This window comes from Manis pentadactyla, chromosome 11 (genome assembly GCF_030020395.1).
Source record: "Manis pentadactyla isolate mManPen7 chromosome 11, mManPen7.hap1, whole genome shotgun sequence".
Taxonomy (NCBI): Eukaryota; Metazoa; Chordata; class Mammalia; order Pholidota; family Manidae; genus Manis; species Manis pentadactyla.
This window is the reverse complement of record NC_080029.1, coordinates 82,254,809-82,326,897: the sequence shown is the minus strand read 5'-3', so window position 1 is coordinate 82,326,897 and position 72,089 is coordinate 82,254,809. Positions and strand designations below refer to the sequence as shown.

The window sequence follows — 72,089 nt, the reverse complement described above, 5'->3', positions numbered from 1 at the left end:
CACGAATCTAAATCCTGCAATGGCAATAAGTACATATCTTTCAATAGTCACTCTAAATGTAAATGGACTGAACGCACCAATCAAAAGACACAGAGTAACAGAACGGATAAAAAAGCAAGAAACTCACCTCAAACCCAAAGACATGCACAGACTAAAAGTCAAGAGATGGAAAAACATATTTCAGGCAAACAACAGAGAGAAGAAAGCAGGGATTGCAGTAGTAGTATCAGACAAAAGAGACTTCAAAACAAAGAAAGAACAAGAGATAAAGAAGGACATTACATAATGATAAAGGGCTCAGTCCAACAAGAGGATATAACCATTCTAAATATATATGCACCCAATACAGGAGCACCATCATATGTGAAACAAATAGTAACAGAACTAACGGGGGAAAAAGAACGGGATGCATTCATTTTAGGAGACTTCAACAAGCCACTCACCCCAAAGGGTAGATCCCCTGGACAGAAAATAAGTAAGGACACGGAGGCACTGAACAACACACTAGAACAGATGGACCTAATAGACATCTATAGAGCTCTACATCCAAAAGCAACAGGATATACCCTCTTCTCAAGTGCACATGGAACATTCTCCAGAATAGACCACATATTAGGTCACAAAAAGAGCCTCAGCAAAATCCAAAATACTGAAATTCTACCAACCAACTTTTCAGACCACAAAGGTATAAAACTAGAAATAAATTGTATAAAGAAAACAAAAAGGCTCACAAAAACATGGAGGTTTAACAACATGCTCCTAAATAATCAATGAACAAATTAAAATAGAGATCAAGGATTATATGGAAACAAATGACAACAACACAAAGCTTCTGTGGGACGCAGTGAAAGCAGTCTTAAGAGGAAAGTATATAGCGATCCAGGCACACTTGAAGAAGGAAGAAAAATCCCAAATGAATAGTCTAACATCACAATTATCAAAATTGGAAAAAGAAGAACAAACGAGGACTAAAGTCAGCAGAAGGAGTGACATAATAAAGATCAGAGAAGAAATAAACAAAATTGAGAAGAATAAAATAATACAAAAAAATCAATGAAACCAAGAGCTGGTACTCTGAGAAAATAAAGAAAATAGATAAGCCTCTAGCCAAACTTATTAAGAGAAAAAGAGTATCAACACACATCAACAGAATCAGTAATGAGAATGGAAAAATCAGGACAGACTCCACAGAAATACAAAGAATTATTAAAGACTACTATGAAAGCCTATATGATAACAAGATGGAAAACCTAGAAGAAATGGACAACTTCCTAGAAAAATACAACCTTCCAAGACAGACCAAGGAAGAAACACAAAAGTTAAACAAACCAATTATGAGCAAATAAATTGAAATGGTAATAAAAAAACTACCCAAGAACAAAACCCCTGGGCCAGATGGATTTACCTCAGAATTTTATCAGACATACAGAGAAGACATAATTCCCATTCTCCTTAAAGTTTTCCAAAAAATAGAAGAGGAGGGAATACTCCCAAACTCATTCTATGAAGCCAACATCACCCTAATACGAAAACCAGGCAAAGACCCCACCAAAAAAGAAAACTACAGACCAATATCCCTGATGAACATAGATGCAAAAATACTCAACAAAATATTAGCAAACCAAATTCAAAAATACATCAAGAGGATCATACACCATGACCAAGTGAGATTTATCCCAGGGATGCAAGGATGGTACAATATTCGAAAATGCATCAACATCATTGACCACATCAACAAAAAGGACAAAAACCACATGTTCATCTCCATAGATGCTGAAAAAGCATTTGACAAAATTCAACATCATTCATGATAAAAACTCTCAGCAAAATGGGAATAGAGGGCAAGTACCTCAACATAATAAAGGCCATATATGATAAACCCACAGCCAACATCACACTGAACAGCGAGAAGCTGAAAGCTTTTCCTCTGCGATTGGGAACAAGACAGGGATGCCCACTCTCCCCACTGTTATTTAACATAGTACTGGAGGTCCTAGCCACAGCAATTAGACAAAACAAAGAAATACAAGTAATCCAGATTGGTAAAGAAGAAGTTAAATTTTCACTATTTGCAGATGATATGATATTGTTCATAAAAAACCCTAAAGACTGCACTCCAAAACTACTAGAACTGATATTGGAATACAGCAAAGTTGCAGGATCCAAAATTAACACAGAGAAATCTGTGGCTTTCCTATACACAAACAATGAACCAATAGAAAGAAAAACCAGGAAAACAACTCCATTCACAATTGCATCAAAAAGAATAAAATACCTAGGAATAAACCTAATCAAAGAAGTGAGGGACCCGTACCCTGAAATCTACAAGACACTCTTAAAATAAATTAAAGGGGACACTAACAAATGGAACCTCATCCTATGCTCGTGGCTAGGAAAAATTAATATCGTCAAAATGGCCATCCTGCCCAAAGCAATATACAGATTTGACACACACAATCCCTATCAAATTACCAGGAACATTCTTCAACGTACTGGAACAAATAGTTCAAAAATTCATACAGAAACACCAAAGACCCTGAATAGCTAAAGCAATCCTGAGAACAAAGAATAAAGTGGGGTGATCTCACTCCCCAACTTCAAGCTCTACTACAAAGCCATAGTAATCAAGACAATTTGGTACTGCCACAAGAACAGAGCCACAGACCAGTGGAACAGATTAGAGACTCCAGACATTAACCAAAACATATATGGTCAATTAATATTTGATAAAGGAGCCATAGACATACAATGGGGAAATGACAGTTTCTTCAACAGATGGTGCTGGCAAAACTGGACAGCTACATGTAAGAGATGAAATTGGACCATTGTCTGACCCCTTACCCAAAAGTAAATTCAAAATGGATCAAAGACCTGAATGTAAGTCATGAAATCATAAAACTCTTAGGAAAAAACATAGGCAAAAATCTCTTGGATGTGAACATTAGCGACTTCTTCATGAATATATCTCCCTGGGCAAGGAAAACAAAAGCAAAAATGAACAACTGGGACTATATTAAGCTGAAAAGCTTCTGTACAGGAAAAGACACCATAAATAGAACAAAAAGGTACCCTACAGTATGGGAGAATATATTTGTAAATGACAGATCCGATAAAGGTTTGACATGCAAAATATATAAGGAGCTCACCCACCTCAAAAAGCAAAAAGCAAAGAATCCAATTAAAAATTGGGCAGAGGAACTGAACCAACAGTTCTCCAAAAAAGAAATTCAGATGGTGAACAGACACATGAAAAGATGCTCCACGTCGTTAGTTATCAGAAAAATGCAAATTAAAACCACAATGAGATATCACGTCACACCAGTAAGGATGGCTACCATCCAAAAGACAAATAACAACAAATGTTGGCGAGGTTGTGGAGAAAGGGGAACCCTCCTACACAGCTGGTGGGAATGTAAATTAGTTCAACCATTGTGGAAAGCAGTATGGAGGTTCCTCAAAATGATCAAAACAGACTTATCATTTGACCCAGGAATTCCACTCCTAAGAGTTTACCCTAAGAATGCAGCAGCCCAGTTTGAAAAAGACAGATGCACCCCTATGTTTCCTGCAGCTCTATTTACAATAGCCAAGAATTGGAAGCAACCTACGTGTCCATCAGTAGATGACTGGATAAAGAAGATGTGGTTCATAAACACAATTGAATATTATTCAGCCATAAGAAGAAATCAAATCCTACCATTTGCAACAACATGGATGGAGCTAGAGGGTATTATTCTCAGTGAAATAAGCCAAGCAGAGCAAGAGAAATACCAAAAGATTTCAGTCATCTGTGGAGTATAAGAACAAAGGAAAAACTGAAGGAACAAAACAGCAGCAGAAGCACAGAACTCAAGAATGGACTAACAGGTACCAAAGGGAAAGGGACAGGGGAGGATGGGTGGGTAGGGAGGGATAAGGGGGGGGATGAAGAAAGGGGGTATTATGATTAGCATGCATAATGTGGGGGTGTGGGAGAAAGGGGAGGGCTGTGCAACACAGAAAAGACAAGTAGTGATTCTACAACATTTTGTTATGCTGATGGACAGTGACTATAATGGGGTTTGTGGGGGGGACTTGGTGTAGGGGAGAGCCTAGGTAACATAATATTCTTCATGTAATTGTAGATTAATGATATCAAAAAAAAATAAGAGAAAGAAAAGGGGGATTACTCCCTGATAGGATAAAACTATCTGCAAATCAATGATTAATGCATGTTTTACATATCCTTAATTTTGATCTTTTAAAAGGTGTCAGATGATCAGCTATGGAAGTACATTTTTCTGATAATATTCCTTTCTCTTAAAAAAAAAAATCAGTCCCTGTGTGATGATCTCCAATAGGTTCTTCACAATGGTATAAAGGTCATATCAAAGTGTAGGCAAAGGGTTTGTTTGTGTTTATAGAGAGGATCAAAGCCTAATTTGGCTACCCAGAAAAAGAATTAAGATACGATATGAAGAAGAACTTCCAACATCAACATTCTCTAGAAGAGTCATTCCAGAAGATGATCATCAAAAAACTTCAAAGATCCTGGCGCTGTTGCAGTTGTAGCTGCATTCATCCCACTGGTTCCTGGACTTGGCATTGGAATGAAGAAGGAGATATCTAAGCTGGCCTTTGCATACAGTAAAACAACAAATTTGACTGCATCTATACTGTCGGAACTGAAACAAGAATTAGGAGAAGTGCAAGTTGCAGTGCTCCAAAATCGTGTGACTATAGACTATCTACTGTTAAAAGAACATATGGGATGTGAACAGTTCCCAGGAATGTGTTGTTTGTTTTAATTTGTCTGATTTTTCTCAAACTATTCAAATTCAGTTAGACAATATCCATCATATCATTGATAAGTTTTCACAAATGCCTAGGGTACCTAACTGGTTTTCTTGGTTTCACTGGATATGGCTGGTAATTGTAGGTCTGCTTTTGTTATGTATCTGTATTCCTATTCTCTTAATGTGTGTATGCAATTTAATTAGTAGTTTGTTAAAACCTATACATGCTTATGTTACTCTACAAGAAGATATGTCAAAGAAATAATCAATCTTTTCAAATTTTCTTCCGTCTGCTACTTCTATAGCTTTTCTTCTTCCTTCCTAATTACAACCCTTTAGTAGAATTCATGCCTCATATTGAAATTACCGAGTATCATAATTCTTCCAAGCGGTAAAGATACCTCAAGACAAATGCTGGGCATAGAAGCCACAGGGCATAAATCTGCAAAGAAATAAAAAGCTAACCTTTTCAAAGAATATTGCTTCTCTCTCACCAACTTTACATTTCCCTGTATGGCCCCGGAAGATGACTGGTTAGTCAGAGAAGGGTAAGATTCCTCAAGGGAGGAACAACCTAAGACAGGCACAGTCGCAGGGGGGTCATCAGGTGAGAAATTGGGGATCAACAGAGGTGAGGCTTAGAACCTCACCCACCCTGTTCTGAGAGAAATCTTCTGCATCCGTGGATGTTTTATTGCCCTTGTCTAGCTTGGATTAATACTTAGTCTATAGCAGAGATCTGATCATCTACATTTGCCCTCTTATAGCACTAAATTATGTTTCTACCTTTATCTTGCATCTACCTACCACTTCAGCGTTTTATTAAAAAAAATAATAATAAGGGAGAAATGTGCGATTCACATATAAATTAAGTATAAAAATCAAACGAATAATCATATCTGACTTGGTTGTTTATAGTTCATGATGCATGATCAAAACCGAAAGTTTCTGTGATATCACTGCCCTTGCACTGTTCACCATGTAAGAACTTATTCACTATGTAAGAACTTGTTCACCATGTAAGAACTTGTTTGTTATGCTTCAGAAGATTGGAGACTGTTGAGAATTAGGCTTGGGGTTGATTAATGATTGTGCATTGAGTCCCTTATACAGAATTTTGTTGTTGTTAAGAACCATTTGATCAATAAACATGAGAGATGCCCTCTCAAAAAAAAAGACATTATCAAGAATCTTTTCAAATAAATCCTTACTGTGCTTGAATCAAGTAACCAACTTGAATTCTCTCTTCATCTTTCCTCAAGATCAATTACCATACCCCTAGATTCCTAAATTTGGTTTTTCCCTGAACCTTATCTACATGATTTGGCATTGTTGTGGCTAAAATTAGAGAGGAGAAAATAAAACAACTAAACACCCAACAAATACAGATCACAGAAGGACTGATTCCCCTTTAATATCATTACAGCAGTTTCTCAACGTCACACTTGACAATGATGGTAGGTGGGATTTATTCCAGGGATGCAAGGATGGTACAATATTAAAAAATTAATCAATATCATACACCACATCAACAAAAAGAAAGTCAAAATTCCATGCTCATCTCAAAAGATGCTGAAAAAGCATTTGACAAAATCCAACATCCATTCATGATAAAAATGCTCAACAAAATGTGTACAGAGGGCAAGTACCACAACATAATACAGGCCATATATGACAAACCCACAGCCAACATCATACCTAATAGCAAGAAGCTGAAAGCTTTTCTTCTAAGACTGGGAACAAAAAAAGGACTCCCACTCTCCCTACTTTTACTCAATGTAGTATTGGAGGTCCTAGTCATGGAAATAAGACAACACAAAGAAATAAAAGGCATCCAGATTGGTAAGGAAGAAGATAAACTGTCACTATTTGCAGATGAAATGATGTTATACATAGAAAACCCTAAAGAATCCACCAAAAAACTACTAGAATTAATAACTGAATTCAGCAAAGTTTCAGGATACAAAATTAATACACAGAAATCTGTTGCATTCCTATATACTAACAATGAATTAGCAGAAAGAGAAATTAGGAAAACAACTCCATTTACAATTGCATCAGAAGAATAAAATACCTAGGAATAAACTTAACCAAGGAGGTGAAATACCTATACCCTGAAAACTACAAGACACTCATGAGAGAAATTAAAGAAGCCCCCAATAAATGGAAATACATCCCATGTTCATGGATAGGAAGAATTAATATTGTCACTGTGTCCATTCTGCCTAAAGCAATCTACAAATTCAATGCAATCCCTATCAAAATACCAACAGCATTCTTCAAAGAACTAGACAAATAGTTCTAAAGTTCATATGGAACCACAAAAGACCCTGAATAGCCAAAGCAATCTTGAGAAGGAATTGATGGGGAGATTACGCTCCCTAACTTCAAGCTCTATGATAAAGCCACAGTAATCAAAACAATTTGGTATTGGCAAAAGGACAGAGCCATAGATCAATGGGAGAGAATAGAAACCTCAGATATAAACCACACATATATGGCAATTAATATATGATAAAGAAGCCATGAATATACAATGGGGAAAAGATAGCCTCTTTGACAACTAGTGTTCACAAAACTGGACATCTACATGTAAGAGAATGAAACTGAATTACTGTCTAACTCCATATACAAAAGTAAACTTGAAATGGATCAAAGACCTGAATTTAATTCATGAAACCATAAAACTCATATAAGAAAGCATGCAAAAATCTATTGAATATAAACATGAGCAACTTTTTCCTGAACACATCTCCTCGGCCAAGGGACTCAAAATAAAAACGAACAACTGGGATTACATCAAACTAAAGAGCTTCTGTACAGCAAAGTACACCATCAGCAGAATAAAAAGGCATTCTACAGTATGGGAAAATATATTTGTAAATGACTTATTCAATAAGGGGTTAACATCCAAAATATATAAAGATCTCACATGCTTAACACCCAAAAAACAAATAAGCCGATTAAAAAAGTGGGCAGAGGATCTGAACAGACTCTTCTCAAAAGCAGAAATTTGGATGGCCAATAGGCACATGAAAAGATGCTCCACATGGCTAATCATCAGGGAAATGCAAATTAAAACCACAATGAGATATCAACTCACTCCAGTTAGGATGGCTAACATCCAACAGACAAGAAACAACAAATGCCTGCAAGGATGTGAAGAAAGGGGAACCCTCCCACACTATTGGTGGGAATGTAAATTGGTTCAACTGTTGTGGAAAGCAATATGGAGTTTCCTCAGAAAACCAAAAACAGAAATACTATATGACCCAGTAATTTCACTTCTAGGAATTTACCTGAGGAAAACAAGATCCCTGATTCAAAAAGACATATGCACCCCTATGTTTATTGCAGCACTATTTACAATAGCCACAGTATGGAACAAGTGGCCATCAATAGATGAATGGATAAGGAAGATGTGGTACATATACAAAATGGAATATTATTCAGTCATAAAAAGAAAAGAAATCCTCCCATTTGCAACAACATGGATGGAGCTTGAGGGTATTATGCTCAGTGATATAAGCCAGGCTGAGATAGACAAATACCTAATGACTTCACTCATTTGTGGAGTATAAAAACAAAGCAAAACTGAAGGAACAAAATAGCAGTGGACTCACAGACTCCAAGAAAGGACTAGTAGTTACCAACGGGGAGGGTTTGGAGAGGTTGGGTGGAGAGGGAGTTTATTAAGGGGCACTATAATTCGCAATCACAATATAGATAGGTCACGAGGAAGCAGTACAGTTTGGAGAGGACAAGTAATGACTCTGTATCATCTTACTATGCTGATAGTGTCTGAAATAGTGGGGGTGGGGACTTGATAATATGGATGAATATTGAAACCACAGTGTTGTTTATGTGAAACCATCATAATATTGTATATCAATGATACTTCAATAAAAAAAAGATAAAAAAGAGAAGGATAATTTCTGATGAGTAACAAAATCAGTTATATGATAAGTTCTTTGGCTTAGAATAATCCTCTTTGTCCATCTAGTACATGTGATTGGTTATCATTCTTCAAAGGAGAGGATGGTTAACATTGGTAACACTGACAAAGCAGTTAACATCCAATGCCCACTGTGGATTGATCAGGTGCACCCTTGGGTACCAGTCCACTAGAATCCTCAGTATTCGTTGTGTTAGCAAGGCCACCTGGCAACTCAGTTACTGTTAACATGCAATTGCTGCAATAGTGGCCAAAAGGATGTTATTTTGTTTTTGTGAAATGTGCAGGTAATATTTGACTTCCAAAATTTACTGTTGCTTAGAGGGTATTAATATAATAGTATTTTTAATTGGGACATTTTCTTCCTTTAAGTAACAGGAGAGTGAACCTACCAAATGGGCCAATTGATAGAGCCAACCACTTTGTGGTGTCTGTGTTTGTGTTCCTGAGATTCTCCAATTTCCAGGATAACCACCTTCTTTTATGCTTTTCTTGTTTTTTCTATATATCTTATATGATAGGAAACCTCCTCATAGTGGGACTGTGACCTCTGGCCTTTACTTACACCTTCCCATGTATTTTCTATTAGCCAATCTCTCCATTATTGATCTGATATTAATGCAGCACCTAAGATAATCTGTGATCTTTTTGGAAAGCAGAAAGTCATCTCCTTTGGGGTCTTTATAGCTCAGATCTTTTAAAGCCATAATATTGGAGGTCCTGAAATGGTCCTTCTCATTGCCATGACCTTTAACAGATGTATGGCCATATGTAAGCCTCTCTGCTGCTGAGCACGATGAGCCCACAATCGTACACTTTGATTTTAGCATTTCCCTGTACCACTGGTCTCATTTATTCATTGTCCCAATTGGCTTTTGTGATAAATTTGTCCTCTGTGGCCCTGGTTTATTAGAAAGTTTTTACTGTGACAATTCAGCACATCAGACTTGACTGCACTGAAACCTACAAACTAGTGTTCATGGTCACTGCTAATAGTGGGTTCATTTCCATGGCTACTTTCTTCTTGCTCAGCCTCTCATATTTTCATCATGGCCACTCTTCAGAAACACTCCTCAAGTCTCTTTCTATTTTCTTAGATCTTGTAATTGTGGAGGTTTTATTCTGTGGTCCACTGATTTATCTGGCCTGCTCCTTCAGCACATATGGATAAATTTCTAGCCAAGTTTGATGCAGTTTTAACTCCTTTTCTAAATTCAGTCATTTGCACATTTTGGAACAGAGAGAGGAAGATAGCAACAAGGACAGTGTTTAGTCAGCTGTGCATTTTAGAAAAAAATAATTAAATAGCTTTATTGAAACAAAATTTCCAGGTGACTATTGATAAATTTTATGTGCCTAATAGCCAATCCTCATGAAGAAGGGACTACTTTTTTGAAGTTTTATCTTGTTCTTTAATTTGGAACATACTCCTCTGTTTCTTCATTTTGCCTTATTCTGTGTTGGCTTTTATCTATTAAACAGCCACCTTTCCCAGTCTCTGAGGAGTGGCCTCCTGCAGATGAATCTTATTGTTCAACCCTGTCCCAGCTCTTGGTTGTCTCTCAAACGTTTGTGATTGGCCAAGCAGCCCATTTTATTTTTAATGGCTCCTAGTAGTTGTGGCTGTGCCAAGGCCTGTCAGTGTCCCACAAGGGAGGATATTGGTCAGCACCAAGATTCAGGCTGATTGGAAGCCAGACCCTTAGGCAGTAGGTTTTAAAGAGCACAAATACATACAGTCCTGTGGGACTGCAAGCCCAAGTCCCACTGGCCACCACTGGCAGGCGATCTAGAGGTGTCCCCAGGGCTGCAACTGCAAAAACTGGGGCTCCAGAGAAGCGTTATCAGTTGCTATCCATGAGATACCGGTGAGCTGCACTGAGGGGGAGGGAGAGCGTGAAGATGGCATGCACGGCCCATGTGTCCTGAGAGCACAGAGCACGCTGCCTACAGCCAGCACACCTGAAGCCGGCGCCTGGGGCTGAAGCTGCCAGACAGGCAAATAGGTCTCGCTCACAGAAAGGCTGCGGCTGTTGTGGCGCGCCGTCTGCGCAGTGGAAGTCTGAGGAGAACTCTGTCACAGCCCTCCTGTAGGGCCCAGGAACGCGAGCCTCACGGGCAGCAGAGCCGGGCAATGCAGGGGCATCCCCCAGGCCGCACGCAGGTGACCCCCTCTGGGGGACACCGACGCTTCAGCGAGGAAGACCACGAAGATTGTGCCTGCCGGTCTCCGCCCAAGTAGGCCCCCAAGTCTGTCAAACCAGATGTCTGTCTCTCAGGCCTACGCTCCCAAGACAGACAAAAAGCTAAGTGCCGCGCCCACAGGAATTCTGGGCCCTCCTGGATCCGCGCTTCCACCCGGGCCTGGGGCAGGTGAGTCCGAGGCTGCGAGCCCTTTAAGGGCTGTTTCTCAGATCCTTACAGGCTGTGGGTCTCCCAGATGCGAGCTCACTGGATGATTTGGGGGCTTTGCAGGTTCAAACCCTTCCTCTCCAGGGCAAAGCTCAGCATTTTGAGTTCCCTCCCAGTTGTGGGCCTCAGGGCGGGGGGTGAGGTTTACAGCGACATTTGTCCTAGCCTGCCTTACCTGCTTCTGCGAGCCTTCTCTCCGTGGTGGTGCCGGCGGGTGGGAGCTGCTCAGCCAGTTTTCAGTTTTTTTTTTTCCCAGAGGAAGTCGTTCCACATGTAGCTGTAGATTCAGCGTATTTGTGGGAGGAGGTTACTTCAGGATCCTCTAGGTCACCATCTTGATCTGGAACTAAGACCTTTATCACCGGTGTGGTGGGTCTATTATGTTTTCACTGAAGAATGGGCAACATTCTTCTCAGAAAAGAAAGGTGTTAAGGGAGGGGCTTTTCTCATCCCGCCGGCGGTGCACACTGACAAGGAATAAGAAGCAAGGTGAGAAGGGTAGAAGGCAGTTTTATTTAGCAAGGCTGAAGTACACTCCCAAGAGAAAGCGAGTAGTCTCAGAGGTCAGGACGAACCCTCCTTAGCTGAACTCTTGTCGGTTTTACAGGGAAGTGTGAGGGGTGGGCTAAGGCGGGGCTAGTTGATTGGCAGGTTCAGATTACATAGCTGCTCTGGCTTGGTGCATGCTCTTACCCATAATGCATATAGAACCTCTCCCCTGCTCCAGGTTGGGTGGGAAATTCTAATGAACCTGTGAATGGATATATATATGGGTGTTATTTGTGCAGCGCCAGTCTTGGGGATTCCCCAGCTCTGTCTTACTTTTCCTCTTAGGCAGAGTGGGTGTAAACCCACCTAGGAAGGTTACCGGCTTCCACCTCTCCCTTTCTTTCTGCTGCTCATATCTTACTGCCTACTCTTAACAGAGGGACTTTTATCTTAAAAATATAGAAGTCAAAGTTTGTATTAACCCATACTTTTCAATTTACAAATAACCGTGCCAATAATACCTTTCACACATGTTAGATAATGATGTAAATAAGTCTTTCTCAGGATAGGGATATCACTGTTTTCAAGCTATTCTCTATAATTGCTATGCTTCTTAACATCATGCTTCATTATCTATATCCTATATCTCCCTTTTTCACTCGTTTTGTGTTATTTCAGCCTTTGGTTCTGGGTAAAAAGTGGCAATCATCTTTAGGATTCTGTGATTATTTACACATTCTTATTCACAAATCTTCCATGTTTTGATCTGTATGTTTAAGAATGTTCTTGACTTTATTTTCAGTAAACATCAGGTGTTGCCAAAATTTCCTGTAAAGGGTAGATTGTAAATAGTTTTGGGTTTGTGGGCTGTTATGATTTCTGTTGCAACTACTCAACTCTGCTGTTGTAATATTGACATGACAATGAAACACAACTGACAACACATGAAAGAATAGGTATTACTAAGTTGCCATAGAACTTTATTTACAAAAACAGGAGACAGATTATATTTTGGGTGCCCAACGTAGATATTTGCCTATTCCCCACAAATATCACAGTCTTTGTCTTAAAACAAGAGTCTAAAGTGAAAGGCAGTATAGCAGCATACTAAATTTGCAGTTAAAATGAGAGATTCTTGTCCCAGTGACACCAACTCATTTTCTGTGTTACTTAAGTCACTTACTGTATCTGAACTTGAGCTTCCTTAAAAACTGTAATAGAACTCACAGGTTTATGGTTATGACTAAGATGGTATTTGAAAAGGCCTTTAAATGTTTTAAAATATTTTTAAAAGTCAAAATGTTAATAGTGATATCTTTCCCTATTGGGGGCAGATATAGTGGTTTTTTATTATCTTGTACTTATCTGTAATTTTAATATTTTTTTATGACAAATGTAGTAATGAAAGAAGCTACTAAAATAGTCAAATACATACAAAAATCTCTTAAGCCTTTGTATTTTTCACAGATTTTTGATGTTGAACCTTGACAGAAGCATTTTGCTAGCCTGTGTAAATCATAATCACTGGTGGCAATTTACTTGCCTTCATACTTGGCCTCTAAAAGAAATCTAACAGCCATGGCTTTTAGTCTCAAACATTGCATTGCCTTTCTCTTAGTATATACTTTGATGAATTTATAAATCATTATTATACATTTTATCATCCTGTCTGATAGGAAATTATATCTTAGTGGTTTGCAGATCCTTAATTCATTGAGTTTGGGACAACCTCTGAGTTTGCTACCACTGGGGATACTAAGATGCTTTCACATACAATTTCTGTACCCTTTGAAAATGGAGGTTACAACAGCAATCTCTAATTCTCTGCATAATTCATGAGAAAATACATTTCGGACTGGTTGATTACAGTTTTAACCTTGAGTAGTTATGTTGAAAATAAGGGTGAGACCAGCTGGAGTTGTCACCAAGAATGTACTGCAGGCTAACATAGAGGCAAGCCCTGAAAGCCAGTCATAAAAAGAAAGATCCCCCTAGCATTCTTAAAAGGTAGCCAAATATGACAATGTTTATATGGGAAACTATAGCAGATTTAGTATATTTGATTTGTATGTCTCCTAATGATAACTTATTGTCTAGTGTAGGCACAGTAGTGTTCCAGGAGTTATGGATATATATAATATATAAATATAAACTGCCTTTGACTTTGGAAATTTACAGTCCAAGGGAATTGGAGTTTGGAAAAAGAAAGCTAGTCTATTGCTTATTTGCGAAGGGAGACAAAGAGTAAAATGAGAAAAACACTTCCTTAATGTGGATTTAGCCACAGTTGGAATAAAGGGCAAGTTTACCTTATGCTCGCTGATAAATCTATATGGTGCTGATTGATTAGATTAACACGCTTCCCAAATTAGAGATATAGTCAAGGAAAAGAGTCATTAATGAGGAGAATTCACAGAAGAATGTTATGAAAACTCATAGACCTGGATGTAGCCTAGGCATGTATATTTTCATCTCTTGGTAGTCATTTAATTAAAATTGTGTTTGCAACTTGGAAGTAGGAGTCTTTGATGTACAGTATTTAATGTTATTATGCTTTAAGCTGGTATGAGTTAAAACCCTTGCCTCATTCATTTTGATCAAGGATTTGCAAATTCTCTTAATTGTTCCCATACCAGGTAAAATTTAAGGCATGTTAAATTAGAAAGTGTTGCAATTAGTTATCTTATAAGGAGGGAGACTATAAGCCAAGGAAGTTCAAATGTTTTTGAAAGTTTATCTAATTTAATTTGGGAATTACATTTATCTTTTCTACTAAACCATAAAATAGGAGATGGTATGGATGGAGTTTTTGTGTAATGAGAATGCTGCATTGCAAGGAGTAATAGTATAAAGCCCTTACAAAGATGCTTGCTCCTGTGGTGTTTCCCCCCGGATAGATCTTTGGAGGAGCTCAAAGGAGTCATTACACAATGCCAAAATTAGTTTCCAATATCAAAGAAATGCTATTGGGAATATATGGATGAAGATAATCTCTGGCAGTTTTAGGATATCTGTTTTGTAGACCCAGGTGATTTCAAGTAGAACCTTGTTTTGATTCAGTGTGAGCTCATCCATCATAGTAAGGACAAACTTGCCATAATTCTAAATAAATACTGCCAGGGAAATTTTACAAAATCGCTTAGAATACTTCTAATACCCACCTTATTTTGCAATAATAGAATCCTGGAAAAACTCTAAACATTGGGCATATGGGAGCCAACATCTCACAACCTATCTGAATACTTCCAATTGGCTACCTATTATTATTTCCTACAAGGGGCTATGACTGTGTTTTTGTTTTTGTTTTGTAGAGCTCTGCAAGGCATTATCACTTACACAAAAAAACTTCTCTGTCCATCCCATCTCTCATCTTCTGGCCTAGTAGAAAAGACAGATGGAATTTTCAAATAAAAATTAGTCAAATTTTCAGAAATATTTGAACTTCCTTGGCTCATAGTCTCTCTCCTTAAGGATTAGTAAAAGGGCAATCCATGAATCTAAGAATATCACCTGATTTTAGACTCCGCATTCTTACAAATAGATATGGTCAAATATTACAAGGAACTCATGTAATTCACTCAGTCGGTCAACAGCAGGTAGGAACATCTTTTCCTCATACTCCCAAGGAAACGTTGCATGACCCAAACCCTAGAGAATTTCCTCGAGGAATTACTGATTCGTTTTTTATGTTGCCATCAAGTAGAGATTCCTATAAGAAGATAATTAATAGGAGGACATCAAAAATTTGTAGTTAACCTTAGCCAAAGTTATAAATGACTCTGAAGCTCTTGAGGCTCAGTAGGCAAATCTAAACATTTTAGCCTATGTGATAATGGACAACCAAATAGCTTTAAACTTTCTCTTATCCTGGAAAGTTATGTAACAAAAAACATTTATGAACTGTTTATTGCACTTGGATAAATATGTGAGCCAGACAGAACAATGAATCTCTAAATTGAAGAAGATGGTTTACCTGGTTTGCCAAGGTAGGTGAATAGATTTGGAGGTGTGCTGTTAGCCTGAGTTTGGTAATTTCCAGTTATGTCTCTGAAGCATTCTGTGATGTTTAATCATTATTCTGCTCTTGAATTGCTGTGCATTTCAAATGCAAGTAATTTCCAAAGATTTAAATGCTGCTATATAGCCACCATCATCTCACGTGATTCAACAAATCATCATTTGACAAAATGAGCATGGAGATCAGTCCCTAATTGGAATCCAAACTCTCGTTTCTGTGACAACGATGCCATCTAAGGATGCTAACAATAATGTAGATCATAAATGAGGCGACTTTTTTCTGTCCCTCTGGTTTGGCCAGGGCACAGTCATCAGTTTATGTAAGGCTGAGAACTGGAACAACCCTGTCCATCAGTTGTGTAACAACCTTAGAATATCTTTGTATTCATATAACACTCCTTCACCCAAAAACTTGCCTTGGCTGCATGAACTCTTGCCTTAAGACATCAACTGATCCAAAAATTTGCCCTGTTTCTGATAGCCTGCTTTAATAACTTGTGAGATCAACCCATAAGCCATAAAAATTATTCTCTCACTTCCCCTAGTTACTCTTTTGGAATTGTTTGTGTTTTCCCTTTCTGCAGTAAGTCAATATGACTGTTCACTTACATAGCAGATTTCTTTGAGGGGGAGATTTCCACATAAAAATCCTTAAATTTACTAATGAATGCTTTAAAAACATTTTAGGTAGGAATTTCCCAAGCTGAAAACATTAAAAATTATACTGTATTTTTGTCTTATAAAGAAAAAAACATAATATAAAAAGTTCCCAAATATGAAAACTTTTTATACTTGGAATGTGAATTTTAGAGTTCTTCCTTAACTTTAGAAAATAGTAGGAGGATAGGGGGCTATTTCTTTTATTTTCTCAACATATAGTAGCCATAGCATCAAATCAAGATTCAGAGGAGGCTAAGACACTTTCTCCTAGTGTGTGTCTGTACTTTAGTCTTTGTCTCTTATCTTTATTTTATCTCTAACCGTAAAGAATCAACTTCAGTCTGTCTTTGAGGTGAAACAGTCCTCTCTTCTATTGAAATTAGTTATCACTAAGTTTTTTTAATACAATGTCAAACCCTCAAATTAATTTTAATGAATAACTCAATTTGTGATAACAATTCATTTAGTCTTAAGACCTTTAAAATCTGGTATACTCAAAATCCATCAATTATCATAGAATGAAAAGGCATTCAGGCTTTTAAAAAAACAAACATTCTTAAAAATTCATGTAAATAGTCTAGTTACATTGCTTTTATACAATTGTCTGTCAAAGAGAAGTTAATGTTTTTCTTTTAAGGTGTAGTCCTCATCCCAAAAGGAAATAGTGTAATCAAAACAGAGCATTTTCAGCTCCATTCTTAACACTTCAATCAATAGTTCTGGCGTTTATCCAATTTCCTTTGCCAGAAGAGCATTTCTGTTGATTTTAAAGCTAAAATGAGGAAGATTTTATCGGCAAGTTTTTGTTATAAGTCAGTCTTGTCTGGCTAGAGGCCAAATAATGATTTATTTGGTAATTTAGTTTTAACCTTTTTGTTCTCCTTCATGTCATTTACCATTCTATGTTTTAATATATTTAAATATAATTTTTCTATATTATCTGGTTTTTTAGCTTATTTCTGTGTTTTATCTCTATGAGCCACACATGCTGGCTGCACCTCTAAGGGTTTTAATTTTCTATAGTTCACTAGTTATGAATGGGAAGAAATGACCCTCAAATAATATTTGCCAGGCTAGTGGAAAAGGGAAAGGGGAGAAAATTGTTATAAACAATTTTTCCTATTGCTGCATCAAGCTCCAAAGGCAAGGAATTATTTTGTTGTCTCTCCTAGCAAGAGAAAGAGCAAGAGAGAACAATTAAAGAAACTTTCTTCCCACATTGCTCTTTTATAATTTGTTATGCAGTTTTTCTACTAGAATTCTTTTACTCTCTGTATATTATGTACAATTATGACTTTTAATTGGGTGTTTTTTCTTGATAATCTGGCAATTTTATGTAAGTGTATTGTTTTATGAATAATTATGTCCATGTTTGGAACAAAATAATTCTGCCTCTCCAGAATTTGCGACCTGACAGTTCTTTACAGGGGAAACCCTTCCCAGACCACCTTCTCCCTCCACTTCAAAATCAACTTCTGTTTGTACAGGAAGAGTGTTGGAGGGTGTGGGAAGGTGCCTTAAAACACATTGACGACAATGTTTCTATTGATCTCTCTTATATCAGGGTCAAGCAAATAAATTGGATTCATATCAGTATGAATCAGCCTCAGGATTCAACTATTTACACTTGCTTTCATGAAGAACACACTCAAACCAAATCCCCTCAGTACAGCACTTTAAATATTCTTACAGACCAGTTTCTCTGCAGTGAGACAGATTTGGCCAGTGGGTGTCCATAGGAGAATTTTTATTCTCCTTTGAGTAACATTTAATTACACTGGAGGAAAGACTGGCTTTTTTACCACAAACTAATCAGCTCTTGCTCTGGGTAATGGAAATACTTTCTGTTAGGAAAATTGAGAATGATTTGGAAATGGACAAAGAGATTATTGGGTGCCCTTTCAGTGTATTACTGGGTATTGTCTTGGGAATCCCCTGGGATTATGTGGTTCTGTACTGTGGGTCTTTGTCTTTGACTATAGGCTTTTTTCAGCCCTATAGAGATAGAATTTAATTTGTAGGAAACTGATAGTAATGCACATATTTCCTGTTCAGAGCAATGGAAATGATTTCTGTTCATTGAAATGAAAATACATTTTGTCCATTAGAGAATATAAATACCTGTGGGTCAATCTTCCTTTGAAATGATTTTAACATTTTACTAGTTGCCTCATTTATTAATGACTGAATGAGCATCATGATTTTAGCTTTTTGAAAATTACCCTTTAATTTCTCTATCCTGGTCAACTAGCTCTATGGTGCAGACCTGAATGAGTGACACAAGCTAGACTCTGGCACCTCACCTGCAGGAGACCACCGAAAGCCAGGCCAATGGTTAGTGCTTGCCTAACTCATTACCTGGATACTGCTACTCAGTAAGCCACATTCAGACTGTTTCCCAGTATGAGACAGAGTCAGATCATGGGTTTTTGGCTTTAACAGACTTACTTCTCTTCCCCATTATTCCTCTGAACTACCGATCTTGACATTTTAGTCTTTTGCTATATTGGAGTTAATAAAATGTTTCCATTCAACACTTTTTTCTGTGGCTTAAATTTTATTTTTTATTTTATTACATCAACAAAATGGAAATTGAGACTAGTTAGAGACAAACACAAGCATTTTATAATGACTCCCTGGATAAATTTACTCAGGGTTTTTATTGAGGCATGACTTAGAGAATATTTGTTAACTTAGACTGCAGTGGTGGTGGTACAACTTGTCCATTTTAAACATCTCTGTGATTTTTTTTTCATGACTGGACACCTATAGTTTAAGATGGTCATTGCTTGTGATCTGGTTTTGCTCCTCAGAATTTATTACTCTTCAGAACTTACTGCACTTACTTTCTTTGTCAATTCCTAAAACTGCTCTTAGATATGGAGAGTCTGATAAAAGTTAATGAGTGTAAAGTACAGCTTTTCATGGATTCATATGACCTTGGATCCTTACCCAGTAATTTTATGAATTTCCTTTTCCTTATTTCATTTCTGCTTCCAGCAAATTTATGGGAAATGAAAATCAAACAGAACAAAACAAAACAAAACAAGTTAGCTCTATCCCAAATTAGAGATTGGCTGCAGAGATAGGCAGTTCTTGCTGAAAACCCCAAAGGAATGTTTCTAGCTGTAAGTTTTGGTGGGCTTGTGATTCAGTGCTGAAGTAGTCTGTTCTATTGCCCTCTGTTGGAAGTTGCTATCTGAACTGCAGATAGCATATGGTGTTTGAACTGACTTGTAGTTTGTAGGGCTATAAAGAGAATAGTGGACTCAGGGATTGAAGTTTTTGACTAGTAAGAACATATGTAAAACTTAGTGGTGATGGGGTTACTGATACAGGAGTCATGAGTAGTTTCATAGCTTTACTGAACAAATTCTACCTCTAATACCAAACACATTTTATTATAACTTAAGTGAACAACTGCAATTCTCTGTGGCAAATATGATTTCTAAATTTAAATGGTAGGGCTACCAGAGCACAGAATTGCCTGCCCTGGGGCACAGACAAAAAGCTGTGAGTTGGATAGTTGAAAACTGACTGTGACTTTGATTGAAGGAGGCTCATTTTCAGAACTAAAGCACTTGCCATATGGCAGGGAATTGCTGGAACTCTCTCTGGGAGTGGAGATGCTGGTGAATGTCATTGTTTTTATTCCCCCTAGACAGTGCTAGCATGGATGGGAGCAGGGTAGGCTCTATTGGTTTATGTTCCTCCTGCACACTGCTAATGCAGATGGGAGCAGAGTGAGCACTGTTGTTTATGTTCTTCATGCACATTGATAATGTGTACAGGAGCAGGGACAGGGAGAAAATACTAGGTCCTGACAGGTGGAGGCAGGCTCTTGGACTCTGCCACACACCAAATATAACCATCAGAGATCCAGCAGTCCAACCTGGGTGGCACTAGTAGGATACTCATGTGGATTCACTCTACCCATATGCCTTAACCTGGCCACTTCCTTTGCATAGCCTGGGCCCAGGGCCAATATTGGAGACCTCTGGACTGTACCCATCAACCCTCTGCTGCTCCATTAGCATGGCCCTAGCTGAAGCCCAACTGGATGAGCCCTGGACAATGCCCCACTGCCCACAGTTGCCCCACCAGAAGGCCCTACCTGTACCCACCATGGAGTTCCTGGTAATATGCCCCTACAAGCTGCTGTCCTGCTAGTCTAGCCCTGGCTGCCAATGACACAGGAGAACACTAGTCCACACCCTGGGAGCCCTAGCACCATGAAACTCCAGGCCATGCCACCCAGACTGAAGCCAGCTAGCCAGATCCACCAGGCATGCAGCTTTACCAAGGTGATAATCCTACACAAAGCCATGACTTTAAGAGAAGAGGTATACCTTTCACCAAACCTATAGAAACAAATATAGAAAGTCAAACAAAATGAGGAGACACAGGAATATGCTTGAAACAAAAAAACATGACAAAACTTTAGAAAAATAATTAAATGAAACAGTTAAGCAATTACCTGATAATAAAAAACTTGGAGAATAGTGAAATTAGAAACATAACAATGCAAAAATCTTTTGGGATGCAGCAAAAGCAGTTCTAGAGGGAAGTTTGTAGCAGTACAGGCCTACGTCAAGGAAAAAAAACTCAAACAATCTTAGTCTAAACAAACTAGAGAAAGAAGGACAAAGCCCAAAGTTAGTAGAAGGAAGGAAATAATAAATATCAGAGCAGAAATAAGTGAAATGGAAACTAACAAAGAGTAAAAATGAACAATGCATCTAAGAGCTTATTCTTTGAAAAGATAAACAAAAATGATAAACTTTTAGCTAGACTCATTAAGAAAAAGACACACTCAGAAATGAAAGAGGTTACAACTGACACCACGGAAATACAAAGAATTTAAGAGATTACTATGAAAAATTATATGCCAACATATTGGACAAGAGGGAAGAAATGGAAAAATTCCTAGAAACCTGCAATCTCCAAGACTAAAAAAGGAAGAAATAGAAAATCTGAACACACTGAGTACTAGTAATGAAATTGAAATGGTAATTATAAAAGTAACTCCCAACAGACAAAACTCCAGGACCAAATGGCTTTAGAGGAGAATTCTATCAAACATCTAAGGAAGAGATAATACTTATCCTTTTCAAACTATTCCAAAAAATTGAAGAGGAAGGTAAGCTTCTAAATTCATTCTATGATGCCAACATCATCTTGATACCAGTGACAAAGACACTATGAAAAAAGAAAACAAAAGATCAATATTCCTGGTTAACATAGGTGCAAAATCCTCAACAAAATATTAGCAAACTGAATTAAACAATACATTAAGAAGATCATTCCCCATGACCAAGTGGGATTTATTCCAGGGATGCAAGATGGTTCAACATCTGCAAATCAATCAGTGTAATACACCATATTAAGAAAAGGAAGGAGAAAAGCATATGGTCATTTCAGTGGATGCTTAAAAAGTATTGGATAGAGGGGGCGGAGCCAACATGGCGGCGTGAGTAGGACAGTGGGAATCTCCTTCCAAAAACATATATATTTTTTGAAAATACAACAAATGCAACTAATCCTAAAAGAGAGACCAGAAGACACAGGACAACAGCCAGACTACATCCACATGTGCGAGAGCCCAGCGCCTGGTGAAAGGGGTAAGATACAACCCCTGGCCTGGCGGGACCCGAGCACACCTTCCCCCAGCTCCTGGCAGGAGGGAGAGGGAGCCCAGGACTGCTAAACACCCAGCCCCAGCCACCGGCATCAGAGCACAGACACAGTGCATGCCTGGAGGGCTGGAAACTAGGGAAATAAGGCAGCAAGACCTCTGAGCGGGTTCCTAAGCTGATGCCCCTGTGACAAAGAAAAGTGAGTGCTTTTGGAAAGTCTTAAAGGGACAGGGACTTAACAGCTAGACGGAAACAACACAGGCCACAGCCCAGTGGCTGGAAATTACAGGGAAAACCGGGCGCACTAACAGCCTGGGAAACAGTTCTGAGAACCCTCACGGAGGTAAACAACCAAACAGCCCCGCTGTCCATTACCCCTCTGGGCGCTGCGAGAGCAGAGAAATAGTCTAAGGCAAACCCCGCCCACAGAAAGGGAGATCCATCCATATTGGCAGGGCAAGACACAAAGACCCAGCCTACACGCAATTACCCAACACAAGCCACTAGGCGTCGCAGTTGATCCAGTAAAGAAAGGCCAGTAGAAAGTGAAAGTTTTGGCCCTCCCAGCTGACAGTCAATAACATCTGTCAACATGAAAAGGCAAAAAAATATGATCCAGACAAGACTGACCCAGACAGCTTCGGCATCTGCTACATCTTCCCCTGAGAAGGAACCTGGGGAGATAGATTGAACCAGTCTTCCTGAAAAAGAATTCAAAACAAAAGTCATAACCATGCTGATGGACTTGCAGAGAAATATGCAAGAACTAAGGAAGGAGAATACAGAAATAAAACAAGCACTGGAAGGACTTCAAAACAGAATGGACGAGATGCAAGAGACCATTAATGAACTAGAAAACAGAACAGGAATGCAGAGAAGCTGATGCAGAGAGAGATAAAAGGATCTCCAGGAATGAAAGAATTTTAAGAGAGCTGAGTGACCAATCAAAACGGAACAATATCCGCATTACAGGGGTACCAGAAGAAGAAGAGAGAGAAAAAGGGATAGAAAGTTTCTTTGAAGAAATAATTGCCAAAAACTTATCCAAACGAGGGGAAAAAATGGCCTCTCAGACCACAGAGGTACACAGAACTCCCATGACCAGGGATCCAAGGAGGGCAACACCAAGACACATAATAATTAAAATGGCAAAGATCAAAGACAAGGACAGAGTATTAAAGGCAGCCAGAGAGAGAAAAAAGGTTACCTACAAAGGAAAACCCATCAGGCTATCATCAGACTTCTCAACAGAAACCCTACAGGCCAGAAGAGAATGGCATGATATATTTAATGCAATGAAACAGAAGGGCCTCGAACCAAGACTACTGTATCCAGCACGAATATCATTTAAATATGAAGGAGGGATTAAACAATTCCCAGACAAACAAAAGTTGAGGGAATTTGCCTCCCACAAACCACCTCTACAGGGCATCCTACAGGGACTGCTCTAGATGGGAGCACTCCTAAAAAGAGCACAGAACAAAACACCCAACATATGAAGAAGGGAGGAGGAGGAATAAGAAGGGAGAGAAATAAAGAGTCATCAGACCGCGTTTATAATAGCTAAACAAGTGAGTTAAGCTAGACAGTAAGATAGTAAAGAAGCTAACCCTGAACCTTTGGTAACCAAAACTTAAAGCCTGCAATGGCAATAAGTTCATACGTTTCAATAATCACCCTAAATGTAAATGGACTGAATGCACCAATCAAAAGACACAGAGTAATAGAATGGATAAAAAAGCAAGATGCATCCATATGCTGCTTACAAGAGACTCACCTCAAACCCAAAGACATGCACAGACTTAAAGTCAAGGGATGGAAAAATATATTTCATGCAAACAACAGAGAGAAAAAAGCAGGTGTTGCAATAATGGTATCAGACAAAACAGACTTCAAAATAAAGAAAGTAACAAAAGACAAAGAAGGACATTACATAATGATAAAGGGCTCAGTCCAACAAAAGGATATAAGCATTCTAAATATATCTGCACCCAGTAGAGGAGCACCAACATACCTGAAACAAATACTAACAGAACAAAAGGAGGAAATAGAATGCAATGCATTCATTCTAGGAGACTTCAACACACCACTCACTCAAAAGGACAGATCCACCAGACAGAAAATAAGTAAGGACACAGAGGCACTGAACAACACACTAGAACAGATGGACCTAATAGACATCTACAGAACTCTACATCCAAAAGCAACAGGATACACATTCTTCTCAAGTGCACATGGAACAGTCTTCAGAATAGACCACATACAAGGCCACAAAAAGAGCCTCAGTAATTTCGAAAAGATTGAAATCCTACCAACCAACTTTTCAGGCCACAAAGGCATAAAACTAGAAATAAACAGTACAAAGAAAGCAAAAAGGCTCACAAACACATGGAGGCTTAACAACACCCTCCTAAATAATCAATGGATCAATGATCAAATCAAAATGGAGATCCAGCAATATATGGAAACAAACGACAACAACAACACTAAGCCTTAACTTCTGTGGGACACAGCAAAAGCAGTCTTAAGAGGAAAGTATATAGCAATCCAAGCATATTTAAAAAAGGAAGAGCAATCCCAAATGAATGGTCTAATGTCACAATTATCGAAATTGGAAAAAGAAGAAGAGATGAGGCCTAAGGTCAGCAGAAGGAGGGACATAATAAAGATCAGAGAAGAAATAAATAAAATTGAGAAGAATAAAAAAATAGCAAAAATCAATGAAACCAAGAGCTGGTTCTTCAAGAAAATAAACAAAATAGATAAGCCTCTAGACAGACTTATTAAGAGGAAAAGAGAGTCAACACAAATCAACAGTATCAGAAATGAGAAAGGAAAAATCACGACAGACCCCACAGAAATACAAAGAATTATTAGAGACTACTATGAAAACCTATATGCTACCAAGCTGGGAAACCTAGGAGAAATGGACAACTTCCTAAAAAATACAACCTTCCAAGACTGACCCAGAAAGAAACAGAAAATCTAAACAGACCAATTACCAGCAACGAAATTGAAGCGGTAATCAAAAACTACCAAAGAACAAAACACCCGGGCCAGTTGGATTTACCTCAGAATTTTATCAGACATACAGGGAAGACATAATACCCATTCTCCTTAAAGTTTTCCAAAAAATAGAAGAGGAGGGGATACTCCCAAACTCATTCTATGAAGCTAACATCACCCTACTATCAAAACCAGGGAAAGACCCCAACAAAAAAGAAAACTACAGATCAATAACCCTAATGAATGTAGATGCAAAAATACTCAACAAAATATTTGCAAACCGAATTCAAAAATACTTCAAAAGATCGTGCACCATGACCAAGTGGGATTCATCCCAGGGATGCAAGGATGGTACAACATTGGAAAGTCCATCGACATCATCCACCACATCAAAAAAAGAAAGACAAAAACCACATGATCATCTCCATAGATGGTGAAAAAGCATTTGACAAAGTTCAACATCCATTCATGATAAAAACTCTCAGCAAAATGGGAATAGAGGGCAAGTACCTCAACATAATAAAGGCTATCTATGATAAACCCACAGCCAACATTATATTGAACAGCGAGAAGCTGAAAGCATTTCCTCTGAGATCGGGAAGTATACAAGGATGCCCACTCTCCCCACTGATATTTAACATAGTACTGGAGGTCCTAGCCATGGCAATCAGACAAAACAAAGAAACACAAGAAATCCAGATTGGTAAAGAAGAAGTTAAACTGTCACTATTTGCAGATGACATGATACTGTACATAAAAAAACCCTAAAGACTCCACCCCAAAACTACTAGAGCTGATATCAGAATATGGCAAAGTTGCAGGATACAAAATCAACACACAGAAATCTGTGGCTTTCCTATACACTAACAATGAACCAACAGAAAGAGAAATCAGGAAAACAACTCCATTCACAATTGCATCAAAAAAAAAAAATACCTAGGAATAAACCTAACTAAAGAAGTGAAAGACTTATACTCTGAAAACTGCAAGTCACTCTTAAGAGAAATTAAAGGGGACACTAACAGATGGAAACTCATCCCATGCTCGTGGCTTGGAAGAATTAATATCATCAAAATAGCCATCCTGCCCAAAGCAATATACAGATTTGATGCAATCCCTATGAAACTACCAGCAACATTCTTCAATGAACTGGAGCAAATTATTCATAAATTCATATGGAAACACCAAAGACCCTGAATAGCCAAAGCAATCCTGAGAAAGAAGAATAAAGTAGGGGGGATCTCACTCCCCAACTTCAAGCTCTACTATAAAGCCATAGTAATCAAGACAATTTGGTACTGGCACAAGAACAGAGCCACAGACCAATGGAACAGACTAGAGAATCCAGACATTAACCCAGACATATACGGTCAAGTAATATTTGATAAAGGAGCCTTGGACATACAATGCCGAAATGACAGTCTCTTCAACAGATGGTGCTAGCAAAACTGGACAGCTACATGTAGGAGAATGATACTGGACCGTTGTCTAACCCCATATACAAAAGTAGACTCAAAATGAATCGAAGACCTGAATGTAAGTCAAGAAACCATTAAACTCTTGGAGAAAAACATAGGCAAAAACCTCCTAGACATAAACATGAGTGACCCCTTTTTGAACATATTTCCACGGGCAAGGAAAACAACAGCAGAAATGAACAAGTGGGACTATATCAAGCTGAAAAGCTTCTGTACAGCAAAAGACACCATCAATAGAACAAAAAGGAACCCTACAGTATGGGAGAATATATTTGAAAATGTCGGATCCGATAAAGGCTTGACGTCCAGAATATATAAAGAGCTCACACACCTCAACAAACAAAAAACAAATAACCCAATAAAAAATGGGCAGAGGAACTGAACAGACAGTTCTCCAAAAAAAGAAATACAGATGGCCAACAGACACATGAAAAGATGCTCCACATCGCTAATTATCAGAAAAATGCAAATTAAAACTACAATGAGATATCACCTCACACCAGTAAGGATAGTTGCCATCCAAAAGACAAACAACAACAAATGTTGGCGAGGCTGTGGAGAAAGGGGAACCCTCCTACACTGCTGGTGGGGAATGTAAATTAGTTCAACCATTGTGGAAAGCAGTATGGAGGTATATCAAAATGCTCAGAACAGACTTGCCATTTGACCCAGGAATTGCACTCCTAAGAATTTATCCTAAGAATGCAGCAATCAAGTTTGAGAAAGAACAATGCACCCCTATGTTTATTGCAGCACTATTTACAATAGCCAAGAATTGGAAGCAACCTAAATGTCCATCAGTAGATGAATGGATAAAGAAGATGTGGTACATATACACAATGGAATACTACTCAGCCATAAGAAAAGGGCAAATCCTACCATTTGCAGCAACATGGATGGAGCTGGAGGGTATTATGCTCAGTGATACAAGCCAAGCGGAGAAAGAGAAATACCAAAGGATTTCACCCATCTGTGGAATATAAGAACAAAGGAAAAACTGAAGGAACAAAACAGCAGCAGAATCACAGAACTCATGAATGGACTGAGGTACCAAAGGGAAAGGGACTGGGGAGGATGGGTGGGTAGGGAGGGATAAGGGAGGGAAGAAGAAGGGGGGTATTAAGTTTAGCATGCATGGGCGTGTGGGGGAAAAGGGAGGGCTGTACAACACAGAGAAGACAAGTAGTGATTCTACAACATTTTGTTATACTGATGGACAGTGACTATAAAGGGGTTTACAGGGGGGACCTGGTATAGGGGAGAGCCTAGTAAACATAATATTCATCATGTAAGTATTGATTAATGATAAGAACAACAACAAAAAAAGGAAGTTCCTGTGTGGTGACCTCCAATGAGTTCTACAGAATGGTATAAAGGGTATATAAAAGTGTAGGCAAAGGGTCTGTTTGTGTTTATACGGAGGATCAAAGCCTAATTTGGCTACCCCGAAAATGAACTAAGATACGATATGAAAAAGAACTTCCTACATCAGCACTCTCGGGAAGACTCATGCCAGCAGATGATCATCAAAAAACCCCAACAGAGATCCACGCACTGCTACAGGTGTAGATGCACCCATCCCACCAGTTCCTGGACTTGCCATGGGAATGAAGAAGGAGATATCTAAGCTGACCTTTGCATACAATAAAACAACAAATTTGACCTGATCGATACTGTTGGAACTCAACCAAGAATTAGGAGAAGTGCAAATTATAGCAGTCCAAAATCTTACAACTACAGACTATTTACTGTTAAAAGAACATATGGGATGTGAACAGTCCCCAGGAATGGGTTGGTTTAATTTGTCTGATTTCTCTCAGACTGTTCAAGTTCAGTTGGACAATATCCACCATATCATAGATAAGTTTTCACAAATGCCTAAGGTGCCTAACTGGTTTTCTTGGTTTCACTGGAGATGGCTGGTAGTTACAGGTATGCTTTGGTTATGTAACTGTACTCCTATTATGTTAATGAGTGTGCGAAATTTAATTAGTAGTTTAAAACCTATACATGCTGAAGTTATTCTACAAGAAGATATGTCAAAGAAATAATCAATCTTCCCATGTTTTCTTCCGCCTGCTACTTCTATAGCTTTTCTTCTTCCTTCCTAATTACAGCCCTTAAATAGAATTCGTGCCTCATATCGAATTTACCGAGTATCATAGTTCTTCCAAGTGGTAAACATACCTCAAGACAAATGCTGGGCATAGAAGCCACAGGGCATAAATATGCAAAGAAGTAAAAAGCTAACTTTTTCAAACAGTAAGGCTTCTCTCTCACTTACCAACTCTACATTTCCCTGTATGGCCCCGGAAGATGAATGGTTAGCCAGAGACGGGTAAGATTCCTCAAGGGAGGAACAACCTAAGACAGGCACAGTCACAGGGGGGCCATCAGGTGAGAAATTTGGGATCAACAGAGGTGAGGCTTAGAACCTCACCCCCCCTGTTCTGAGAGAAATCTTCTGCATACGTGGATGTTTTATTGCCCTTGTCTAGCTTGGATTAACACATAGTCTACAGGCACACACCTGATCATCTATATTTGGTCTCTTACAACACTAAAGTATGTTTTCTACCTTTATCTTTTACCTACCTACCACTTCAGCATTTTATTAAAAATATTAATAATAAAGAGAGAAATGTGGTATCCACATATAAATCAAGTATAAAAATCAAATGAATATTCGTATTTGAAATGACTGTTTATAGTTCATAATGCATGACAAAACCAAAAGTTTCTGTGATGACTGCCCTTGTACTGTTCACCATGTAACTTATTCACTATGTAAGAATTTGTTCTCCTTGTAAGAACTTGTTAGTTATGCTTCAGAAGATGGGAGACTGATGATCATTAGCCTTGGGGTGGATTAATGATTGTGCATTGAGCATTGACTCCCCTATACAGAATTTTATTGTTGTTAACAACCATTTGATCAATAAATATGAGAGATGACCTCACAAAAAAAAAAAAAAGAAAAAAAAAAAAAGGACAGACTTCCAATGGTAAAATAAATAAGTAACCGGGATGTAATGTATAGCATAAGGAATATAGTCAAAATATTGTAACAACTTGGTATTGTGATAGTTGGTACCTAGAATTATCATGTATATAATTGTTGAATCACTGTGTTGTACACCTGAAGCTAATGTAATACTGTGTGTCAACTACCCTTCAATAAAAAATAATTATCTACAAAAAAAAAGTATTGGATAGAATTCAACATCCATTCATGATAATACTAAACAAAGTGAGTATAGAGGGAACATACCTCAACATAATAAAGGCCATATATAATATACCCACAGCTAACATTATACTCAATGGTAAAATGCTGAATGCTTTTCCTTTAAGGTAAGGAAAGACAAGGATGACTACTCTCCCCACTTTTAGTCAACATAGTACTGAAGTCCTAGGCATTGAAATCAGAAAAAGAAATAAAAAGTGTCCAGATTCGTAGTGAAGAAATAAAATTGTCATCATTTGCAGATAACGTGATTCTATATATATATAGAAATCCCTAAAGACTCCACCAAAAAACTGCTAGAGTTAATAAATGAACTTAATAAAGTCACAGGATACAAAATCAATATAAAGAAATATTTTGTGTTTCTATATATAAATAATGAACTAATAGAGAAATTAAGAGGTCAATCCCATCAACAATTAAATCAAAAAGAATATAATACCTAGGAATAAATTATACCAACGAGGTGCAATCTGATTAAAAAGTGGGCAGAGAACCTGAATAGACATGTTTCCAAAGAAGACATATATGGTCAACAAGCACATGAAAAGAGAGCATCATTAATCATCAGGGAAATGCAAATCAAAACCACAGTGAGATACACCTCACATCAGTCAAATGGCTAATACTAACAAGACAAGAAATAACAAATGCTGGTGAAGATGTGGAGAAAAGGGAACCATTGTACACTATTTGTGTGATTGCAAATTGGTGCAGTCACTATTGAAAGCAGTATGAATATTTCTCAAAAAACTGAAAGTAGAAATACCCAGTAATGCCATTTCTGGGAATATACCCATAGAAAACAAAATAACCAACAGGCACATGAAAAGATGCTCCACATCGTTAATCATCGGCGAAATGCAAATTAAAACCACAATGAGTTATCACCTCACACCAGTTAGGATGGCCAATATCCAAAAGACAAAGAACAACAAATGCTGGCAAGGATGTGGAGAAAGGGAAACCCTCCTACACTGTTGGTGGGAATGTAAATTAGGTCAACCATTGGGATAGCAATTTGGAAGTTCCATAAAAAGATAAAAATAGAAATATTATTTGACCCAGGAATTCCACTCCTAAGAATTTACCCTAAGAAAACAAGACCACAGATTCAAAAAGACATATGCACCCCTATGTTTATCACAAGCACTATTTACAATAGCCAAGATATGAAAGCAACCTAAGTGTCTATCAGTAGGTGAATGGATAAAGAAGAGGTAGTACATAGGCACAGTGGAATATTATTCAGCCATAAGAAGAAAACAAATCCTACCATTTGCAACAACATGGATGGATCTAGAGGGTATTGTGTTCAGTGAAATAAGCCAGGTGGAGGAAGACAAATACCAAATAATTTCACTCATCTGTGGAGTATAATACCGAAGCAAAAAATGAAGGAACAAAACAGCATCAGGCTTACAGAACCCAATAATGGACTAGTAGTTACTAAAGGGAAAGGGGTTTGGGAGGGTGGTTGGGAAGGGAGGGAGAAAGGAATTAAGGGGTATTATGGTTAGCACACATAATGTAGGGGGGTCACAGGGAAGGCAGTATAGCACAGAGAAGACAAGTAGTGACTCTATAGCATCTTTCTACGTTGATGGACAGTGACTATAATGGGGAATGTCGGGGGGTCTTGATAATATGGGTGATGGAGAAACCACAGTGTTGCTCATGTGAAATCTTCATAAGATTGTACATCCATGATCCCATCCTACAGTCTTGATTCTCCCTCTACTGTTGATTTCAGCTGCTCTCTTTAATGGCACCAGTGATATATCTCAGCCCTAAATCCATTTCTTTTTTATTTTTGATCACTCTGTAGCATATAAAAGTGACAGCCATTACTTCTTTCACATTCCTTCCTCCCTGTTTTTTGTTGTTGAGCACAGAAACGGGCTTTTAATGATATTAAGTATGTAAACATAGTAGGAATAGTAATAACAATGATGACAATACTATGTATTCTTTTTTGACCATGTTTGATTCTTCCATTCCTTTATCTTGTTCCTTTTTAAAATAAGTTCTTTATATGTTATCTGTCAAGCAGATCTGTCTTATGAGTTCATGTTTTGAATGACTTACAGTTTTTTTCTCTAGATGGGATCTTTTTGCCAGTCCATTATTATGACTTTTTATGAATAAATGGTCCCCTGATTTTGGAGAATCTTTTCTGGCACCAAAACCTTAGTATATTTTAGTTTTTTCTCATTATAATTAGCAACCACCTCTCTGCCCTCCTTAAAACTTGTAGAAATAATATGTGTACCTAAGTATTGGCTCTTACACTAGTAGCTATGAAACTGTGGGTATCTGTTAAATATGCTAAATGTTTATGTGTGTGTAGGATGGAATAGTCTTCGGAGTAAAATGGAATTCTTTTCCCCCCTAGATTTATTGAGATATAATTGGCACATAACATTGTGTATGTTAAAGTGTACTTTTTAATTGAATTCTTGTTTAAAGTTCATAATAGGAAAAATTTTTAGGTGGTGGATAAATAACCATATTTGCATGATGTATTCAAAACTGTCCTGGATTTGGAACTAGAAGGCCTGATTTATGGTTACTAACTAAGAAGCTCTGTGTTTGGATAAATTAGTAACTTTTTAGAACTTGAGATTCCTCATCTATAAATGAAAGTTCTATTATTGGACATATACCCTCAATAGGTTTTTAGAAGGATCTACTATGTGAAAGCACTTAAAAAATATGTGCCATACAAATAATGTGTGCTTTTCTTGCTCTAAAATTCCATCATTTAAATATTTCAGAAACTTAAAAAATATGGTGAAAAAAATCTGTATTTTCTTTTTTTTCTTTTGGTATCATTAATCTACAATTACATGAAGGACATTATGTTTACTAGGCTCCTCCCTTCACCAAGTCCCCCCCAAATCCCCGTTCACAGTCACTGTGCATCATCATAGTAAGATGCTGTAAAATCACTACTTGTCACCAAGTTCACAGTCTCTGTCCTTCAACATAGTAAGATGCTGTAGAATCACTACTTGTCTTCTCTGTGTTGCACTGCCCTCCCTGTGCCCCCCCAACACTATACATGCTAATCGTAATGCTCCCTTTCTTTTCTTCCCGCCCTTATTCCTCCCTTCCCCCCTGTCCTCCCCAGTCCCTTTCCCTTTGGTAACTATTAGTCCATTCTTGGGTTCTGTGCTTCTGCTGCTGTTTTGTTCCTTCAGTTTTCTTTTGTTCTTATACTCCACATATGAGTGAGATCATTTGGTACTTGTCTTTCTCCGCCTGGCTTATTTCACTGAGCATAATACCCTCTACCTCCATCCATGTTGTTGTGAATGGTAGGATTTGTTTTTTTCTTAGGGCTGCGTAATATTCCATTATGTGTATGTACCACATCTTTATCCAATCATCTACTGATGGACATTTAGGTTGCTTCCATATCTTGGCTATTGTAAATAGTGCAGCGATAAACATAGGGGTGCATCTGTCTTTTTCAAACTGGGCTGCTGCATTCTTAGGGTAAATTCCTAGAAGTGGAATTCCTGGGTCAAATGGTATTTCTATTTTGAGCATTTGAGGAACCTCCATACTGCTTTCCATAATGGTTGAACTAATTTACATTCCCACCAGCAGTGTAGGAGGGTTCCCCTTTCTCCACAACCTCGCCAACATTTGTTGTTGTTCGGCTTTTGGATGGTAGCCATCCTTACTGGTGTGAGATGATATCTCATTGTGGTTTTAATTTGCATTTCTCTGATGACAAGCGATGTGGAGCATCTTTTCATGTGTCTGTTGGCCATCTGAATTTCTTCTTTAGAGAACTGTCTATTCAGCTCCTCTGTCCATTTTTTAATTGGATTATTTGCTTTTTGTTTGTTGAGGTGTGTGAGCTCTTTATATATTTTGGATGTCAACCCTTTATCGGATCTGTCATTTTCGAATATATTCTCCCATACTGTAGGATACCTTTTTGTTCTATTGATGGTGTCCTTTGCTGTACAGAAGCTAATCAGCTTGATATAGTCCCATTTGTTCATTTTTGCATTTGTTTCCCTTGCTTGGGGAGATATGTTCATGAAGAGGTCACTTATGTTTATGTCTAAGAGGTTTTTGCTTATGTTTTTTACTAAGAGTTTTATGCTTTCATGACTTACATTCAAGTCTTTGATCCATTTCAAATTTACTTTTGTGTATGGGGTTAGACAGTGATCCAGTTTCATTCTCTTACATGTAGCTGTCCAGTTCTGCCAGCACCATATGTTGAAGAGACTGTCATTTCCCCATTGTATGTCCATGGCCCCTTTATCGAATATTAGTTGACCATATATGTTTGGGTTAATGTTTGGAGTCTCTATTCTGTTCCATTGGTCTGTGGCTCTGTTCTTGTGCCAGTACCAAATTGTCTTGATTACTGTGGCTTTGTAGTAGAGCTTGAAGTTGGGGAGTGAGATCACCCCCACTTTATTCTTCCTTCTCAGGATTGCTTTAGCTATTCGGGGTCTTTGGTGTTTCCATATGAATTTTTGAACTATTTATTCCAGTTCATTGAAGAAAGCTGTTGGTAATTTGATAAGGATTGCATCGAATCTGTATATTGCTTTGGGCAGGATGGCCATTTTGACGATATTAATTCTTCCTAGCCAAGAGCATGGGATGAGTTTCTATTTGTTAGTGACTTCTTTAATTTCTCTTAAGAGTGTCTTATAGTTTTCAGGGCATAGGTCTTTCACTTCCTTGGTTAGGTTTATTCCTAGGTATTTTATTCCTTTTGATGCTATTGTGAATGGAATTGTCTTCCTGACTTCTTTTTCTATTAGTTTATTGTTAGTGTATAGGAAAGCCACAGATTTATGTGTGTTAATTCTGTATCCTGCAACTTTGCTGAATTCCGATATTAGCTCTAGTAGTTTCGGAGTGGAGTCCTTAGGGTTTTTTATGTACAATATCATGTCATCTGCAAATAGTGACAGTTTAACTTCTTCTTTAATAATCTGGATTCCTTGTGTTTCTTTGTTTTGTCTAATTTCCATGGCTAGGACCTCCAGTAAATAACAGTGGGGAGAGTGGTCATCCCTGTCTTGTTCCCGATCTCAGAGGAAAAGCTTTCAGCTTTTTGTTGTTCATTATGATGTTGGCTGTGGGTTTATCATATATGGCCTTTATTATGTTGAGGTACTTGCCCTCTATACCCATTTTTTTGACAGTTTTTATCATGAATGGATATTGAATTTTATCGAATGCTTTTTCAGCATCTATGGAGATGATCATGTGGTTTTTGTCTTTCTTTTTGTTGATGTGGTGGATGATGTTGATGGATTTTCGAATGTTGTACCATCCTTGCATCCCTGGGATGAATCCCACTTGGTCATGGTGTACAGTCCTTTTGAAGTATTTTTGTTTTCGGTTTGCTAATATTTTGTTGAGTATTTTTGCATCTACGTTCATCAGGGATATTGGTCTGTAGTTTTCTTTTTTTTTGGGGTCTTTGCCTGGTTTTGGTATTAGCGTGACGTTGGCTTCATAGAAAGAGTTTGGGAGTATTCCCTCCTGTTCTATTTTTTGGAAAACTTTAAGGAGAATGGGTATTATGTCTTCTCTGTATGTCTGATAAAATTCCGAGGTAAATCCATCTGGTCCCGGGTTTTTGTTCTTTGGTAGTTTTTTGACTACTGCTTCAATTTTGTTGCTGGTAATTGGTCTGTTTAGATTTGCTGTTTCTTTCTGGGTCAGTCTTGGAAGGTTGTATTTTTCTAGGAAGTTGTCCATTTCTCCTAGGTTTCCCAGCTTGTTAGCATATAGGTTTTCATAGTAGTCTCTAATAATTCTTTGTATTTCTGCGGGGTCCGTCGTGATTTTTCCTTTCTCATTTCTGATTCTGTTGATTTGTGTTGACTCTCTTTTCCTCTTAATAAGTCTGGCTAGAGGCCTATCTATTTTATTTTTTTTTCTTGAAGAACCAGCTCTTGGTTTCATTGATTTTTTCTATTGTTTTATTCTTCTCAATTTTATTTATTTCTTCTCTGATCTTTATTATGTCCCTCCTTCTGCTGACCTTAGGCCTCATTTGTCCTTCTTTTTCCAGTTTCGATAATTGTGGCATTAGATCATTCATTTGGTATTGTTCTTCCTTCTTTAAATATGCTTGGATTGCTATATACTTTCCTCTTAAGCCTGCTTTTTCTGTATCCCACAGTAGTTGGGGCTTTGTGTTGTTGTTGTCATTTGTTTCCATATATTGCTGGATCTCCATTTTGATTTGGTCATTGATCCATTGATTATTTAGGAGCGTGTTGTTTAGCCTTCATGTGTTTGTGAGCCTTTTTGATTTCTTTGTACAGTTTATTTCTAGTTTTATGCCTTAGTGGCCTGAAAAGTTGGTTGGTAGGATTTCAATCTTTTTGAAATTACTGAGGCTCTTTTTGTGGCCTCGTATGTGGTCTGTTTTGGAGAATGTTCCATATGCACTTGAGAAGAATGTGTATACTGTTGCTTTTGTTTGTAGAGTTCTGTAGATGTCTATTAGTTCCATCTGTTCCAGTGTGTTGTTCAGTGCCTTTGTGTCCTTACTTATTTTCTGTCTGGTGGATCTGTCCTTTGAAGTGAGTGGTGTGTTGAAGTCTCCCAGAATGAATGCATTGCATTCTATTTCCTCCTTTAGTTCTGTTAGTATTTGTTTCACATATGTTGGTGCTCCTCTATTGGGTGCAGATATATTTTTAATGGTTATATCCTCTTGTTGGACTGAGCCCTTTATCATTATGTAATGTCCTCCTTTATCTTTTGTTACTTTCTTAATTTTGAAGTCTGTTTTGTTTGATACCATTATTGCAACACCTGCCTTTTTCTCTCTTTTGTTTGCATGAAATATCTTTTTCCATCCCTTGACTTTAAGTCTGCGCATGTCTTTGGGTTTGAGGTGAGTGTCTTGTAAGCAGCATATGGATGCATCTTGCTTTTTTATCCATTCTATTACTCTGTGTCTTTTGATTGGTGCTTTCAGTCCATTTACATTTAGGGTGATTATTGAAACGTATGAACTTATTGCCATTGCAGGCTTTAAGTTTTGGTTACCAAAGGTTCAGGGTTAGCTTCTTTACTATCTTACTGTCTAGCTTAACTCACTTGTTTAGCTATTATAAACGCGGTCTGATGACTCTTTATTTCTCTCCCTTCTTATTCCTCCTCCTCCCTTCTTCATATGTTGGGTGTTTTGTTCTGTGCTCTTTTTAGGAATGCTCCCATCTAGAGCAGTCCCTGTAGGATGCCCTGTAGAGGTGGTTTGTGGGAGGCAAATTCCCTCAACTTTTGTTTGTCTGGGAATTGTTTAATCCCTCCTTCATATTTAAATGATATTCGTGCTGGATACAGTATTCTTGGTTCAAGGCCCTTCTGTTTGATTGCATTAAGTATATCATGCCATTCTCTTCTGGCCTGTAGGGTTTCTGTTGAGAAGTCTGATGATAGCCTGATGGGTTTTCCTTTGTAGGTAACCTTTTTTCTCTCTCTGGCTGCCTTTAATACTCTGTCCTTGTCTTTGATCTTTGCCATTTTAATTATTATGTGTCTTGGTGTTGCCCTCCTTGGATCCCTGGTCATGGGAGTTCTGTGTACCTCTGTGGTCTGAGAGGCCATTTCCTCCCCTAGTTTGGGGAAGTTTTCAGCAATTATTTCTTCAAAGACACTTTCTATCCCTTTGTCTCTCTATTCTTCTTCTGGTACCCCTATAATGTGGATATTGTTCCATTTTGATTGGTCACTTAGCTCTCTTAGAATTCTTTCATTCCTGGAGATCCTTTTATCTCTCTCTGCATCAGCTTCTCTGCATTCTTGTTCTCTGTTTTCTAGTCCATTAATGGTCTCTTGCATCTTGTCCATTCTGTTTTGAAGTCCTTCCAGAGTTTGTTTTATTTCTGTATTCTCCTTCCTTATTTCTTGCATATTTCTCTGCAAGTCCATCAGCATGGTTATGACTTTTGTTTTGAATTCTTTTTCAGGAAGACTGGTTCAATCTATCTCCCCAGGTTCCTTCTCAGGGGAATATGTAGCAGATGCCGAAGCTGTCTGCGTTATTCCTGTCTGGATCAAATTTTTTTGACTTTTCATTTTGATAGGTGCAGTGGAGTGCTATTGACGCATCTATCAGCTTTCTGGTTGGCTTCTGGCCTTTCTTTCCTGGACAACTGTGACCCCTCTTGGCCTGTGTTGGGCAATTGCGTGTACAATGGGTCTCTGTATGTTGCCCGGCCAGTATGGAGGAAGCTCTCTTACTTAGGGCATGGCAGTCTCAGGCTGCTAATCTGCTATGGCAGGGCCCCAGAGGGGAAACGGACGTGGGGTTGTTTTGCTGTTTACCTCTGTGAGGGGTCTCTGAGCTCTTGTCCATGGGGTTAGTGCACTCGGAGTTCCCTGGAATTTCCTGCTGCTGGGCTGTGACCTGGTATATTTCCATCCAGCTGTGGCATCTCTGTCCCTTTAAGACTTTCAAAAAGCATCGCTTTTCTTTGTCACAGGCGCATTGGCTTTGGGACCCCCTCAGAGGTCTTGCTGTCCTGTTTCCCTAGTTTCCAGCCCTCCACGCATGCACTGTGTCTGCGCTCTGTTGCAGATGGCTAGGGCTGGGTGTTTAGCAGTCCTGTGCTCCCTCTCCCTCCCTGCTCCGAGTCCTCTCCTCCTGCCAGGAGCTGGGCTGAGGGGTCTCGGGTCCAGCCGGGCTGCAGCTTGTATCTTACCCCTTTCACCAGGCGCTGGGCTCTCGCACGTGTGGATGTAGTCTGGCTGTTGTCCTGTGTCTTCTGGTCTCTCTTTTAGGATTAGTTGTATTTGTTGTATTTTCAAAAATACATATGTTTTTGGGAGGAGATTCCCACTGTCCTACTCACGCCGCCATCTTGGCTCCACCTCCTCTGTATTTTCTTCTGTAACTTTATGGATGGATGGCCTGGAAGATGACTACTGATTATATCATGGGGTGTGGAAGATAGAAACTGTAAATTTTGTGCTATGCTGGCTGTTGTAACAGTTGGTTCTCTTTTCCTTTCACTCCCCCACCCCTTTCTCTTTTCCTTTTATGTACTTGTTGTTTCTAGAACTTCATGAAATTAATCCATGGGCCATTATAATTCTTGAGAGAAGGCTTCTTTATTCCCTAACAAGAACTGTATAACATGAATATCAGGCATTCCCTTAGGAGTGGTTGGAAAGTATGTTAATACTTATTGAATTTGGAAAACTCCTTTATGCATGCTGGATATGACAGAAAAAGATGGTATATGAGAAAAACAGGAATTGTGCAAAAATTGCAGACCTGAGGAAATGGGAAATGGCTTTATGTCAGAGAAGTGCTATTAACTAACAATAAAAAAATCTTTGCTAATTATTTCATTTTTTATTTTAGGAAACACGTGAGCCAGAAGAAATGGTCCTACCTTTCTCAAATTTACAATATCGCTAGGGAAAAAGAATCTATAAAATTGAAACCAATGAAGAATTAAATGATTAGTAGAAAAGGATTTCTCTAAATGACAAACCAGTAATTACCTCTTCTCAGCTAATTAAACTCCTAGTAATTTTCTAAAACTCACATCAAGTCCTTTTTCCTTTGTAAAGCTGTCTCTGAATTTGCTGGTGGACACCTGTGTGTCCTTCATCTGGAACATAAAACATCTGGAACTTCTCCTATGGTGCTATATATTGTGGTTTATCTTTATGTGGGGAGATTATTAATTTTTGGTTAAAATTTAATTTCTAAGAATAAGAGAGGGAATAAATGAATATACAGTGGAGTCACTAGGGCAGTTTTCATGGAGGGATTGGGATTTTGATTTTTCTCTTAAGAATGAGTAGTGTTTGGAAATGTTCTATATTGTAGTATGCGGTACATAACCTCTAGCTTCTCTGAGCACTTGAAATATAGCTAATGTTACTGAGGAAATAGATTTTTCTTCTTATTTAATAATGACATGTAACTAGTGCTGTTTTAGACTGAGCAGATCTAAGTTTGGCTTATCTCTTCTCAGTTTATTAGTTTTCTAGAGTGTAGAATCCCAGGCCATATGCCAACTCAAAACCCTATAATCTCTGTCCAAAACTAGTTGTTCATTCCTCATTGGACCACTACTTTCTCCAAGTAAATGATAAACTTGGATGAGATAATCACTAATGAGGACTGTGGGATAGTAAGGTCATAACTGCTTTTCACTAAAGTGTGTGTATGTGTGCATATATAAACACATATTAAAAGGCAAAGCTTTGGGATCCATTTGTTTCTATTTCTGGTTTTTTCTTGCCCTTCCCTTTAGTTCTAGGTCTGATGAGACAGGAGGGATAAAAGGGGCTATGGGAGGTGAAGGGACAGGAGAGGGTCAGTGGTTATATGTCAACTATGATATTGGCAAGCACACACACAGTTCACATAATTCAGAGACTGTGAAGTATCTGGAATGATAAGTCAAATGGCTTCCTTCCTTCCTTGACTTCCCATAACAATATCCCTTACCCTTCCCTTGTACATTTGGCCATGTCCTGGCTACTAACTATTCTACTTCTGGGTGCTCAGGCAAATGCCCTGTGACATAAATATCTATTTTACCCTTGTCTTGTCACACTCTTGAGTCACCTCTCTGTTCTATGCCTGGTTCTGTTATCCTCACCTCTGCTCTGTGAGCTTTGTGTGAATTGCAAATGTGATTGTAATTAGTGGTGTAAGAATGATTACAACAAACATATGTGCCTGAGATGAGGTGAGGTTAAGAAGTGAGGCACTCTACAAAAAAGCCAAGAAACCGACATGGAGTTGGATCTGTAACAGTCCTTTGTGTGTGTGGCAGGAGGGTGAAACCTTTAGGGAAAACGCCAGGAGACTCTTTTATGTATTTGTTCTACTTTTCACTTGGAAAGTAAATTCTCACTTGGTGACTTGGGGTGTCTGTATTTCAGCTAATAGGTGTGCCGGTTTTCATGTAATCTTTACTGGCCTGACTTGGGAGTGGGGAAATTGCTTTAAAAAAAAGAAAAAAAAGGTTAGTCTAAATAAGAGGAAAAGGCTTAAACTGAAAAAAAAGAAAAAGTGAGAAATGTTGAATGGAGGATGAATCATATGAACAGTTTAAATAGTATTTGTTAGTTCTGACAAATGCCATCTCCACCTGTTCTTTCTTTTTCTGTGTATGTTGCACTGTACCACCTTCCCTGCCTGCCTAACCCTTGTCATGCAATCTACTTTGTTTTCATAGTGGTTCCATTCTTTTGTTCATAGATGAATAGTACTGGAGGCCAAGTGACTCAACTGCTTTATGTGACCATAGATAAAATGCTAACTTAGTGATGGTAAGGCCCAGAGAAGGAATTGAGGGGGTGTATAGTCTTCACAGTGTGACTATCATGTAATTAATTATTGATAATTAATCATGATAATGTAGAACCAGATTAACATTCTTTCAGTTTCTTTATTTTTTATTCTGGAAACATTCCAGCTGATAAATCAATGGATGGAACAAATTACTCTATGGTGTCAGAATTTTTGTTTGTGGGACTCACCAGTTCCTGGAAAATCCAACTTCTCCTCTGTGTGTTCTCATCCACTTTTTATGTGGCAAGCGTGATGGGAAACTCCCTCGTTATGCTCACTGTGACTTCAGACCCTCACCTACACTCCTCCATGTACTTTCTCTTGGCCAACCTCTCCTTCATTGACCTGGGAGTTTCTTCTGTCATCACTCTGAAGATGATTTATGACCTTTTCAGAAAACATAAAATCATCTCCTTTGGTGGTTGCATCACTGAAATATTCTTTCTGCACATCATTGGTGGTGTGGAGATGGTGCTGCTCATCGCCATGGCCTTTGACAGATATGTTGCCATATGTAAGCCTCTTCACTATCTGACTATTATGAACCAGAAAATGTGTATTTTGCTTCTGGTTGCTGCATGGATAATTGGCTTGCTCCATTCTGTGATTCAATTGGTTTTTGTTATAAAGTTGCCATTTTGTGGTCCTAACTTGATAGACAGCTTTTACTGTGACTTTCCTCAGGTCATTAAACTTGCCTGCACGGATACCTACAGACTAGAGTTCATGGTCACAGCCAACAGTGGTTTTATATCTCTGGGATCATTCTTCATACTGGTTGTCTCCTACATTTTTATCATGATCACTGTTCGGAAGCATTCTGCTGGTGGCTTATCCAAGGCCCTCTCCACTTTGTCAACTCATGTCACGGTGGTGGTTTTGTTCTTTGGTCCTTGTATCTTTGTGTATACCTGGTCTCACCCCACATCACACCTAGACAAATTCCTGGGTGTTTTTTTGCTCTCTTCTCCATTTTTATTTGCTGAATTAACCCAGTGCAATATTTTTTTTTGAGAGGGCATATCTTATATTTATTGATCAAATGGTTGTTAGCAACAATAAAATTCTGTATAGGGGACTCAATGCACAATCATTAATCAACCCCAAGCCTAATTCTCAACAGTCTCCAATCTTCTAAAGTATAAAAAACAAGTTCTTACATGGTGAACAAATTCTTACATAGTGAATAAGTTCTTACATGGTGAACAGTACAAGGGCAGTCATCACAGAAACTTTCGGTTTTGATCACTCATTATGAACTATAAACAATCAGGTCAAATATGAATATTTGTTTGATTTTTATAGTTGATTTATATGTGAATCCCACATTTCTCCCTTTATTATTATTATTTTTAAATAAAATGCTGAAGTGATAGGTAGATGCAAGATAAAGGTAGAAAACATAGTTTGGTGTTGTAAGAGAGCAAATGTAGACGATCAGGTGTGTGTCTGTAGACTATGTGTTAATCCAAGCTAGACAAGGGCAATAAAACATCCATGGATGCAGAAGATTTCTCTCAAAACAGGGGGGGTGAGGTTCTAAGCCTCACCTCTGTTGATCCCCAATTTCTCACCTGATGGCCCCCCTGCGACTGTGCCTGTCTTAGGTTGTTCCTCCCTTGAGGAATCTTACCCGTCTCTGGCTAACCAGTCATCTTCCGGGGCCATACAGGGAAATGTAAAGTTGGTAAGTGAGAGAGAAGCCTTATTGTTTGAAAAGGTTAGCATTTTACTTCTTTGCAGATTTATGCCCTGTGATTTCTATGCCCAGCATTTGTCTTGAGGTATCTTTAGCACTTGGAGGAATTATGATACTCGGTAAATTCAATATGAGGCACGAATTCTATTTAAGGGTTGTAGTTAGGAAGGAAGAAGAAAAGCTATAGAGGTAGCAGACGGAAGAAAACATGGGAAGATTGACTATTTCTTTGACATATCTTCTTGTAGAGTAATTTAAGCATGTATAGGTTTTAAACTACCAATTAAATTGCACACACACATTAACATATTAGGAATACAGTTACATAACCAAAGCAGATCTATGATTACCAGCCATCTCCAGTGAGGCCAAGAAAACCAGTTAGGCATCCTAGGCATTTGTGAAAATTTGTCTATGATATGATGGATATTGTCCAACTGTACTTGAACAGTCTGAGAGAAACCAGACAAATTAAAACAGCCCATTCCTGGGAACTGTTCACATCCCATATGTTCTTTTAACAGTAGATAGTCTGTAGTTGTAAGATTTTGGAGCGCTACAACTTGCACTTCTCCTAATTCTTGGTTGAGTTCCAACAGTGTAGATCCAGTCAAATTTGTTGTTTTATTGTATGCACAGGTCAGCTTAGATATCTCCTTCTTCATTCCAATGGCAAGTCCAGGAACCGGTGGGATGAATGCAGCTACAACTGCAGCATCGCCTGCAACTTTTCTGAGGTTTTTTGATGATCATCTTCTGGTACGATTCTTCCAGAGAGTGCTGATGTTGGAAGTTCTTCTTCATATCGTATCTTAGTTCATTTTCTGGGTAGCCAAATTAGGCTTTGATCCTCTGTATAAACACAAACAGACCCTTTGCCCACACTTTGATCTGCCCTTTGTACCATTGTGTAGAACTCATTGGAGGTCACCACACAGGAACTGCTTTTTTTTTAAAGAGAAAGGAATATTATCAGAAATGTGTACCTCCATAGGCAATCATCTGACACCCTTTAAGTGATCAAAGTTAAGGATATTTGAAGCATGCATTAATCATTGATTTACAGTTAGTTTTATCCTATTATGGAGTAATCCCCATTTTCTTTCTTTCTTTTTTTTTGTTATCTTTAATCTACACTTACATGAAGAATATTATGTTTACTAGGCTCTCCCCTATATTAGGTCCCCACTATAAACCCGTTTACAGTCACTGTCCATCAGCATAGCTAAATGTTGTAGAATCACTACTTGTCTTCTCTGTGTTGTACACCCCTCCCATTTCTCCCACCCACCCCCATGCATGCTAATCTTAATACCTCCCTTCTTCTTCCCCCACCTTATCCCTCCCTACCCACCCATCCTCCCCAGTCCCTTTCCCTTTGGTACCTGTTAGTCCATTCTTGGTTTCTGTGATTCCATTGCTGTTTTGTTCCTTCAGTTTTTCCTTTTTCCTTATACTCCACAGATGAGTGAAATCATTTGGTATTTCTCTTTCTCCGCTTGGCTTGTATCACTGAGCATAATACCCTTCAGCTCCATCCGTGTTGCTGCAAATGGTAGGATTTGTCCTCTTCTTATGGCTGAGTAGTATTCCATTGTGTATATGTAACACATCTTCTTTATCCATTCATCTACCGATGGACATTTAGGTTGTTTCCAATTCTTGGCTATTGTAAATAGTGCTGCGATAAACATAGGGGTGCATTGCTCTTTCTCAAACTTGATTGCTGTGTTCTTAGGGTAAATTCCTAGCAGTGGAATTCCTGGGTCAAATGGTAAGTCTGTTTTGAGCATTTTGATGAACCTCCATACTGCTTTCCACAATGGTTGAACTAGTTTACATTCCCACCAGCAGTGTAGGAGGGTTCCCCTTTCTCCACAGCCTCACCATCATTTGTTGTTGTTTGTCTTTTGGATGGCAGCCATCCTTACTGGTGTGAGGTGATACCTTATTGTATTTTTAATTTGCATTTCTCTGATAATTAGTGATGTGGAGCCTCTTTTCATGTGTCTGTTGTCCATCTGTATTTCTTTTTTGGAGAACTGTCTGTTCAGTTCCTCTGCCCATTTTTTGATTGGGTTATTTGTTTTTTGTTTGTTGAGGTGTGTGAGCTCTTTATATATTCTGGACGTCAAGCCTTTATCGGATGTGTCATTTTCAAATATATTCTCCCATACTGTAGGGTTCCTTTTTGTTCTATTGATGGTGTCTTTTGCTGTACAGAAGCTTTTCAGCTTAATATAGTCCCACTTGTTCATTTTTGCTGTTGTTTTCCTTGCCAGGGGAGATATGTTGAAGAAGAGGTCGCTCATGTTTATGTCTAGGAGGATTTTGCCTATGTTTTTTCCAATGAGTTTAATGGTTTCATGACTTACATTCAGGTCTTTGATCCATTTTGAATTTACTTTTGTATATGGGGTTAGACAATGGTCCAGTTTCATTCTCCTACATGTAGCTGTCCAGTTTTGCCAGCACCATCTGTTGAAGAGACTGTCATTTCGCCATTGTATGTCCATGGCTCCTTTATCAAATATTAATTGACCATATATGTTTGGGTTAATGTCTGGAGTCTCTAGTCTGTTCCATTGGTCTGTGGCTCTGTTCTTGTGCCAGTACCAAGTTGTCTTGATTACTATGGCTTTATAGTAGATCTTGAAGTTGGGGAGTGAGATCCCCCCTACTTTATTCTTCTTTCTCAGGATTGCTTTGGCTATTTGGGGTCTTTGGTGTTTCTATATGAATTTTTGAGTTATTTGTTCCAGTTCATTGAAGAATGTTGCTGGTAATTTGATAGGGATTGCATCAAACCTGTATATTGCTTTGGGCAGGATGACTATTTTGGCGATATTAATTCTTCCAAGCCACGAGCATGGGATGAGTTTCCATCTGTTAGTGTCCCCTTTAATTTCTCTTAAGAGTGACTTGTAGTTTTCAGAGTATAAGTCTTTCACTTCTTTGGTTAGATTTATTCCTAGGTATTTTATTCTTTTTGATACAATTGTGAATGTAATTGTTTTCCTGATTTCTCTTTCTATTGGTTCATTATTAGTGTATAGGAAAGCCACAGATTTCTGTGTGTTAATTTTGTATCCTGCAAGTTTGCTGTATTCCGATATCAGTTCTAGTAGTTTTGGAGTGGAGTCTTTAGGGTTTTTTATGTACAATATTCATGTCATCTGCAAATAGTGACAGTTTAACTTCTTCTTTACCATTCTGGATTCTTTGTATTTCTTTGTTTTGTCTGATTGCCGTGGCTAGGACCTCCAGTACTATGTTAAATAACAGTGGGGAGAGTGGGCATCCCTGTCTAGTTCCCTATCTCAGAGGAAAAGCTTTCAGCTTCTCGCTGTTTAGTATAATGTTGGCTGTGGGTTTATGATATATGGCCTTTATTTTGTTGAGGTACTTGCCCTCTATTCCCATTTTGCTGATAGTTTTTATCATGAATGGATGTTGAATTTTGTCAAATGCTTTTACAGCATCTATGGAGATATTCATGTGGTTTTTGTCTTTCTTTTTGTTGATGTAGTGAATGATGTTGATGGATTTTCGAATGTTGTACCATCCTTGCATCCCTGGGATGAATCCCACTTGGTCATGTTATATGATCTTTTTGATATACTTTTGTGTTCGGTTTGCTAATATTTTATTAAGTATTTTTGCATCTACATTCATCAGGGATATTGGTCTCTAATTTTCTTTTTTGGCGGGGTCTTTGCCTGGTTTTGGTATTAGCGTGATGTTGGCTTCATAGAATGAGTTTGGGAGTATTCCCTCCTCTTCTATTTTTTTGGAAAACTTTAAGGAGAATGGGTATTATGTCTTCTGTGTGTGTCTGATAAAATTCCGAGGTAAATCCGTCCGGCCCGTGTGTTTATTTCTTGGGTAGTTTTTTGATTACCGTTTCAATTTCTTTGCTCGTAATTGATTTGTTTAACTTTTGTGTTTCTTCCTTGGTCAGTCTTGGAAGGTTGTATTTTTCTAGGAAGTTGTCCATTTCTTCTAGGTTTTCCAGTTTGTTGGCATATAGGTTTTCATAGTAGTCTTTAATAATTCTTTGTATTTCTGTGGAGTCTTCTTGATTTTTCCGTTCTCGTTTGTGATTCTTTTGATTTGTGTTGATTCTCTTTTTCTCTTAATAAGTTTGTCTAGAGGCTTATCTATTTTGTTTATTTTCTCAAAGAACGAGCTCTTGGTTTCATTGATTTTTGCTATTGTTTTGTTCTTCTCAATTTTTTTTATTTCTTCTCTGATCTTTATTATGTCCCTCCTTCTGCTGACCTTAGGCCTCATCTGTTCTTCTTTTTCCAGTTTTGATAATTGTAATGTTAGACTATTCATTTAGGATTGTTCTTGCTTCTTCAAGTGTGCCTTAATCGCTATATGCTTTCCTCTTAAGACTGCTTTCGCTGCATCCCACAGAAGTTGTGGCTTTGTGTTATTGTTGTCATTTGTTTCCATATATTCCTTGATCTATATTCTAATTTGTTTGTTGATCCATTGATTATTTTGGAGCATGTTGTTAAGCCTCCACGTGTTTGTGAGCCTTTTTGTTTTCTTTGTAGAATTTATTTCCAGTTTTATACCTTTGTGGTTTGAAAAGTTGGTTGGTAGAATTTCAATATTTTGGATTTTGCTGAGGCTCTTTTTGTGGGCTAATATGTGGTCTATTGAGGGGAATGTTCCATGTGCACTTGAGAAGAATTTATATCCTGTTGCTTTTGGATGTAGAGTTCTATAGATGTCTATTAGGTCCATCTGCTCTACTGTGTTGTTCAGTGCTTCCATGTCCTTACTTATTTTCTGCCCGGTGGATCTACCCTTTGGGGTGAGTGATGTGTTGAAGTCTCCTAGAATGAATGCATTGCAGTCTATTTCCCCCTTTAGTTCTGTTAGTGTTTGTTTCACATATGCTAGTGCTCCTATGTTGGTTGCATGTATATTTAGAATGGTTATATCCTCTTGTTGGACTGAGTCCTTTATCATTATGTAGTGTCCTTCTTTATCTCTTGTTACTTTCTTTGTTTTGAAGTCTATTTTGTCTGATATTAGTACTGCAACCCCTGCTTTCTTCTCGCTGTTGTTTACCTGAAATATGTTTTTCCATCCCTTGACTTTTAGTCTGTACATGTCTTTGGGTTTGAGGTGAGTTTCTTGTAAGTAGCATATAGATGGGTCTTGCTTTTTTATCCATTCTATTTCTCTGTGTCTTTTGATTGGTGCATTCACTCCATTTACATTTCGGGTGACTATTGAAAGATATGTACTTATTGCCATTGAATGCTTTAAATTCTTGGTTACCAAAGGTTCAAGGTTAGCCTCTTTCGTATCTTACTGCCTAACTTAGCTCAGTTATTGAGCTGTTATATACACTGTCTGGAGATTCTTTTCTTCTCTCCCTTCTTCTTCCTCCTCCTCCATTCTTCATATTTTGGGTGTTTTGTTCTGTGCTTTTTCTAGGAGTGCTCCCATGTAGAGCAGTCCCTGTAAGATGTCCTGTAGAGGTGGTTTGTGGGAAGCAAATTCCCTCAGCTTTTGCTTGTCTGGGAATTGTTTAATTCCTCCATCATATTTAAATGATAGTCATGCTGGATACAGTATCCTTGGTTCGAGGCCCTTCTGTTTCATTGTATTAAATATATCATGCCATTCTCTTCTGCCCTGTAGGGTTTCTGTTGAGAAGTCTGATGATAGCCTGATGGGTTTTCCTTTATAGGTGATCTTTTTCTCTCTAGCTGCCTTTAAAACTCTTTCCTTGTCCTTGATCTTTGCCATTTTAATTATTATGTGTCTTGGTGGTGTCCTCTTTGGATCCTTTCTGCTATGGGTTCTGTGTATTTCCGTGGTCTGTTTGATTATTTCCTCCCCCAGTTTGGGGAAGTTTTCAGCAATTATTTCTTCCAACATACTTTCTATCCCTTTTCTTCTCTCTTCTTCTGCTACCCCTGTAATACGGATATTGTTCCTTTTGGATTGGTCACACAGTTCTCTTAATATTGTTTCATTTCTGGAGATACTTTTATCTCTCTCTATGTCAGCTTTTATGCGTTCCTGTTCTCTGGTTTCAATTCCATCTATGGCCTCTTGCATCTTATCCATTCTGTTTATAAACCCTTCCAAAGTGTGTTTCATTTCTGTGATCTCCTTTCTGGCATTTGTGATCTCCCTCTGGACTTCATCCCATATCTCTTGCGTATTTGTCTGCATCTCTGTCAGCATGTTTATGATTTTTATTTTGAATTCTTTGTTAGGAAGACTGGTTAGGTCTGTCTCCTTCTCTGGAGTGTCTGTTATCTTGGTTTGCCTGTAATTTTGTCTTTTCATAGTGATAGGAATAGTTTGCAGAGCTGGGACAAGTGACGGCTGGAAGAAGATCCCTTCTTGTTGGTTTGTGGCCCTCCTCTCCTGGGAGAACAGCGACCTCTAGTGGCTTGTGCTGGGTGGCTGGCACAGACAGGGTTTCTGCCTTCTGCCTGGCTTCTATGGAGTTTGTCTCCGCTGTTGCTGTGGGCGTGGCCTTGCTCGGGCCGCTGCTCCAAAGTGGTGGAGTCGTGTTGGAGGGGGAGCTGCCAGGAGGCTATTTATCTCCGTAATGGGCCTCCCTGCTCCCTGCAGCCCAGGGGATTAGGGTGCCCAGAGATCCCCGGATTCCCTACCTCTGGATTAAGTGTCCCGCCCTGCCCCTTTAAGAGTTCCAAAAATCACCCGCCAAAACAAAATGACCACAAAAAAAAATAAAAAAATATTAAAAAAAAAATTAATAAATAAAAAATGGCCACTCGTTTTTCTTTATTTTCTGGCGCCAGACTCAGGCATCTGCTCACTGGTCTTGCTGCCCTGTTTCCCTACTATTGGGGTCCCTATCCCTTTAAGACTTCCAAAAAGTGCTGGCCATAAGAAAACAACAACAACAACAACAAAAAACAATTGGCCACTCACTTTTGTTCTCCGGCGCCAGCCTCCGATTCCCGGTCGCCGGTCTTGCTGCCCTGTTTCCCTAGTATTGAGTTTCCTTTCCCTTTAAGACTTCCAAAAAGCACACACCTCAACAAAACAACAACAGCAACAACAACAACAAAGGCCGCTTGCTTTTCTTATGTCCTCTGGTGCCAGGCCTCCGGTACCCGCTCACCGTTCTTGCTGCCCTGTTTCCCTAGTATCCAGTCTGGTCCGGATGGCTGAGGCTGGGTGTTCGGCAGTCCTGGGCTCCGTCTCCCTCCCGCTCTGCCTGCTCTTCTCCCGCCGGGAGCTGGGGGGAGGGTCGCTTGGGTCCCGCGGGGCCAGGGCTTGTATCTTACCCCCTTCGCAAGGCGCTGGGTTCTCTCAGGTGTGGATGTGGTCTGGATGTTGTCCTGTGTCCTCTGGTCTTTATTCTAGGAAGAGATGTCTTTGTTATATTTTCATAGATATATGTGGTTTTGGGAGGAGATTTTCGCTGCTCTATTCACGCCGCCATCTTGGCTCCGTCTCTTCCTGGCTGTTTTTGATGCAGTTCTTACTCCTTTTTTAAAATTCATTCATCTATACGTTCAGGAACAAAGAAATGAAAGTGGCAATGAGGAAAGTATACAGTCAATTTATTGTATATATAGAAGGGTTTCTTATATGACAAGCATATTATAAAGTTTCCTTACTGACTTAGAGTAACATTAAATTTGTATTATTTCCATATCAGAAGTTTCCAAGTACCTTGCTAATGTATAGGTGTTGCAGGTTAAAATAGCACGGTTGTTTTTAGATCTTAACTGACAAATTATGTAGCTGCCTATGATTGGAGGAAGCAGTGAAAAGTGTCTCCCGGAAAAGGCCAATTGCTTGTCTCCCAGGAGACATTACTTGGGTGAATTTACTTTGATCTAGACTTCAAATTTGAGTTTCTTCAGTGTCAGAGTGGGTTATATAAGGGAATACTGAATATTAGATGAAAGTATGTACATCAAGATGCAAATTTATTAATTTGAAACACAAAAATCAGGCAAGAGGCCTCAACTTCTATGTAGGCCTAAGTTATTCTTTCACTGAAGGGAAATTTCTAGAAAGTCAAGTGATGATGAGAACATTGATGAACAGGGAGTCAGAGCAAGAGTGTTAGCTGGGTTATTCACATATTTAATCATATCAGGTTTTGATACTTAATGCCTACTTCTCCACACCAGGATATGCCTGCCATCACAATTGGAAAAATAGGGTCCTTAGGCCAGGCCATATGCAGTTGCTTCTTATATGTCTTAGAGTATTGTTTTTTTTAGTATTTTTCTTAATGTCAACTATACTTTGATTAGAAAAAAAGGAATAAAGATTCATTCTTATTTCCATATGAAACTGGGCAGTTTCTTTCTTTTCCTGATGTTGACATTAGACTATTCCTGTTACACTGGCAAGATTTGAGTCATTGCAATTTTGGAAGTTGTTTATTATATGTCTATATTCTATTCTAAGGAGCGAGAGATTTGCATTAACAGATTAAGAAATTTAATTCATGCTTTTTTTTAACAAAGTGGAACCAAGGCTCATTCTCAGAGATGTAGTGCAAATGACTCTGAGCCTTACACATCCTTATACATACTCCATATCTAACCAGTTTATCAATATTCCCATTGTCTTATATATGTTCCTTATTTATTTCACAATTTATTTGGCTTGATAATTTATTTACTTCTTTTGATTTCCATTGACATATGTCACTCATTAATTTTTTTGAGCCTTTCGTTAGATACTCGGGAAACAAATACACAGGTATCAGTTTATTATGTAGCACTTAACTTGCCTCTCTATAATTTGTTTTGAAGAGGTATTTTTTTTGAGAGGGCATCTCTCATATTTATTGATCAAATGGTTGCTAGCAACAATAAAATTCTGTATAGGAGACTCAGTGCACAATCATTAATCAACCCCAAGCCTAATTCTCAACAGTCTCCAATCTTCTGAAGCATAACAAACAAGTTCTTACATGGTGAACAAGTTCTTACATAGTGAATAAGTTCTTACATGGTGAACAGTGCAAGGGCAGTGATATCACAGAAACTTTCGGTTTTGATCATGCATCATGAACTATAAACAACCAAGTCAGATATGATTATTCGTTTGATTTTTATACTTAATTTATATGTGAATCGCACATTTCTCCCTTATTATTATTTTTTTTAATAAAATGCTGAAGTGGTAGGTAGATGCAAGATAAAGGTAGAAACATAATTTAGTGCTATAAGAGGGCAAATGTAGATGATCAGATCTCTGCTATAGACTAAGTATTAATCCAAGCTAGACAAGGGCAACAAAACATCCACGGATGCAGAAGATTTCTCTCAGAACAGGGTGGGTGAGGTTCTAAGCCTCACCTCTGTTGATCCCCAATTTCTCACCTGATGGCCCCCCTGCGACTGTGCCTGTCTTAGGTTGTTCCTCCCTTGAGGAATCTTACCCATCTCTGGCTAACCAGTCATCTTCCAAGGCCATACAGGGAAATGAAGTAGTATTTTAAATGGGAATTTCAGTGGGTTTAGAAAAATCCATTCCAGTATTTTCTCTTTCTAACTTTCTCTCAGGTCTATACCTATGAAAAGATAGATTTTCCAACTGAAGATTTTCTGTATCATCTAATGTTAAACTTTGTTAAAGGGCATTCTTTTTACTCTAAAGAAATAACTCCTCTTAGTGAACATCTACTCTGTTGTTTGTCCACATGAGGAATATGCTTCTTCTGGAAAATATACCTTTCTCTTCCAGTAAATATGTAGAAGACATGTAGACCCTTTCACCAGTAGTGTTTATTCTAAGGTTGGCCTTCTGAGCCAAGTCATAATGACAAATCTCCTAGGCACATTTGAATCATAAAGATCGGAGCCTGTGACCAAATGGACCAAATGTAAGCTTTTTCCCCAGGATGTTGGAGTTGAGAATAGAGAAAAATAAGCAAGCCTCAGTTCCTTTTAGAAATTTTAGATGTGTTGAAACTGCTGGCAATCATATTTCTTGCTATTAAAAATCGAATCTAGAATAATGAAAAAAGATATGTGAAAAGAAGACATAACATTTAAAGAAGAAGTTTGGCAGTATTTAAGTTTTTGGGTCCAGCTCTTAGGAATTCTGCTACATTTTTGCTCTCCACTCAGTTTGGTTACTAGCTTAGCTAATAAATGAGCCATTACATTAGTCCTCTAGTCTAAATTTAAATTGTGATTCTGTCATCTACAATTGAAACATTGTTGATAAATACATCTCCAATTCCAAACAGAGTGTACTTTAAATCACTTCTGATGTGAAATCCTTCATTACTTTATTTCTTTATGATAATGTTATTTTTTTCTAGTAATCAGAAAATATGCTCATTATATATACTTTTTTGGGAAATTAGAGATGAGAAAAATAGAAATCACTCATAAGATCATCTTATGGAGGTGATTAGTAGTAATATCTTAATATATTTATTTTTAGTATTTTTCTATGCCTAAGTATAGATATATATTTAGAAAATTTGGATTTTATGGTCTATACTTTTTTATCTTGCCTTTTGATGAATATTGTATTTTGAGGGTCTTCTCACATTATTATTATACATTGTAGTACAAAAGAATTTTAAGCAAATGCATAGTACTGTATTATATACCATATCATAATTGTATTTGTTATTCCTCCATCATTGGTCAATTATATTATCTCCAGCTTTTCCCTCTGCCTTGAAAGTCTTGCATATACCTCTGTCTGTATTTCAGATTACTCCCTTAATAGACTATATTGGGATTTATAGGGTATAACAATATTTTGAATACTCTATTCATATAATTTCTTCCAAAAGATTTATTACCTGCTGAGAAGTGTGTTCATTACTTTACCCCTCCCAAAGCACTGAATATAATTTATTAAAAACTTTGTAAATTTAAAAGACATAAAACAACAAAATCTCATTTTAAGTTTCTTTAATTTTTTTATACTTGTACCTTTCTGAATGTTATTAATCTGAACTCTTTTAATTACATGTTTCAGGAATCCAATCAAAACATGTTTAAAATTACTAAAAAAAGATATGTATAGTTTCAGTTTTCTAAGAAAAAGCTTGCAATGTGAATATACTTAACACTACTGAACTGTACACTTAAAAATGGTTAAGATGGTTAATTTTATATGTATGTGTTCTTTTTTACCATAATTGAACATAAAAAAATACATTTTTATAAGGAGCTTATTAGCTCAGATTATTGGAATGTCCAGTAGTGGAGCTAGCCTCACAGACTCCAGGGATTTGTTCAACTTCACACTTGTTGCTCTCTCATTCACTCACCTTCTCTGGCTCCCCTCTCCCATTTTCCTGTTCTTCCTCTCTATCTTCTACCTCTGTTTATCTGTGTACATTCATCTTAGTTTGTTCTTTTGCACATGGATTTCTTTATGTATAATGTGGGGAGGGAGAGAGGCTGCATATAACTCCAAGTTTAAGTCATTACGGGAGAGCAATCTCATAGAAAAGGGAAAGGTTCTTTTCCAGCATATGTATTAAAAACCAATGAAAGGACCCTAACTGGCATTGTTTTAGCTCCAGCTCAGGTCTCTCATGGTAGGTCTGGATCATATGCACAACCTTGTGGGCAGGGGCCAAGGTTATCTCGTTGACAGCCTCCAAAAATGACATGAATTTGAGGATGAACATTTCCCAAATGGGGGAGTTGGGGAACAATCATCAGTGGAAGGAGAAAAGTGATTCAGAGCAGGCAAAATAATTGTCACATATGCTCTTTCTTATTTGAAATAGAAATTAATATTCTTTGCTGAAGTATTCTTCCTCCCAGTCCCATGGGCAGATATTAGTTTTGCCATATTGATTTACCAGTCTCATATATGTTAAAGCCATTATCTTCCTTATTGTCATGTTTGTGTTTAAAATGTTTCCCTCAATTTGTTGTTTTCTCTTTAATTTTACCTATCATATTCTGCAACATTAAAGTTGTAATTTTTTTGAGTCCTATTTCATGGAGATTTTCAGGTCCTTCATAGTTTTGTTCTTAGGAAGTCCTTTTCCCTTCCAATACCTAGTAAATATTCATGACCATGTATTTCCAAGATATTTTATGCACCTAAAAATTATTTTTGGTACAAATAATAGGAGAGGGTATAAATATTTCAGATGTGCTTTTTAAAGTATCATTTAGTGAATAATAATTTCTCTTCCAATTTGTAACATTATTTGTTATGTAATAATAGAACAATATTTGGTATATATATAACAATATATAATATAAATATATAAAATAATATATAATTGGTATAATAGTCACATTATTATTCCCTTATTATTTGTAATATTACTGTAGAAAATATAGTCCTTGTCTGTTCTGAGGCCCATACCCACATGTAATACATCTTCTGACACCCCCTTTTGGATGCCTCATATGTCCTTTGACTGAATAGGTCCAAAATAGCACTACTGATGATTATCACTGAAAACCACATCTTCTTCCACTATCTTCTAGCCGGTTGTGAAAATAAGAAACCCATGAGTCATTCTTTCTCTCTCCCTTTCCATCTCCTTCTTCCTCTTCCTCTTCTCCTCCTCATGTCCTTCCTTCTTTCTCAAGTTTTCACTAATGCAGCAAATATAGAGTGCCTACTAAACACCAGACATTATAGGCTTTTGGGATACATCAGAAAATAAAATTTAAAGAACTACATTGTGGAGTTATTCAGACAGTATGTAATAATCAAAATAAGCAAGAAAAATTTTCTGTAAGATAAAAAGAAATAAGTGCAAGACAATATAGAAGAGGATATGAAACTTGAGTTGGAGTGGGTTGCATTTCTAAGTAGGGCAGTCAGGGTAGGCGTCTTTGTGAAGGTGTCATTGATCAGAGGTCTGATATAGGGGAGTGAGTTAGTAATGCAGCTGTCAGATGGCAAGGACATCCTAGGCAGAGGGTATAGCCAGAACAAAGGCTGAAAGTCCTGGTTTTGTTTAAGAAACAGCAAGAAGGCCAGTGTGACTTTCTCAGTGTAAATGTGGGAGGGTAGGAGAATATGCAAGGAGGTTATGGGAAGCCAAGTCATGTAGGATTCAGTAGACAATTTTAACAAATTTGCCTTTTACTCTGAGAAAGGGGGGGATCATTGGATAATTCTGAGCAGAGAGGCGACATGATATCACTTACATGTAAAATTATTTTTCTGTCTGGTTGTCCTAAAATTTCTGGGGAAAGGTCATACAATGGTCTAAACAGTGATCAGTTATAGTGTATTGCAGAAATTAATTACAGAGATAGATTGTGGGTTGGGCAGCAAAGCAGATGGTATGATATGGCGAGATTTTTGAGTGTTTTTTACAACTCATGGAATATTGGCTCTGAGAGAAGTATCTCCAGAGTTTTTGACTGGAGTAACTGGAAATAGATTTTTTGTTATGTAAGATGGAGTAGTTAGGTAAGATCAGGAACCCACTTTGTGCACATTACATCTAAGATATTTGTTGAATATCCAAGTGGAAATGTAAAGTAGGCATCTGGATAAACAAGTGTGATATACAGGTTAGAAATCTGAGCAAGAGGTTGATACATAGATGATTTTAAATGTCTAAAGCATAGATAGAAAATACATGTGGTTGAAGGCCCGACTACTGGTATTCTCAAACATTATGAGGTCAAGAAGAAAGTAAAGTATAATTAGTGGAGACTAAGAAAGAGCCACAAATGATATAGAAGAAAAACCAGGATTGGGTTGTGCCTGGAAAGTGAAGAAATGTGTATGAAAATTGGAGGAAATAACTGGGTTAAAAACGACAACTCAGACTTGATCATTAGATTTGGATATGGAAGTTATGGGAGAACTGAAAGGCAAGATTTAGTGGGGACTCTGGGGGAAAATATGATTGGAGTGGATTTTAGGAAAAATAAGAGAAGAGGAATTGGACAAAGAGCAGAGATGGCTTTTTTGAAGGACTTTGCTGCAAGGTTTTAGGGAAATGGAGTAGAAGCCAGAAAGGGAGATTGGGTCAAGAGATTTTAGTGATGTGGGTGATACAACACATGGTAAAGGCTGAGGCAAATGACACAATAGAGAGGGAGAGGGAATGATGTAGAAGAGAGAAGGGGAAAGCTGGGTGGTTGCACAAGAGGGAAGGGTTGTAATGGATAAAGTAAGGCTTTGGTTAGATCCTTGTTGCTCTGACAAAGAAGGAAGAGAGAGGAAATATTTTCCCTTCTGCCCTCTTAAATTAGAATTCTGCATCTATTTTTGAAAGTGTGGCAGGTAATTTTCTTTGTTGTGGCGTTATTGATGCCTGATATTTGTTTTTGCCTAATATTTTGATTTTGCCTTATAAAATAAATGGGCAAAATTGCACCTTTATTCTGTACTTTGATACAATTTGTGCTGAAGACATATGCTGTAGAGAAGAACATGAAAGAATTTTTTAGTCCTGGGTTCAAAGATGAAACTTTATTAGCTATGTGATTTGGTTGAAATTATGCAGTGATAATATTAACTCTGCAGTGCTATTCTGAGGATTCAATACAGTAATATGCAAAAGGGTTGATATCTAAAATCACTTTATTTTCACACTTAAAACACTGTCTTTTTAAAGAAAGCTTTAAAAATTTTGTCCTTATGGTTTTTAAAGCACTTTTCTGTATTTTCACATTCTTAAGATGAATGTATACTATTGAAATGATCATAAATGATTAAAAATGTAAAAGGTCATTTTAAATTTTGCTGTGGAATGGTTTTTCAGTCACCATTAAGAAAGATTCAAAATAGTTGTAGAAGTTATTCATTAGAATTATAGTTATTTCCTTTCATTAACAGCCTCTTTGTTTGGCTATGCTGGGAAAACCAAACAACCATAGGTGACAATTCCCCAGGCCATGTGATCTCAGTCTGGCAATCCCATATCTCTGCAGCATCACTTGGTCACTGCCCTCTAGGGCTGCAATTAGCCTCCACTCTTATTGTGACATTATTTTATACATGTATTTGTGTGTGTCTGTAATGATCCTGAATGAGGTCTGGTTGATTTGGGGGGCAACCGTATCTGACTTTTAAGTGATGCTGATCTCTTAGTTCCTTTGGCAAAACAGGTAGGTGAGAGGGATGAAAATAGCAAGAAAAATCAGAAATCAAAGGTTTCTCTGCTTTGGTGATATACAAGTTACAAATCTGAACAAGAGGTTTGATGGGCTTTGGTGATGTAATGAAGATTTTCTCCAGTTAGACCTGCTCTAGTAGAGCAGTCTCTTGACTGAGCTTCGTTTCTGTGTCCTTCCTGTTTGTCCACCACACTGACAAATGAATCATATTCCTTGAGCACTGGTCTCATCATTAATCCCTTACTGCTAAGTCTTTGCTCTCCTTTACTTATTAGCAATGCTTAACCATCTAAGCCTGAAGTCAGGTGAAACTAGTCTCAGATTTCTTTCTCATCTTATTTTCCACTGTTCTCCTAAACAATTTGCATTCTCCAGGCAAACTCTTCACCATTATCCCAAAGTACTTTGAACTTACCTGTCATTTCTCATATTGTACCATCTGCTTGAAATGATTCTTCAAACTCTCTATAATGGAATATTAGCAATTTATAGAGGCTGTGCTAACTGCCACATTTCCCACTTTGTCTTCTCTGATACCACAGCTTGTTTTCTCCTTCCACTTAACTTGGGTATTACTACATCTGTGACATTCATCTTTCTGTGCTGTTGCATATTTACTTACAGTGTTAGATGGCCAGTGTCTTTGTAAGCAATTAACACAGAATAGATACTCATTAAAAACATTTCAATTAGTAAAATAATTAAATAAGATGGCATGATAGAATAGGTATACATAGAAATAGGACTACACTGGCTTGAGATGCCATAACTGATTGATTGACATGCATAAACTGTCTTCATGTTTTCCACTGTACAGGGCTAGCAATAGCTATGGCTAAAGAATGTTAAGTGGATCTTGAAAAAAATGGTAGTTTGGGGCCAAAAGTCTTGTTTCCTGAGAGTATTTGTGGGTGTGGATAAAGTGAAGGATCCTGTGGCCAGGATTCTCACCTGGTCCCTGGTTGGCTTGCTCACTACACACATGTGGGTAATACATTGTTACTGACTCTTTACAAAGAGCTCTGTCCAGTGCTCTGGGCTGCTGCACGGCTGCAGGAGAGCAGAGGCTGGAGTGGTGGCAGCACCGAGGACAGAGACTGAGATGGCTGCAGGGGCTGAGATGCCCAGAGATAGAGACCAGCTTGCTACATGCAGACTTGCTCTGAGTGGATGGGATTCTAGTGACTGACCTGCCACTGTGGGAATAAAGTTGGGTATAAACCCTTCCACCCCAAGAACATTCCATTGTCATTCCTCGGTCTCACTGAATCCATAGTGAACTTGCCCAGGGCTGAAACCCATAAGCAAGACAGTGAGTTTATGCAAATTATTACCTAGAGTAAGCACAACCTTTGGAAAATTCCATAAAGCACCTCCTCTCCCATGCAGATGCAAATGGCCAGTGTTATCTGAGGTGGTCATGGAAAGGCTTCAAAATAGTTTTTGTGAGAATTTATCCATGGGTTTGACTTTACAGAGTTGAGTGGTTGGGTAAATGGCATAGCCTGACTTAATATTTGTCAGAGCATAAACTCTCACAAGCCCTGAGCAATATCTCCACTTAGGAGCAAGATTATTCTATGTGAAATGAATCACTTGATCAGAGGAAGGAGTTGGATCTTCCTGTTTACTTTTCATCTAAACCTTTCAAGCTGCTGGATACCACCGTAGACATGAAAACCTAATGTGAAACCAGCTGTACCTAATTATCTCAGAATAATGGATTTAGAATGAAAGATTTAAAAATATTTGGAATTGCAAACTGGATATATAGCTATCTGGTTCTTGCTATGTATTAGGTACCACTTATTGTGCTCCACGAAGTGATAGATACTGCATTACATGTATCATATCATGGCAAGGGAGGTGTTATCTCCTTTTATAAATGAGGAAATAGGCTCAGAGAGGTGAAGTAACTTTCCCACGCTCACATAACAAGTGAGTAGTGGAATTTGGATTGGAAAACAGGCCTGATAGACTTCAAAGCCTAAGTTACTGACAAGACTCCTTTTGGCTTCTGAACTCAGACTAGCAGTTGTAATTCATGGATGATTCACATTTGTGTCACACTGTATAAGGCTAGATTCGTTATCACGTGCGGTATTTACAGAAATTGCCTGAGCCTGGCTGGGCAGTACTGGTGTTGGTCTTTGTGAAATGAATCACTTGATCAGAGGAAAGAGTTGGATCTTCCTGTTTACTTTTCATCTAAGCTCTCCTCAGCTTTCCCCCTCTATCTCTGTATGCTCTCCTTTTCTTTCTCTTCCTTGTATTAGCACGGTGCATATCTCCTCTAATGTCATCTTCCTCACGTCTTTCTCTCTTTTCTTATCTGTTTTCTCTCTTCCTATTCCTTTCTACCACTCAGATGACTGCCGAACGTCGTGAAATTAAGTTGAGTGTTGGAGGTAGGTTTGCAGGGGAAAGTTTCCTCCTATCCCCAAGCAAGATATATGTTGTAGACGTTAGGGTGCCTCTGGATAGAGACTATTAATTATAGTCACTATCAATTTTGAGATGGGAAGTATGCTCCTCTGCATGTGAAATGTATTTGAAAATGTGGTAGAGAGAGAGCATTGGAGTCATGGGCTAGGCTCCTGTTAGTGAAAAGAAACTATTAACTAGCCTCTCATTCTGGAGATACTTACTGACTCTCACACCTAGTTATGAACTTTGGATAGTATACAAATGAAACATTTAAAGCATTATGTTAACAGCAAAAGATTCTATGGATTATAGGTCAAGGTGTTTACCACTCATATTTAAAAGGGCAGATCACATTCTGTTCTCTTTCTGAAATCTTTGACCTCACTAGATGATACTGGTCCTTCTTTTTAATTTCTGTTTTGTTCTCACACATTCAATAAATAATCTTCTCTGCTGTTTGTAAGGCATATACTGTATATGTATATACTGTTTGTATGGCATTTATTTATGTCTTTCCAGTAGATTTATTGAGTTTGTGACTTAGGGAAGTTAGAAAAAAACTCCTGACCATTATGGACTGGAACTGTCAAGAAAAGCTTTACCAAATGACAACTTTTATTGGCTTTTTGAGAACAGAAAAATACAGAGAGGCAGAAATGATGGTGTGATAACAAATATCCCTTCATATGTTTTACCATTGTTGTATCCTTCCAAATAAGCACCAAAATGAGAAGAGGAAGCAAAGTATGGCAGCAGCAAATAATATCATTTCTATATACAGTTTACTTCTGATATTTAATTGGACACTTTCTTTTTGTCATGCAAAATAATTTAGAACAAATAGGGATTTTGTGTATAGGCTGGTGTTTATTTATTTATTGATTTTTTAATTAATTAATTAATTAATTAGTTTTATTTTGTAACATTAATCTACAATTACATGAAGAACATTATGTTTACTAGGGTCCCCCCTTCACCAAGTCCCCCCCACAAACCCCATTACAGTCACTGCCCATCAGCGTAGTAAGATGTTATAGAATCACTACTTGTCTTCTCTGTGTTGCACAGCCCTCCGCGTGCCCGCCCCCCATAGTATACATGCTAATTGTAATACCCCCTTTCTTTTTCCCCACCCTTATCCCACCCTTCCCTCCCATTCTCCCCAGTCCCTTTCCCTTTGGTAATTGTTAGTCCATTCTTTGGTTCTGTGATTCTGCTGCTGTTTTGTTCCTTCAGTTTTTCTTTGTTCTTATACTCCACATCTGAGTGAAATCATTTGGTATTTGTCTTTCTCTGACTGGCTTATTTCACTGAGCATAACACCCTCTAGCTCCATCCATTTGGTTTGAAATGATAGGATTTGTTTTCTTCTTATGGCTGAATAATATTCCATTGTGTATGTGTACCACATCTTTTTTATCCATTCATCTACTGATGGACTAGAACAAAAAGGTACCCTACAGTATGGGAGAATATATTCATAAATGACAGATCCAATACATGCTTGACATCCAAAATATATAAAGAGCTCATGTACCTCAACAAACCAAAAGCAAATAATCCAATTAAAAAATGGGCAGAGGAGCTGAACAGACAGTTCTCCAAAGAAGAAATTCAGATGGCCAACAGACACATGAAAAGATGCTCCACATCGCTAGTTATCAGAGAAATGCAAATTAAAACCACAATGAGATATCACCTCACACCAGTAAGGATGGCTACCATCCAAAAGACAAACAACAACAAATGTTGGCTAGGTTGTGGAGAAAGGGGAACCCTCCTACACTGCTGGTGGGAATGTAAATTAGTTCAACCATTATGGAAAGCAGTATGGAGGTTCCTCAAAAAGCTCAAAATAGAAATACCATTTGTCCCAGGAATTCCACTTTTAGGAATTTACCCTAAGAATGCAGCAGCCCAGTTTGAAAAAGACAGATGCACCCCTATGTTTATCGCAGCACTATTTACAATAACCAAGAAATTGTGTCAGTTTTTATTCAGAAAATCACATTTCAATTTTTTATTTTTTATTTTTACTCTTTTTAGATTATTTTACACCCTCTATAATTTCTGGATCAGGAATCCTGATATTTGGATTCTGGTCCCCAGTTGTGGCACTAGTGTGACTATGAGCAATTCAGTTTACATTTTCGAGTCTCATGTTTTTCCTGTAAAAATGGTCAGTCTGGAACAGCCCATCTCTTAGATGGAAATATTGGGATAATTCTGTTGAGTGCTTATGTTTTCCCATAAACATAAGCTTCATGTTTCTTTGTCAGTTGCAAAGTATTTCTAGCTCTTTCCCCAGTGCCTTAGTCATTTAGCCATGTATCTTCATCTCGTCAGCCCTCCATTCTGTCTGTTCTTCACACAGTGAGCCTATGTAACTCCCTGTTTCCCAGCCCAGACTCAGATTTCTGATGACTGAAGAGTTTGAGACTATAGAAAATGTGTACCTTGAGACTATGGGCTGTAGGCTCTGGAGGTGACAGCAAAATTAAAAAATATCATTTAGTTGAGTCTGGAGAGATATACCTCAGTAGTGGTGAGTCAGAATTGGGGTCAGCTCGCAGAGTTGGAAGTTTAGGCACAAAGGGATATGTTGGGATAGATAAAAGCATCAAACTGACATGCGTATTTATTTATTTATTTTGGTATCATTAATCTACAATTACATGAAGAACATTATGGTTACTAGGCTCCCCCCTTCACCAAGTCCCCCCAACAAACCCCATTACAGTCACTGTCCATCAGCGTAATAAGATGCTGTAGAGTCAGTACTTGTCTTCTCTGTGTTTCCCAGCCCTCCCTGTCCCCCAACCCCACACTATACATGCTAATCGTAATGCCCTCTTTCTTTTCCCCCACCCTTATCCCTCCTTTCCCGCCCATCCTTCTCAGGCCCTTTCCCTTTGGTGACTGTTAGTCCATTCTTGGGTTCTGTGATTCTGCTGCTGTTTTGTTCCTTCAGTTTTTCTTTGTTCTTATACTCCACATATGAGTGAAATCATTTGGTACCTGTCTTTCTCTGACTGGCTTATTTCACTGAGCATAATACCCTCTACCTCCATCCATGTTGTTGCAAATGGTAGGATTTGTTTTCTTTTTATGGCTGAATAATATTCCATTGTGTATATGTACCACATCTTCTTTATCCATTCATCTACTGATGGACACTTAGGTTGCTTCCATTTCTTGGCTATTGTAAATAGTGCTGCGATAAACATAGGGGGTGCATCTGTCTTTTTAAGGCTGAGAAATTGTATTCTTTGGGTAAATTTCAAAGAGTGGGATTCCCAGGTCAAATGGTATTTATATTTTTAGTTTTTTAAGGAACCTCCATACTGCTTTCCACAATGGTTGAACTAATTTACATTCCCACCATCAGTGTAGGAGGGTTCCCCTTTCTCCACCACCTTGCCAACATTTGTTGTTATTGTCTTTTGGACGGTGGCAAACCTTACTGGTGTGAGGTGATATCTCATTGTGGTATTAATTTGCATTTCTCTGATGATTGGCGATGTGGAGCATCCTTTCATGTGTCTGTTGGCCATCTGAATTTCTTCTTTGGAGAAGTGTCTGTTCAGCTCCTCTGCCCATTTTTTTTTGGTATCATTAATCTATAATTACATGAAGAACATTATGTTTACTAGGTTCCTCCCTTCACCAAGTCCCCCCCACATACCCCTTCACAGTTACTGTCCATCTGCGTAGTAAGATGCTGTAAAATCAGTACTTGTCTTCTCTGGGTTGCCCAGCCCTCCCCGTGTCCCCCATGCACTATACATGCTAATTGTAATGCCCTCTTTCTTTTTCCCCACCCTTATAAATCCCTTCCCACCCATCCTCCCCAGTCCCTTTCCCTTTGGTAACTGTTAGTCCATTCTTGGGTTCTGTGATTCTGCTGCTGTTTTGTTCCTTCAGTTTCCCTTTGTTATTATACTCTAGATATGAGTGAAATCATTTGGTACTTGTCTTTCTCTGCCTGGCTTATTTCACTGAGCATAATACCCTCTAGCTCCATCCATGTTTTTGCGAATGGTAGGATCTGTTTTTTTCTTGTTCCCCTGCCCATTTTTTAATTGGATTATTTGCTTTTTGTTTGTTGAGGTGCATCAGCTCTTTATATATTTTGGATGTCAAGCCTTTATTGGATCTGTCATTTACGAATATAGTCTCCCATAATGTAGGGTACCTTTTTGTTCTATTGATGGTGTCCTTTGCTGTACAGAAGCTTTTCAGCTTGATATAGTCCCACTTGTTCAGTTTTGCTTTTGTTTTCCTTGCCCGGGGAGATATGTTCATGAAGAAGTCGCTAATGTTTATATCCAAGAGATTTTTGCCTATGTTTTTTTCTAAGAGTTTTATGGTTTCATGACTTACATTCAGGTTTTTGATCCATTATGAATTTACTTTTGTGTATGGGGCTAGACAGTTATCCAGTTTCATTCTCTTACATGTAGCTGTCCAGTTTTGCCAGCACCATCTGTTGAAGAGACTGTCATTTCCCCATTGTATGTCCATGGATCCTTTATTGAATATTAATTGACCATATATGTTTGGGTTAATGTCTGGAGTCTCTAATCTGTTCCACTGGTCGGTGGCTCTGTTCTTGTGCCAGTACCAAATTGTCTTGATTACTATGGCTTTGTAGTAGAGCTTGAATTTGGGAAGTGAGATCTCCCCAGTTTATTCTTCTTTCTCAGGATTGCTTTGGCTATTCAGGGTCTTTGGTGTTTCCATATGAATTTTTGAACTATTTGTTCCAGTTTGTTGAAGAACGTTGTTGGTAATTTGATAGGGATTGCATCAAATCTGTATATTCCTTTGGGCAGGATGGCCATTTTGACGATATTAATTCTTCCTAGCCAAGAGCATGGGATGAGTTTCCATTTGCTAGTGTCCTCTTTATTTTCTTTAAGGGTATAGGTCTTTCACTTCTTTGGTTGGGTTTATTCCTAGGTATTTTATTCTTTTTGATGCAATTGTGAATGGAATTGTTTTCCTGATTTCTCTTTCCATTGGTTCATTGTTAGTGTATAGGAAAGCCACAGATTTCTGTGTGTTAATTTTCTATCCTGCAACTTTGCTGTATTCCGATATCAATTCTAGTAGTTTTTGAGTGGAGTCTTTAGGGTTTTTTATGTACAATATCATGTCATCTGCAAATAGTGACAGTTTAACTTCTTCTTTACCAATCTGGATTCCTTGTATTTCTTTGTTTTCTCTAATTGCCATGGCTAGGACTTCCAGTACTATGTTAATAACAGTGGGGAGAGTGGTCATCTCTGTCTTATTCCCGATCTCAGTGAAAAGCATTTAGCTTCTCGCTGTTCAGTATGATGTTGGCTGTGGGTTTATCATATATGGCCTTTATTATGTTGACGTACTTGCCCTCTATACCCATTTTGCTGAGAGTTTTTATCATGAATGATGTTGAATTTTGTCAAATGCTTTTTCAGCATCTATGGAGATGATCATGTGGTTTTTGTCTTTCTTTTTGTATATGTGGTGGATGATGTTGATGGATTTTCAAATGTTGTACCATCCTTGCATCCCTGGGATGAATCCCACTGGTTGTGGTGTATGATCCTTTTGATATATTTTTGAATTTGGTTTGCTAATATTTTGTTGAGTATTTTTGCATCTATGTTCATCAGGGATATCGGTCTGCAATTTTCTTTTTTGGTGGGGTCTTTGCCTGGTTTTGGTATTAGGGTGATATTGGCTTCATAGAATGAGTTTGGGAGTATTCCCTGCTCTTCTATTTTTTGAAAAACTTTAAGGAGAATGGGTATTATATCTTCTCTTTATGTCTGATAAAATTCCGAGGTAAATCCATCTGGCCTGGGGATTCTGTTCTTGGGTAGTTTTTTAATTACCACTCCAATTTCTTTGCTAGTAATTGGTTTGTTTAGATTTTGTGTTTCTTCCTTGGTCAGTCTTGGAAGGTTGTATTTTTGTAAGAAGTTGTTCATTTCTTCTAGGTTTTCCTGCTTGTTAGCATATAGGTTTTCATAGTATTCTCTAACAATTCTTTGTATTTCTGTGGGGTCTGTTGTGATTTTTCCTTTCTTGTTTCTGATTCTGTTGATGTGTGTTGCATCTCTTTTTCTCTTAATAAGTCCAGCTAGAGGGTTATCTATTTTGTTGATTTTCTTGAAGAACCAGCTCTTGGTTTCATTGATTTTTGCTATTGTTTTATTCTTCTCAGTTTTATATATTTCTTCTCTGATCTTTATTATGTTCCTCCTTCTGCTGATTTTAGGCCTCATTTGTTCTTCTTTTTCCTATTTTGATAATTGTGACATTAGATTATTCATTTGGGATTGTTCTTCCTTTTTTAAATATGCCTTGATTGCTGTATACTTTCCTCTTAAGACTGGTTTTGCTGCGTCCCACAGAAGTTGGGGCTTTGTGTTGTTGTTGTCACTTGTTTCCATTCCATATATTGCTTGATCTCTATTTTAGTTTAGTCTTTGATCCATTGATTATTTAAAAGCGTGTTGTTAAGCCTCCATGTGTTTCTGAGCCTTTTTGTTTTCTTTGTACAATTTATTTCTAATTTTATACCTTTGTGGTCTGAAAAGTTCATTGGTAGAATTTCAATCTTTTGGAATTTCCTGAGGCTCTTTTTGTGGCCTAGTATGTGGTCTCTTCTGGACAGTGTTCCATGTGCACTTGAGAAGAATGTGTATCCTGTTACTTTTGGATGTAGAGTTCTATAGATGTCTATTTGGTCCATCTGTTCTAGTGTGCTGTTCAGTGCCTCTGTGTCCTTACTTATTTTCTGTCTGGTGGATCAATCCTTTGGAGCGAGTGGTTTGTTGAAGTCTCCTATAATGAATGCATTACCTTCTATTTCCTCATTTAATTCTGTTAGTATTTGTATCACATATGCTGGTGCTCCTGTATACCGTGCATATATATTTATAATGGTTATATCCTCTTGTTGAACTGACCCCTTTTTCATTATGTAATGTCCTTCTTTATCTTCTGTTACTTTCTTTGTTTTGAAGTCTTTGTTGTCTGATGCTAGTACTGCAATACCTCCTTTTTTCTCCCTGTTGTTTGCATCAAATATCTTTTTCCATCCCTTGACTTTTAGTCTGTGCATGTCATTCGTTTTGAGGTGAGTTTATTGTACATAGCATATCGATGGGTCTTGCTTTTTTATCCATTCTATTACTCTGTGTCTTTTGATCGGTACATTCAGTCCATTTACATTTGGGGTGATTATTGAAAGATATGTATTTATTGCCATTGTAGGCTTTAGATATGTGATTATGAAAAGTTCACGGTTAGCTTCTTTACTACCTTTCTGTCTAACTTAACTCTCTTATTGAGCTATTATGAACACTGTCTGCTGTTTCTTTATTTCTCTCCCTCCTTATTCCTCGTCCTCCATTCTTTATTGTTGGGTGTTTTATTCTGTGCTCTTCTGTGTTTCCTTTGACTGCTTTTGGGAGTAGTTGATTTTATTTTTTGCCTTTATTTGGTTAGTCTGCTTTCTTTGCTGTGATTTAATTTTCTCTGGGGACATCTATTTAGCCTTAGGCATGCTCCCATTTAGAGCAGTCTCTCTAAAATACCCTGTAGAGGAGGTTTGTGGGATGCAAATTCCCTTAACTTTTGCCTCTCTGGAAATTGTTTAATCCCTTCTTCCTTCATATTGAAATGATAATCATGCTGGATACAGTATCCTTGGTTCAAGGCTCTTCTGTTTCTTTGCATTGAATATATCATGCCATTCTCTTCTGGCCTGTAAGGTTTCTGTTGAGAAGTCTGATGATATCCTGATGTGTTTTCCTTTATAGGTGACCTTTTTTCTCTCTCTGGTTGCCTTTAATGCTCTGTCCTTGTCCTTGATCTTTACCATTTTAATTATGTTTCTTGGTGTTGGCCTCCTTTTTCCCTCCTGTTGGGAGTTCTGTGTGCTTCTGTGATCTGAGCGACTATTTCTTCCCCCAGTTTGGGGAAGTTTTCAGCAAGTATTTCTTCAAACACACTTTCTATCCCTTTTTCTCTCTCTTCTTCTTCTGGTACCCCTATAATGCAGATATTGTTCCTTTTGGATTTGTCACACAGTTCTCTTAATATTGTTCCATTACTTGAGATTCTTTTATCTCTCTCTGCATCAGCTTCTATGTGTTCCTGTTCTCTGGTTTCTATTCCATTAATGGCCTCTTGCATCACATCCGTTCTGCTTTTAAGTTCTTCTAGAGATTGTTTTATTTCTGTAGTCTCCCTCACTTCTTTGAAGGTTAGCTGTTACATTTTTCTCTGAAGCTCCATCAGCATGGTTATGACCTTTATTTTGAATTCTTTTTCAGGAAGATTGGTTAGGTCTGTCTCCCCAGGTTCCCTCTCAGGGGAGGGTGTCTGTGTGATTCTGGTCTGGATCAAATTCTTCTGCCTTTTCATGGTGATAAAGGTAGTTGTGGGGAGTTGGCATGTGTGTCAGCTGCGAGAACATCCCTTCTTGCTAGTTTGTGGCCTTCCTCTCCTGGGAGAACAGCGACCCCTAGTGTCTTTTACTGGGCAGCTGTGCACAGATGGGGTCTCTAATTCTTGCCCTGGCGGCTGTGGAGCTGTGTGTGGCTGCTGTGGGCATGGCCGGCCTCAGGCTCTTTTGCTCTGCTATGGTGGGGCCACGCCCGAGTGGGAACAGGTGGCAGGCTCTTTTTCACCATGAGCGGCCTCCAAGCTGTGCTGCGGCCCAGGGGCTTAGGGCACCTGGGATTCCCCGGTATTCCCAGTTCCTGGACTGAGTGTGCTGGGACGCTTCCATCCAACTGTGAGGCCCCTGTCCCTTTAAGACTTTCAAAAAGCACTCTCTTTTCTTTGTCCCATGGGCACTGGCTGCAGGAACCCACTCACAGGTTTCATCCTGCACCCCATGCACTGTGTGTCTGCGCTCCCGGTGCGGATGGCTAGGGCTAGGTATTTAGCAGTCCTGGGCTCCCTCTTCCTCCCCACTCGGACTCCTCTCCTCCCACCAGGGATCTGGGGTGAGGGGTGCTCCAGTCCCACCAGGCCGCAGCTTGTATCTTACCCCCTTTGTGAGGCGCTGGGTTCTCACAGGTGTGGATATAGTCTGGCTGTTGTACTGTGTCTTCTGGTCTCCCCGTTAGTAATACTTGTATTTGTTGTATTTTCAAAAATATGGTTTTGGGAGGAGATTTCCACTGCTCTACTCACACCTCCATCTTGGCTCCTCCCTGACATGATTTTTGAGAGGATTCTTCAATTTTCTGTGGCTGTGTCAGTGGAAGGAGAATAATGTCAGTAAAACTGTTCTGCATCTCAGTAACTTCTAATGGAATAAAACTTTGGGAGCTATTTTTAGGGATCACCCTTTACTGGGAAAATATAATGTTGGGTATTTGGACACAGAGCAATGGAGTCTTCTCCACTCCTCCATGCCCTCTCCCCTCCAAACACACAAACATATTTAAAACTTAAAAGGTTCCAAACCTTTACTACTCTTTCCTGGTTCCATTGTTTCATATTCCCTAATTTCATTTATCTTAATCTCAATATATATCCTATATCATATCCTATAGTTTGTTCCTCCTCGGTTCATTCCCATGTCATGTTTCAGAAAACTGTCACTCTCAGGTGGTGATTTGCCAATTAATCAATCTCCACAACCCTGCTCTCTGAGTGCAGATTTTATGGAGAGAAAAAATGGAAAATGACAATAAAAGGGAGATTAAATGTGTTGATGCGGGAAAGTAGGGTCAGATATAATTTGTATGACCGTCTAATTTCCCTTTTGGGGGTAATTAAATTTATTTCTATTTACTGTCTTTTCTCCCTTTGTGAATAAGTACACTTTATTGAACATTCTGTTTCTTGCTGCAGGCACCAGGGAAGCTTTTCTTTTTGTCTAATTCTCCTGTTAATTTTAGACTATGAGAGATTTCTTCTGATCATTTGAATCAGGATATGATGCCTTGAGTTGTGCAGGGTCAGTTGTAGGCTTCATCATCACCATCAGCAATACCACCATCATCATTATTTAGGAAGTGTGAAGAATTGGGTTACCAGGTAGTTATTTGTATTGTGGACACTGCAGCATAAATAATACAAGTGTAGTCCCTAATAACCACAATTTCTCTCTCACTTTCTTAGTTCTCAACATTTTAAGTGGCATCCCAGATGGATCAATGGATGGAGGAAATCACTCGGTTGTGTCTGAGTTTGTGTTTCTGGGACTCACCCATTCATGGAAGATCCAGCTTCTCCTCCTGCTGTTCTCCTCTGTGCTCTATGTGGCAAGCATGACTGGAAACATCCTCATTGTGTTTTCTGTGACAGCCGATCCTCACTTACATTCCCCCATGTGTTTTCTGTCGGCTAGTCTTTCCTTCATTGACTTGGGAGCCTACTCTGTCACCTCACCCAAGGTGATTTAAGATATTTTCAGAAAGCATAAAGTCATCTCCTTTGGAGGCTGAATTGTCCAGATCTTCTTCATCCACGTTGTTGGTGGTGTGGAGATGGTGCTGCTCATTGCCATGGCCTTCGACAGATATGTTGCCATATGTAAGGCTCTCCACTACTAGACCCTCATGAGCCCACGCATGTGTGTGTTGTTTCGGGCTGCTGCCTGGGACCTTGGCATCATTCATTCACTGTTCCAACTCACATTTATTATTAATTTACCCTTCTGTGGTCCTAATGTGTTGGACAGCTTTTACTGTGCCCCTCCTCGGCCTGTTCAGATACTTACAGATTGCAGTTCATGGTCACTGTCAACAGTGGATTCCTTTCTGTTGGCTCTTTCTTTATACTCCTCATCTCCTACATCTTCATCCTGTTTGCTGTTTGGAAGCATTCCTCGGGTGGTTCATCCAAGGCCCTCTCCACCCTGTCGGCTCATATCACTGTGGTATTATTTTTCTTTGGTCCAACAATGTTTGTCTATACCTGGCCACATCCCAGTTCTCAGATGGACAAGTTTCTTGCTCTCTCTGATGCAGTTATCACTCCCTTTCTGAATCCAGTCATTTACACATTCAGGAATAAAGAGATGAAGTTAGCAACAAAGAGAGCCTTCAGACCATTAGTGATTTTTAGAAAGATTTCATAAATGTTCTAACGTCTTTATTCTGATCATCATGTAGCCTATATATGGAATTTTAGAATTGGCTTCGTTAATGCATCTGCAGTTAATTTGAGTGTTACCACACTCTTAAGAATGCTCTTCTTCCCTAAGAACAATGCAGATATAGACAAATAAAACCTTAATTCAAAACTTATGTTGATTCATATGGGGTTGCACATATATGTACTAATTATAGTTTCTTTCTAGCTGGTTTCTTTGCTTCCCTTCTCTCAAGATTATTAGTTTGTCATTGCTTTTCAATTTATCTGTATATTTTCTCATAATATGCCACTTGAGGTAACCAAGATGCTAATTATTCACTTGTCATTTGATAATCTCCATTTAAACCATTAAAAGCTCCTTTATTTATATCTTTGGTGAGTTGGAAAATAGTCATATCTCATTCAAGTTCTTCAGACCTGTTATAGGACCTATAGCATCAACTTTCTCTTTAAGATATGGAGGACGTAGTTATCTCGTTCACCAGGAAACTTTTTGTTTAGATTCTTCTTCAAATAGTTAAAAACAATCTGATTTCACCCTGGAGGAGTACTAATCTCTCCTGCTGCATTGTGTTCTGCCTTTCTGCCCCTTTTATCACTGTTCTTTCTTTTAGATGATTGCCCCATGATCACTCAATATTTTTTCTATTGTAATGTAAACTCTTCTGGGAAGAATTTTGAAAAGCCTAAACTAATGACACCAACTGGTTTCCTTTGTTCACATACATATTCATATTTATGAATTTATTTTATTCATCTGTCCCCTTAAACTATATTTT

At 38.3% G+C, this 72,089-nt stretch overlaps 1 protein-coding gene and 2 pseudogenes across 4 annotated transcripts; all 3 read left to right on the top strand.

The window, feature by feature from the left end:
* The window catches only part of LOC118913498 (olfactory receptor 4F15-like), a 15,085-nt pseudogene extending 4,113 nt beyond the window's left edge, over positions 1–10,972 (top strand).
* A 30,133-nt stretch (positions 10,973–41,105) lies between these two features.
* On the top strand, positions 41,106–50,213 carry LOC118913499 (olfactory receptor 4F3/4F16/4F29-like). 4 transcript variants are annotated; one of them, XM_057488642.1, is made up of 4 exons: positions 41,106–41,955; positions 45,353–45,360; positions 46,593–46,605; positions 50,196–50,213. In XM_057488642.1, exons 1-4 carry the CDS (start codon positions 41,140–41,142, stop codon positions 50,211–50,213), a joined length of 855 nt encoding a protein of 284 aa, XP_057344625.1. In that variant the 5' UTR covers positions 41,106–41,139. The 4 variants fall into 4 exon arrangements, with proteins under 4 accessions (XP_057344625.1, XP_036743426.2, XP_057344623.1 ...); XM_036887531.2 differs by lacking the exons at positions 45,353–45,360; positions 46,593–46,605 and adding an exon at positions 48,287–48,300 and having other exon boundaries at positions 41,106–41,953; XM_057488640.1 differs by lacking the exons at positions 45,353–45,360; positions 46,593–46,605 and adding an exon at positions 48,064–48,077 and having other exon boundaries at positions 41,106–41,953.
* A 20,145-nt stretch (positions 50,214–70,358) lies between these two features.
* On the top strand, positions 70,359–71,293 carry LOC118913538 (olfactory receptor 4F3/4F16/4F29-like; annotated as a pseudogene).
* Positions 71,294–72,089: the final 796 nt, after the last annotated feature.

What these genes read in the sequence shown, in the direction of transcription:
- LOC118913499 (XM_057488642.1), top strand. Translation starts at nt 41,140, where the DNA reads ATGGATGGAACAAATTACTCTATGGTGTCAGAATTTTTGTTTGTGGGA.